The sequence below is a fragment of the Sciurus vulgaris genome (assembly GCF_902686455.1).
Source record: "Sciurus vulgaris genome assembly, chromosome: 2".
In the NCBI taxonomy this organism is placed as follows: Eukaryota; Metazoa; Chordata; class Mammalia; order Rodentia; family Sciuridae; genus Sciurus; species Sciurus vulgaris.
Window position 1 is genome coordinate 179,468,871 of NC_136462.1, and position 52,595 is coordinate 179,521,465.

At 42.0% G+C, this 52,595-nt stretch overlaps 1 protein-coding gene across 2 annotated transcripts; it reads left to right on the forward strand.

Annotated features, from left to right (window-relative positions):
• The first annotated feature begins 4,168 nt into the window (after positions 1 to 4,168).
• On the forward strand, positions 4,169 to 34,805 carry MAPRE1 (microtubule associated protein RP/EB family member 1). Of its 2 annotated transcripts, none has more exons than XM_079128366.1 (7): positions 4,169 to 4,276; positions 9,963 to 10,086; positions 18,888 to 19,033; positions 20,509 to 20,716; positions 23,458 to 23,579; positions 28,999 to 29,151; positions 30,986 to 34,805. In XM_079128366.1, the coding sequence occupies exons 2-7, from the start codon at positions 9,966 to 9,968 to the stop codon at positions 31,040 to 31,042; spliced, it is 807 nt and encodes a 268-aa protein (XP_078984492.1). In that variant the 5' UTR covers positions 4,169 to 4,276; positions 9,963 to 9,965; the 3' UTR covers positions 31,043 to 34,805. The 2 variants fall into 2 exon arrangements, with proteins under 2 accessions (XP_078984492.1, XP_078984493.1); XM_079128367.1 differs by lacking the exon at positions 4,169 to 4,276 and adding an exon at positions 4,505 to 4,649.
• Positions 34,806 to 52,595: the final 17,790 nt, after the last annotated feature.

Consider the following 52,595-nt stretch of genomic DNA (forward strand, 5'->3'; position numbering starts at 1 on the left):
GCAGGAGGATCCCAAGTTCAAGGCCAGGCTGGGCAACTCAGCGAGCCCTTGTCTTAAATGAAAAAGGGTTGGGGATGTAGCTCATCCCATGGATAAGCACCCATGGGTTCAATACCCAGTACTTCAGTGGGGTTGGGGGGATGAGCATTCATTCCTTTATTTATCTAGTGTACAAGCCTTATGAAGTTTTTGCCAATGCTTCCAATTATATCTTCCTTCGTTGTTAAGTTTTTCTAAAATTATCTTTAGAGGAAAAAACCATTCAGGCTTTTCTTTTTCTTTTTTTTTTTTTTTAATAGTGGGTATTGAATTCAGGGATGCCTTTCCACTTTCCACTGAGCTGCCTTCCTGATCCTTTTTACTTTTAATTTGCTGAGGCTGACCTTGAACTCGTGATCCTCCTGCTTTAGCCTCCTAAGTTGCTGGGATTACAGGCATACATCACTGTGACTAGCTGTATATCTATATATCTATATCTATATATATTTTTGTCAGGTCCAGTACCCATTCTAGAATCACATGTTGCATTTAGTTTTTGTTTTTGTTTTTGAGTAGCAGGACAAGATTTTATTATAAAGGGCAAGTAGAACAGATTTGAGAATGGGAGGGAGGGTGATCTCAGAATGGGTCGACTTCTTTTTGATGTTTAAGACTCTTAGTTGTGACTTATACAACAAGTCACAGTGCATTAAGCCTGGTGCTTCAGGTCTTGTGGCATCTATATTCTCTGAGAGTTGGCTTATCCTGAAGTGGCAACGTTGTAGAAAGAAAACAGGTTGGTATTACTGGTGTTGATAACTGTTCAATTTGAGCCTTTGTGCATCCTGCTCTCTGCTTGGAACAACCTTCTCTTCTGAGAAGCCTTCCTTACCCCTATTCTCTGCAGGATTAGGAGCCTTTCCCTAATTGGAGTCCTCTTTCCCTGGGTATGGAAAGAAGAATCTGTGTCAGCCCAAAGCACTCTGCATTATAATTTCCTATTTTCCTAATCATCTCTTCCATGAGCTTGTGAAATCCTCACTACAGGTTTTTTTCTTTTGTTTTCTTTCCTTTTTTTGGTACTGGAAATTGATCCCAGGGACACTTTACCACTGAGCTACATCCTCAGCCCATTTTTAATAATTTTACTTTGAGATGGGTCTTACTAAGGTGCTGAGGGTCATATTAAGTTGCTGAGGCTGCCCTTAAATTTGTGATCCTCTTGCCTCAACCTCCTGAGTCACTGGGATTAGAGGCATGCCCCTGTGCCTAGATCCTCAACCCAGTATTTGAGTTATATAAAGTCAGAGATCCCCTTATACCATGTTTAAGTGCAATCAAGTTGTACATTTCTAAAACTCGGGCCTTGAAGACAAGGTGTTTTGTTTTTGCAAAGGAGACTCACAATTTCTCTTGGTGGTCATGAGGCTATTTCACACTCTAAAGCAGTTGCTTAAAGATATATATTATCTGCTGGGGTTGTGACTCAGTGGTAGAGCACTTGCCTAGCATGTGTGAGGCACTGGGTTCAATTCTCAGCATGGCATAGAAATAATATAAAGGTCCATTGACAACCAAAAAAAATATATATATATATAAAAAGATCTATAGTATCATTTGATGTTGTGATGCATGCCTGTAATCCTAGTGTCTTGGGAAGCTGAGGCAGGAGGATTGCAAGTTTGAGGTCAGCCTGGGCAATTTAGTATGATCTTGCCTCAAAATAAAAATAAAAAGGGTTGGAGATGTAGCTCAGTGGTAGAGTACCGCTGGGTTCAATCCCCAGTACTAGACAAAATAAAAGTATATTAAATGTGCTGGGGGTGTGGCTCTGTGGTAGAGCACTTGCCTAGCATGTGTGGGCCCTGGGTCTGCTTCCTCAGAACAGCAGTGGGGCAGGTGCTTATTAAAATCTCCCAAGTTATTGCTCCTGCAGGACAGAGATTCTCTTTTCTTCTTACCCTGTGGCCTTTTGCTGTCAGGGTTTATTCTGACAGAATAAGCTTACTCTGAGTAGGTCATGTGCCTCTGCCATTTCTTTGGGAACTGTCATGGGAGGACAGGTGAGTTTATTTTAGAGGTTCTTGTTCAGAAGTCTCCTGTGACTCACTGTGTGTTCAGATCCAGGTCTGGCCCTAGAAGTGTACTTTTATTTTGACCTCATCCTCCACACTGAAGTCCTCAACCCCTAAACAAAATGGCCTGTAGATAATGCTGACACTAATTAATGACAACATTTTATTTGTGTGTGTGTGTGTGTGTGTGTATGCAAATGGCGATTGAACCTGGGCCACAGGCATATTAGGTATACATTCTACCACTGAGCTATACCCAAACCCAAGTGATATAATCTGATAATTGACATTAAGTTAAAGGATCAGACATCGATAACATTTTTTATTATTTTTTTGGTGCTGGGGATTGAACCCAGGGATGCTTTACCACTGAGCTACATCCTCAGTCCTTTATTTATTTATTTTTACTCCTCAGTTCTTTGTACTTTTATTTTGATTAAAGGTGTCACTACGTTGCTGAGGATCTGGTTAAGTTGTTGAAGCTGGCTTTGAATTTGCAATCCTCCTGCCTCAGTCTCCCATGTTGCTGAGATTATAGGCGAGTGCCACCATGCCCGGCATCACTGATGTTAGAAGTGGTTCAAGAACTTTATATGCTTTTCTTTTCTTTCTTTCTTTCTTTTCTTTCTCCTTCCTCCCTCCCTTCCTCCCTCCCTCTCTCTCTCTCTCTCTCTCTCTCTCTCTCTCTCTCTCTCTCTCTCTCTCTCTTTCTCTCTCTCTCTCTTTCTTTCTTTCTTTCTTTCTTTCTTTCTGGTGCAGTGCTAGGGATTGAATCCAGGGCTTTGCACATGCTAGACAAGTGCTCTACCGTTGAGCTACCTCCCCAACTCTTCTTTATTTTAAGACAGTGTGTCACTAAATTGCCAAGGCTGACCTTGAATTTGGAATCCTGCCTAAGCCTCCTGAGTAGCTGGGATTACAGATGTGTGCCTCCACGTTCAACCACTGTTGCCTCTTGCTTGCCCTCTTCTTCCCCAATCCTTTTGCCAGGGTAACTCATCTTTCAGGATGAGTGTCACCTCTGGGAAGTCACCCCACACTGTGGGAGTGATGTCAAGTTTTGCGATATGCTCCTGGAGCGGCACATACCGTAGAAACTAGCAGTACGTGCTGCAGGTTGGAATATCAAAATGTTCCCAGAAGGGTTGATAAACAGCTCCTGCCCCAGCTCCCCATTCTCTGAACACTTCCTAGGCTTCAGCAACGAAGTGGGTGAGACTTGGCCTAGAAGGCACCTTGAGGACTCTATTCCACATACCGCAAGTGCCATCACCCCTGCCATATACTCCTCCTGCCTAGCATTGTCTGATCTGTAGTTAGGGATTTCTTCCATTGTGTCCTCTTTGTCTCCTATTCCATACTAGAGACTTTTTAAGAGGTTAGAGACTGTTCTGCGTTTTGCTCACCATCAAATCCCTAGAACCTACTTAGGAATGAATAAATACTTGTTGGATTAAGGAATAAAAGTATATTCAGACAAAGAAACCAGCCCGAAATCTGGATCAAGCTGATTCTGGACAAGTCAGCTGGCCTCTCTGACCCTCAGTTTCCTCTCCGGTAAAGTGGTATGATTCTTTCAGCAAAGTTTTAATGAGAATCCAGGTACAGGCACTGAGAAACGGCCAGAACAGAAATAAGAAGACGTCTGCGTCCGTGGACTTATGGGAAGGTAGATAATAGAGGAAAAGACAAGTAACAAGAATAACTTCCTATTATACAGGCAGCAGATAAACCAGATGATATTTCAGAGACATTACAGATAGGGTGGCCACACAACGTGTTTCTGAGGTGAATTTCAAGTTTTTTTCCCTAAAGCACCTACCAAAGATCTTCGTAAAGATTTTTTGTAAAACTTCATGGTAAAGCCAGTTATCTTTTCGGTAACGGAGAATATGTAACTGGACCCTGCCTTCTAGGCAGTCACACCTTGCCTGAGGCGGGACTTCATTGGCTGCAGCCGACCACGTGCCAGTAGCAGTCGGCGCCCCGCCCCCTGGACCTCAACAACTGTCGATCAAGGGTTGAACTCCGCCCCCGGCGCGCGGCCGACTCCCTCTCTATAAAAGGAGCCGGCTGGCGATGACGAGCCCTTACGTCGGAGCGTCAAGGGGGGGGGTGCGTGTGAGGTCATCGCGCGGGCGGGCGGGGTCGGGCGGTTTGAACGAGACGAAGACGGAACCGGAGCCGGGCGCGGGCAGTGGAAGCGGTTCCGCCGAGAGCCGGTGAGGCGGCTAGCGGGCCTGGGGCGGCGGCCGTGGGGGTGGCCTGGTGAACCACGGCAGGCCAGCGCAGGCAGGCCTTGCGGAGGCCGCTCCACACGGCAGTGCGGTTCAGACCGGGTGGGGGAAGGGCGGGGCCGTGACCCGGAGCGCGCGGCCTGGGCCGGGGGGCGCGCGTTGTGCTCCTCTGGGGGCGGGGCCTCGGGCCGGAAGTGGGGGCTGCTCTGCGGCGGCGTGGGGGCTTCTGGGCCGCCGCCGAGGTGTGGAACTCGCGCTGTGGCGGCCGGAGGTCCTGGGCCCGGGAGGGGGTGTGTGAGGAAGGTGGGCCTGCTGGGAGCTCTGGGACCGCAGAGGGCGAGGCGGTATTGCCTCTTCGGTGAGCTCGAGCTGTGGATTCAGACCTGGGCTCGGCGACCGGGGGCAGGTGGTGTAATGTCTGGGTTTCAGCTTCCTCGTCTGTAGACCGTGCACGATAGTAGTACGTACAGATAGGTGTGTGCGCGGTGCCTGGCAAAAAGTAAGCCAGCTCCTTGGACTCGTTCCTTCAAGGGATATTTATCGAGTGCCTTCCAGGTGCTGGGCATCGTGCTGAGCCCTGGCTACGCAGCCGGAGTAGGCAGGCAAAGACATGCTCTCCAGGAGTCTGCCTTGTGAGGAGAGGGCTAGGAAGAAGAAGAATACGCCGACAAGATAATTTCTGTAATTACGAGGAGGATAATGTAACAGCGTGATATCACAGTGTGTTTCCAGGCCCAGTTTCTTAGCTGCCCTCGGGTGCCACAGGGCAGAAACTGACCGCGGCTCCAATTTGGGGACGAGGGTCCTAAGGCCCATTGAGGGAAGTTATTGCCAGACCTGGCATCCACCTCTTTGGTGGGATTCCTTTGAGTAGTAATAAAGATGGATCCTTATTAATTGGCACTTGCTGTATGCCAGGCATTGTGTTCAGTGTTTGATGTGGCATTATGTCATTTATACTCGCTGTCTTTTAGAGATCATTTATTTATTTGCATGTCGGGTGATTGAACCCAAGGCTTCATGCATACTAGGTGAGAGCTTTACCACTGAGCAATGTCCCCAGCCACTTTCATTTTACAAATGAGTCTGAGACTCATGAGCAGTGAAATGATTTGCCTTATGCTGTTTGGCAAGTGACTAAACCCACATCTGTGGCTCCAGAATCCAGGCTCTTAACCTTTATTTTACTCTTTCTTCCTGAGTTCCTGAACTAGAAAGCATGTTTCATTTATATATGGGCCTTTGGTTGTGGTGTGTCACAGTGTGCATAGCAGTTTCTGACACAAGGGAAACTTAGCACGTGGTGTGCTCTTCAGTTCAGTGTTTTTACCTAGATTCTTATTTAATGAACTGTTTTACCCATTTTACAGATGAGCCAGATGAGCCATTTGTGAAGTGTTGTTTTGGATTTATTTATTTATTTATTTATGGTGCTGGGGATTGAATTCCCGGTTGCTTTACCACCGAGCTGCAACCTCAGTCCTTTTTATTCTTTATTTTAGCCTCACTAAATTGTTGAGGCTGGCCTCTAGCTTATGATCCTTCTGCTTCAGCCTCTGAGTCACCCACTGGTGAGTAAAGTGTTTTGTCCAGGATCACATAGCTCTTTTCTGGCACCTCTCTCTCCCTCTTTGTGTAGGTCTCAGGGTTGTGCCTTGAGAGTAACTGGGTGCTCTTTAGCTAGCATTGAATTAGACAAGTGACAGAACCTGCTAGGAGAGCTGCTGAAGGAAGAGAGAGCTACCTGGCTAGGCAAGGGGGCTTTTTTATGGTGGTCAAAACTTGGATGGAGGAGTTCTGAAAGGGTGAGGTTTGTGTAGTAGTCTTGGGTCTTCCATTGAGGCCAGGCAGTGGAATTCTTGCTGAGGAAGAGCTAGAAGGAGCTGTAAGTCTGAGAACTGGGCTGTTTTGACTGCCTGGAAGACCACTCAATTGCTTGAGTCAGTGAATGTTTATTGCACATTGACATGGTGCCTAATCCTGTGTATTTAGTGACTGAAGAGTTTGTGGAGCACTTGGAACTAGGTATTAATGTGCTGCTAATGAAAGAGTTTAAAATTATATGATGATGACAGGCCATTAACTTTTTCTCAGCTGAGGTGTGGTCAGGAGATACACGTGGCTTTGTCGACAGCTTACATTTGTGGTAGCGTGACACAGTAGCCCGATGTACGCATGATTATCATCAAGATAAATTGCAAGTGCTCAGCCTGGGATCGTGTTTTTTTGTTTGGATCTTTCTCTTTGGTATTTGATAATAGCATTTTGCACATAATATGCATTCCATTTATTTGTTCAGGGATTTTAAACAGGAGATACTTTATCTGATTTGTGATTCAGAAAATTCTTTCTGGCTGCTGTGTAAGAACCGATTGAGACAGACTAATTTGAAGACGACAGTGGATCTTGATGAGAGATGATGGTAGCAGGTATCAGGTACTATTTTCAGTATTGGAGATAGCATGTGTGAAATGGTCCCAGCCCTGGATCTTGTTTGTTGAATACCTTTTTTTTTTTTTTTTTTTTTTTTTGCGGTACTGGGGATCGAACTCAGGGCCTTGTGCTTGCAAGGCAAGCACTCTACCAGCTGAGCTATCTTCCCAGCCCACCTCTTATGTTTAATACAGTGGGGAGTATTTTATATATTTTATCTCATTTAATTTGATCATGCATTCTTGGGAATTATTTTATCGCTGAACCACATTCCTAGACCAAGAAAAAAAAATAAATGAATCTTCTTTTCAGTTAGGTTGTATTAACTTACAAGATAACTGATGTACATTGAGTTTCAGTAACTTGCCCTAGGTCACACAACTAATGAGAAATGGCTTCACATTCATACCTGGGTCTTCCTGGTTTGAAATCCTTGGCTCTGTCTACAGAGTGCATTGCCTTCTGGTCCATGCCTGGCCCAACAATGGTTTAGAAATGAAGAGATACGGCCAATCTAATGTGATGTTTGCAGTCATAAAGGTTTGAATGAAGTGCTCTGAAAACACAGGGATTAATTTCCAGTGGAGTCAGGAACTAAATTGTGTTGCTCTCTTGCATAATATGGTTTTATCAGCTGATTTTGGGAATGCGAGTGTTGATGGTTTGCTTTCTGAAAAAAAGTTTATGTAGGTACCTTTTTCTCTTTTTGTCATTGTCCTGGACATCCTAAAAGCAAGTAGCATTTACTCAGCACTCAGTGTGTGCACGGCATTGTGTCAAGTACAGTGGGGGATGTCTGGGGGCACAGACCTGGTAAGTCATTTAACTCTCTAGACCCTATTCACCCCTCCATAAGGAGATTGGTTGGGCGGATCCCTTTCTGTTTTTCTCTCTGTGAGAATGTGACTTACAAGGCTTGCAGCAGTTTGCTGAAGGAGGTGAATGTGGGATGTCCAACTCGTACTCAAGGTCGAGGGAACGAGGTGCCACAAGAGAGCAAAGGGCTGGATTTCATGGTTGTTCCAAATTGCCGTTAATCCCACCCCTTGCTCCATTGGCAATGTTGATAGTTAATGAAATGAGGGAAATTATTAATGTCAAGGTCACTGTAAAATCTGTTTTATAGGGTATCTGTCCTCTTGGTAGCTTCATGGGGTTTTCATTTAGATCTGACTCACCTGTCTTTACCTCATTCTGCTTGAGTCTTCCCTCCCTGCTTTCTCCTCTAGCAGCAGTTAGGGTGATCTTTTTCAGACTTTAATGAGAGTGAGACTTTGCCCCACTTAAAACTCAACAATGAATTCATGTAACAGAATAAAGTCCGCATTTCTTACTATGGTCTGAAGAGCCCTCCTGACTTCTTTTCCCACTTTTGTTCCTGTTTTCCCTCTTGCTCGTTAGGCTGTAGCATCCTTCTTCCAGATGTGGTTGCTTCCTTCTGATTCTTCATTTTAGCTTTCACTGCAGAGAGGCTTTCCATGACTACGTTCCACACCCCTTTTGACCTAGTGTTTGGTGTAAAATGAGATGTTTGTGTGTTGGGTCAGTGTCAGACTTTGTACTGCTCAAATGTGACCTGCAGACCTGCATGTTGTCTCTGTTGCTTGTCTATTTCCAGGTCCCTAGAAGAGTGTCCCACATGTGGTAGAGCTCAGCAAAATATTTATTTATGGTACTGGGGAGTGAACAGAGGGGTGCTTAATCATTGAACCATAGCCCCAGCCTTTTTTATTTTTTATTTTGAGACAGCATCTTGCTCAGTTGCTTAGGGTCTGTCTGGCTAAGTTGCTGAGGTTGGCCTGGAACTTGAGATCCTCCTGCCTTGGCCTTCCCAGTCACTGGGATTACAGTTGTGCACCACCTTGCCCAGCTTCAAGAAAATAATTTGTCGAATGCATGATGGATGACTCAAATAGTACTCATAGATGATGGCATCCACATTTACTAGTGTTTCATTTGTTTTGTTTTTTGATTTTGCAGTGATGGTGATTGGACCCAGGGCCTCATACGTACTCTGCAAGTGCTCTACCACTGAGTTTGATCCCCAACCATTTGTGTTTTAAATGAGATTTTTTTACCTCAGTGTGGTGGTATGTGCCTGTAAGTCCCAGCTACTTGGGGGGCTGAGGTGGGAGATCACTTGAGCCCAGTAATTTAAGGCCAGCCTGGGCAACATAGCAAGAGTCTGTCTAAATAAAATAATTAAATTCAATGAGATTTGTTGCTTTGTGTTTATTGTTTTGAATTTGAAAACCTGGCAGAAAGGCGAGGGCAGAATGTGGATGATGGGTCTGGGAATGCTTGGCTACCAAACCCCAGGACCTCCCTCCTCCATCTATAAAATAAGGAGAATGAAGTGAACCTTGCAGAGGGTTGTCAGCAGAGTAGTAGTATCAAGGGCTCTTTGCTAGTAAGATTGTCATTTGACATACCTTTATAGTATCTAGGCTATTGAATATTATGAAAGTAGGTATAGTCTATTAAAAAAAAATGGTACGTATTGAAAATGTCAAAGAAAAATTAAGAAAAGCCCACCATCTGAAGAAAATTGTAAGCATTTTGATGTCTTAATAAAAAACTTAGATTGATGAGTGTGTGTGTGTGTGTGTTTGTGGTTCTGGGGGTCAAACCCAGAACCTCATGCATGTTAAGATGCCCTCTGTTGAACTACATTGCTAGCCCTGGGACTGATGTTTTCTAAATGTAGAGTTCTTGTTTGTGCATCAGCCTCCCTCCATAAAGCCCTTATCCCTTTACTTAGTATGTTTTATAGTTAAATTAAGATGGGATTTAAATTTTAGGCCGACTGGTGTTGGGCATTTTATTTCAGGTCACTTTTGTTTGTTTGTTCACTGGGGATTGAACCCAGGGGTGATTCAGAGCCACATCCCCAGCTCTTTTTATTTTTTATTTTAAGATAGTGTCTTGCTTTGTTGCTGAGAGTCTCATTCAACTGCCTTGGCTGGCAGTGAATATGTGGTCCTCCTGCTTCAGCCTCCTGAGTTGTTGAGATTACAGGTTATGTGCCACCTTGCCTGGCTTCTCAGGTCACCTACACACATGGAATCTCAGGCTTATGACTGGAATACTAGTGTCTCTGGTTTGGCACCTTGGGGAAGAATTTGAGGCTTAAAAATTGAGTATTCTCTCAGGTTGGCTCTGGGTAGCTAGGAAAGACTTGCCTTCACTTGCATGCCTGCCATAATATAAGCTCTTCTCTTTTCTATGCGTGTTGTAGAAGATGGCAGTGAACGTGTACTCGACATCAGTCACCAGTGATAACCTAAGTCGACATGACATGCTGGCCTGGATCAATGAGTCTCTCCAGTTGAATCTGACAAAGATCGAACAGTTGTGCTCAGGTAAGGGAAATCCACTATGGTCATTTTTCTAGGAAAGCCCTGTAGGTTCTTTGGGAACACTCAGTCCTGTATCTGCCTGCAGAGCCACACAGATAAGCTGTGGTTCCTTCCTCTCACTCCTACCCTGTTTCTTCTAAAAGGAGGTGTGCTTTAAAAGGCTGTGCTTCTAGCCCCTGTGTCCATCCTCTTCCAGTGTGGAGACTGCATTCTGAGGCCTGGAACTCTGCCTAACTTCTCAGTCTGTACTTTTGAACATCTAGATTTCAGATGTTTTGTTTGAGGACGATAATTGTACTTTTTTTACTTCATTTTTTCTTGGTGGTGTTGGAGATAGAATCCTGGACCTCACACATACTGGACAAGTGCTTTGTTGCTGAGCTACAACCCTAGCCCCTTCAACCAGTTTTAATCGAACTACAATCTGGTAGGGAGGTAATAATTTACAACAAGAACAAAAACATGGTTTGTTTCTGTATATACTGATTGTATAACATTTGGAAAACTAGTAGAAAATAAAAAATACCTATATATCCATTATTCAGGGAAAGCCACTAATTGGATGTTTTTTCCTGTCACCTTTCTGTGTATATATTGTGTGTGTGTGTATTCCAAGTTTTTTTAAATAATAATGTGCATATTCTCTAGTGTCATTCAGTAATTTAGAAATACTTACTTTGAATGGCTGTATACTTTTTTTTGTTAGTACTAGGGATTGAACCCAGAGCCTTGTGCATACAGACAAGCATTCTATCACTGAGCTGCATCCCCAGCCCTTTTTGTTTTGAGACAAGAGCTTGCTAAGTTACCCAGGCTATTCTTGATCCACCTCAGCTACCCAAGCCATTGGGATTATAGACATGTGCCACCATGTCCAGCTCCTTTATGGACTCACGTCTCATTGCTTGAGAGTTCTGCTTACTCTTCCTGAGTTCTGACGTAGTAAAGAACATGTCAGACTTATCAAAATTGGATTTTCCACAGATCGGAGATGATGTCAGAAATATGTCAGAACAAGGATGGGATGTGTGTTCTACTACTACTTAAATCCTTGTCTTGGAGCTGGAATGTACCTCCGTGGTGGAACACTTGCCTAGTATACACAAGGCCCTGGTTCAATCCCTATCACCCTCCCCCCCCCCCAAAAAAAAAAAAAAAAAAATTTGGGATAGAGAATCAGAACTCTCTATCTCTCCTAGTAATAAGAACAGTAATCATTTACTTGAGCACCGGTGTGCCAGGGTCAAGTAAATGCTTTTCAAACCTTTCTATTTATTTCTCACTGTACTTTGTTGAGGTAGGTATGGTTGTTCTGTTTTCAGATGAAAAAGTTGATTTAGAGAAGTAACAAGATCAGCTTTGTACAGCTAAGCTAAGAACTGAATTGAGATCTGAACCTTTGTCTAAATCAGGAACCCATATTCTTCAACCCTGATACCTTAGTTGCTCTTTGAACTTTCTCTTTACTGACTGGTACAATTTGGATTGTTTAAAATTACTGTTTTTGCTTCTGATTCTCCCACCCCTGCCCCAAGTTCAGCTTCTGTATTTTCTTTCCATCCCACCTCCCCAAGGACCTACTCTTGGTCTTAGTTTCATTTGCTAATTTCCCCTCTGAGGTTTAATTTCTGTCTTATGGTCAGCAGGAGGCTACCAATGAAGTTATACAGTAAAACAGTCGTTCACAAATTATGTTTATGAAACCTTAATTATTGTGTTAGTTGTAGACACAATTTTTGCCTTAGGTTTGTGTTGCTTTTCTCCCATTTTCTATTAGGTTCCAGAGTATTCATCTCCATGTCCCCATTTGTTTGAGACTCTTAAAGCACTTGTTTGCCTTGTGATATGTGACTAATGTGGGAATGAGGTCATCCTTGTTTTCATTGGAGCCAATGTGATATCTCCCTAAAATTTACCTCTTTCTATAAATACACTCCAAAGTATTATATCTCACTTAATTAATTGGAAAATGCATTATCTTTTCATGTGTAGATGAATTGTAACCTGCCAGTGTGGCCACAGGTTTATCTCATTCAGGCAGGGAGATGTCAGTTACAGGACTGGGCATGTGAAGAGGCTCCAGTCTGCCCTGAGCCATGTGACTTTGGACAAGTTCTGTTATGTTCTAGTTCCTTATCTGCAAACTTGGACAGTAGTACCTGGCCTGGCCCACCTATTTGGCTTTACTGAGGGTCCCCTGTAATAATAGCTCTTAGGTATTAATCTGTGCCAGACCTTGGAGATCAGTGCAGATCTCTGGAGGGGGCACATCCTCTTTATAGGTGGGAAGATTGCCCATGAGGCATAGCTGCTGCATTACAGATCCTCATTTTGAATCCATATCTTTCTGACTACGCAACCCACATGCTTTCTACTGCATACATATTATGTCTTTTTTTTTTCAGTACCAGGGATTGAACCCATGAGTGCTTAACCACTGAGCAACATTCCCAACCTTTTTGAGACAGGGTCTTAAATTGCTTAGGGCCTTGCTTAGTTGCTGAGGCTGGCTTGAACTTGTGATCATCCTGCCTCAGCCTCTTGAGCTGCTGGGATTACAGGCCCCTGCTCCTGGCTTTGTGTTACGTCTTAAGCATTTGGAAGACAAATAGATATAAATTACATATAATTAATTATAATGACATTGTTTCACTATAGAATGTGCAGTATTTCAGTTTTATGTGATGCCTGCTACTTATCTGAGATAAAGTGCTTTTCCCTGTTAGAAAATGCTAAGTGCAGGACACTTCTGTGTTTTGTAAACAAACTTATTCTTTCATAACTAGTCTTTCTCTTGAAAGCCATGTAGGATCTCCCTTGGAGTATGTTGCATTGTGTTTCATGTTGACGTTTTGAAATCTGGATCTTGCTTCCAGCATGAGACCAACAGGATGAGTAGTAGACACTGACTGTCCTGGCGATGACCTGCTGCCAGAGGACTGGAGTCAGGGAAGGGGAGACTCCTCAACTCTTTGTGCTTTCTGAGACCCCAGGGAAATCCTCAGCTGTTTGTACTGGTGCCTCATCCTTCCTGATCTTATAACTAATGAGCACATGATTAAGCGGACCAGAATGCTCCAAGTACAAACTTTAAAAAGTAGAAAGTTTTCCCTTGAGAGAGCAAAGCTCTGAGATCCTGCTTTGTTAATGTGCTGGCTGCCTGTGAAGTGGCCATTTTGTCAGCTCTATGTGCCCCTGCCTCCCAGCACTGTAGTGAGCTTTGCTTGGCTCTGGTAAGGTATGGTGAGGATAACTTTCAGCGACAGAGTTGGCAGATTGTTTCAAGATTTATTGTTCTTTTATTAAAATATAAATTAAGAAAAAAAAAGATTCACTATTTGATCAGCTCCTTACTTTGGAGAGCAAGTTGTTAAGTATTTTGGAAAGAGAGTAATCAAGGGGAAAAAAAATCTGACCACAGAGGGTGATTTTTTATTTATTTTATTTTATTTTTATTTATTTTTTTGGGTGGTGCTGGGGATTGAACCCAGGGCCTTGTGCATGCGAGTCAAGCACTCTGCCAACTGAGGTATAGCCCCAGCCCATATAGAGAATGATTTTGATAAGGAATTGCTTTTGTCAGAAAGGTAGTGCCATTTGCCTTTTGAGCCATAATTCTGTCTTCCCATTTCCATTCCATGTTCAGGCTCTGCATTTTTCTCAAGGATCCTGCATGGGGCTTTGTACACATTCAGGGACCTCACTGAATGTTCTCCATTCTCTTCTTGTCTTCTCTCCGTCTTCTCCCTTCCTACCTGGCCTTCTTCATAGTTCTTATGCTGCAAAAATAGGAGAAGCATACAAGCTTCCTTTTCTCCCAGTTTATTGTGGGCCCCCGATGGCCCTTGAGTTCATATAAGATACCTGTCAATCTTAATGGGTGCTGCCTATTAATGGCCTCGGCCTCCTACTCTGGCCATGCCCTTAACCAGACCTCCCCTATTTTCATCCGGTCTGGTATTGCTGTATGGTATGTTTTTCCCTGCCTCTCGTTACCTAAATTCTAACTTTGTATTCTCCTCAGACTGGCTTCCTTTTCCAGGTGCTCCATTTAAGGGCATAATTCTGCCTTTCTCCCAGTGTTTAAGTAACATCTTTTGAGGCTAATTTACAGATTGTTTGTCTCCTGAAGGATCTTTTAGATACAGCTCCTTTCCCCTGTGCTCACTGTTACCACAGTGGCCTCCTAAATGGATGTTTAGGTTCCCTCTCACTTTCCTCTCCACCTCCTCCTATTATACTGCATCAGTCTGTAGCCTGCCTTTCTTTTTTTTTTTTTTTGGAGTGGGGGAGTACCAGGGGTTGAACCCAGGGGTGTTTTAACTACTGAGTCACATCCCCAACCCTTTTTATTTTTTGAGACAGGGTCTCACTAAGTTGTTTAGGGCCTTGTTAAGTTGCTGAGGAGGCATTGAACTTGTGGTGCTCCTGCTTCAGCTTCATGAGCTACTGGGATTATAGGTGTGCACCCCCTGGCTCCACTAATCTGTAGCCCTTCTAAGAGACCACTCTTCTGCTCAAGGAAGTGTGTCTTAGAACGTTTTTTAACCTAACTCTTCAAGCACCCAAAAGAGAAGACAAGAACCTTATTTTCTTCTGTTTATAGTTAGGTCTTCATTGTAGAAATATGCTAAGAAGAACACCATAATCTGTTGTAATGTCATAAGTTAGTGATAGACTATTGTTATCCTTTATCTGTATTTTTTCTAAGTATGGCTTTAATTACTGAGTGCTTACTATAGTAGGCCAGACATTTTCTAAAGTGCTGTATATACATAATCTGGAATGTAAGAACTATAATCATTTTATAAAAACTGAGGCATAGAAAGGTTAAACAACCTGCCCAAGGTACTCATTTTTAGCTGTGCTTTCTTTCAGTATTTTCCTATAATTTTACAATTGACGTACTGTGTACAGCTTGTATTTTTGAATAAGTGAAATAATTGAAAGCTTCAGAAATGGTTTAAAGTACAAAAATATAAACGATGAAAACTCTCCCTCTCAACCCTGCCTGTCAGACATCAGCTTTCTCCCTAGAGGTAACCAGTGTTGCTAGTTGGGTTGCTGTCACAGACAGCATGTGTTTGTATAAGCAAAAATGGCCATTTACCTGTATGCGGAATGTGTGGGTTCTCTGCCCTTTTTTACACAAGTGGTAGCATGTTTAATTACACTGTTTTAAGCTGAACTCAGTGGGGCGTATCTGTAATCTCAGTGACTTGAGAGGCTGAGGCAGGAGGATCTTAAGTTCAAAGCCAGCCTCAGCAACATAGCAAGAACCTGTCTCAAAAAAAAAAAAAAGGCTGGGGATGTGGCTCATTGGTTAAATGCCTCTGAGTCCAATGAGTTTGGTTTTGGTTCAAACCAAAAAAAAAAAAAAAAAAAAAAAAGGCAAAAAACACCCCCAAACAGAAGCCACTGTATTTTCTTTTATGACTGTGTGATACTGTGATTTGTGTCAATCCTCTATTAACAGAATTGATATTTAGTTTATTTCCAGACTGTTGCCCTTAGGTAGGGACCTTGCTGTAATTAATATACAAGCACATGTGTGTTGTACAACTTTATTTTCTGTTTTAAAATCCAAATAGTATTTTTCCCATGTTGGAATATCCTGAGTTTGGATTTTAATGTTTGTATGGTTGACTCCTCACAGCCCTCTCTTTCCCGATTTTATTCATCCTTTATGATGACTCATGTTCCACTTACTCCCTGAAACCTCGAACACTTTCAAATTTAATAGTCTTGTGTGTTTCCTGTATGTTAGTATTAAAGCATTGGGAGTTCTTATACTTTGGTGTCTGATAGGTGAGCATCCCTTTTGTGCAGAATATTGGCTGCAGCTTTCATTTAACTCCCTGAGTCCCTGACCTGAAAAGGTTGAGCCAGTGCACTTGAGGTAAGCGAGGTTTGGTACCGATGCACATCTTGCCCTTGTGTTGTGGCACAGGGCTGTTAGAATGGAGCTGTGCTGGTCGATGCCATGGCATCCTGCCCTCGGGGTCCTTAAGTCATAGATTATGTGGGCCTGTACTTCTGCTGCAGATTTTTTTTTTTTCCTTTCTTTTTTTTTTTTTGTCTGCTGCAGATTGATGGGCCAGTGGCACCAAAGTGAACTCCTCTTCTTGTCCTGCTTGTGTTGTCAGCATTTGTCCTTGTCTTGGTCACATTGTCATTAAGTCAGACTGGAAGGAAGACCCCCTTTAAACCTGTTCTCTTCTTAGTTGAGACATTTATAGACCAGGAATTTTCAACTCTTTTCCTGTAAAAAGCATTGATATGAGCTTTTTTCTTTAAGAAATTTAAACTTTTTTTTGTATTCTGATTATAGAAATAATATTCACTGTAGTACATAGTTAAATATTTTAAAAATAGAATGCATCATAACCCACAGTCATTATTGACCATTTTTAATCTACAAAACAAATTCATATGGCTTAATTTAGTACATTGTGTTTTCTTGTAGCTTTTTCTGTGCATATATATTAAGATAGATATTTTTGCACATATAAAAATATAATTGTTTTTTACCTATTGTTTTATTCATTAAATTTTGAGTTTTTTTCCTCCCCAAAGTGAACAAATGTTTGTTTGTATGAAATTCTGTGAGAACTGCATGTGGTGGTGTATTTCTCTAATTCCAGCTACTAGGGATGCTGAGGTAAGAGAATTGCAAGTTCCAGACTGGCCTGGGAAATTCAGTGAGATATTATCTCAAAATAAAAAGGGATGGGGGTGTAACTCAGTGGTAGAACTGGATTCAATCCCCAGTAATGTGGGAAAAATTTTTGGTAGGATTGCATGCTAAAAGTTATGTAGTAGATCTTACTGTGAGAGGTATAGGATGCTTCCATTTTTTAATGTGGTGAATACAGTTATAATCAGTTTCATACATCTTTGTTCTTTATTTATTCATTTATTATTTATTTATTTATTTTGGGGTTGGGGCTTAACCACTGAGCCACATCCCCAACCCTTTTTATTTATTTTTTGCTTGTTTTGGGTACTGGGGATTGAACCTAGAGGTACTTTGCCACAGTCCTTTTTATTTTGAGACAGGGTCTCTTAAGTTATTGAGGCTGGCCTTGAACTTTCAATCCTCCTGCATTAGCCTTCTGAGCTGCTGGGATTACAGGTGTGCGCCACTGTGTCTGACTCCCAGCCCTTTTTATTTTTATTTTGAGACAGGGTCTCACTAAGTTTTTTAAGACCTGACTGGTTATCAAGACTGGCCTTGAACTTTGGATCCTCTTGCCTTAGCTTCCTGACTCGCTGGGATTACAGGCATGCACAACCACACCTGGATGTCCTGTGATTTTAAATTACTTCCCTGGGCTTCAACACCATTATTTATTAACCATGTGCATTTCTTCTGACTTGTCCAATTACTTTGTCTGTTTTTAGTGGTTTTTTTTTTTTTTTTCCTTCAGTGCTGGACACTAAACCTGCAGCATTGCAGGGCAAATGCTCTACCACTGAGCTGTATACTCCAGCTCTTTTAGTGGGACTTAATTTTTTTCGTTATATTAATAGTTTTAGCCAGTGAAAGTGTAGCAGCATAGTCTATCTCCCCCCACTCCCCCACTTAGGAATTGTTTCTTTTTTGGGGGGATGGGTACCGGGGATTGAACCCAGGGTCCCTCAACCATTGAACCTCATCCCGACCATTTTGTTTAAAACATTCTTTTTGTAGATGGACACAGTACCTTTATTTTTATGTGGTGCTGAGGATCGAACTCACTCTACCACTGAACTATGACCCCAGCCCCACCCCAGCCCATTTTTATATTTTAAGACAGAGCCTTGCTTAGGGGCCAGCTAAAGTTGCTGAGTCTGGCTTTGAACTTGAGATCCTCCTGCTTCTGCCTCCAGCGGAGCTGGGATTACACTGTGTGCTACCATGTCCTGCTGGGAATTGTTTTCTTACCCAACTGTATTGTATCCTATAAAGGCCTCTAATGATATGGAAAAGAAGAGTGGATGAGAATTGAGGATACTTGGATGTGATTTGGTTTCTGGCTTCTGTAATGTTGAGTCACAATTTTTGGTTATCAGTTTCAAAATTTTTTTCTCAACCTTTTTTTTATCCCTTTGGTACTGGGGATCGAACCCAGATATGCTTTACCATTGAGCTATACCCAGCCCTTTTTATTTTTAATTGTGAGATAGGGTTTCCATAAGTTGCTGAGGCTGTCCTTGAACTTGGGATCTTTCTGCCTCACCCTCCTTGGTTGCTGAAATTAAGGTGTGTACCACTGTGCCTGGCTGTCATCATGATTTCTAATAAGGAATAGGAGTTTTAAAATTTGATACTCTTTTTCTTCTTGTTAACAGGCTTCCAGATTGCAACTGTGTTGTAGAATTTATCACATAAAGCCAATGTTGTTAATAGATTTTAAAAAATTGACTTTGAATTCAAGAAGTAATGAAGCTTTGGGTTTTTTGGTTTTTTTTTTTTTTTTTTTGGTACCTGGGATTGAACCCAGGAGCACTTAACCACTGAGCCACATCCCTACCCTTTTTGATTTTTTTGAGACAGGGTCTTGCTAAATTGTTTAGTGCCTCATTAAATTGCTGAGGCTGGCCTTGAACCCACAATTCTCCTACTTCAGCCCTTGCCTTAGCCTCCCAAGTTACTGGGATTATAGGTGTGTGCCACTGAGCCTGGCTAAGTTTTGGTTTCTGTAGGTCCCCTTTACAACTTTTTGTTAAGTTGTATTTGGGGAAAAGTTCACCATGTTCATTTAATAGTATCATTTGTGTCTAGCATTTATTGCCTTTTTGTATTGCTGTTGTTCATTCAGGAGCTGCCTATTGTCAGTTTATGGACATGTTGTTCCCCGGCTCTGTTGCCTTGAAGAAAGTGAAGTTCCAAGCTAAACTAGAACATGAATATATCCAGAACTTCAAAATACTACAAGCAGGTTTTAAGAGGATGGGAGTTGACAAAGTAAGTAAATTTTATTCCTTTGCTTAGATTATTTTTCTTAACTAATGATTGTTACTTAAGACAGTATGGTAGCCCATGACTTTTTGTGGGGGGGGGCGGGGTACCGGGGATTGAATTCAGAGGCACTCAACCACTGAGCCCTATTTTGTATTTTATTTAGAGACAGGGTCTCACTGAGTTGCTTAGCTCCTTGCTTTTGCTGAGGCTGGCTTTGAACTTGCTGTCCTCCTGACTCAGCCTCTTGAGCCACTGGGATTACAGGTGTGTGCCACTGTGCCTGGCTAGCCCATGACTTTTTAATATTTCCTTTTTCTTTTCCCAATTTGTATAGCTCTCTTTTCTCTACCTAACATAATTTATGGAGAGTGAAGTACTGTCCTGCCTCTACATGGCTTACTGTCTTGTATCTTCGTCGGCTGTGAATGTAGTAACTATTTGGAAGCATCAAGCTATATGTTTGTTAATAGTTATTTGAAAAAAAAATTTTTTTGTTTACTCTCTAGTAGTCTGAGTTCTAGGTGAATCTTTGGATTTACTTCTGTAAACCATTGTATAGGAATAACTAGTTTCAATAGAGAAAATTCTAGAAATATTTCCTTTTTATGAAGGATCCCTGGGGGTGCTGGGAAGTCCCTGCTGCCCCAAAGGATATTTGATGGTACCAGAAACACAGTCCACTAGATTTTACTAGCCCAAGCATGTAATAGATTGCAAAATTAAGGAATTCGTTTCCCCCCACATTTAGAAGAGTTTATCTTTTTAAGCCACTTCTGGGAGTATAACTTTTGTTTGGTAAAACTCATAATGCCCCCTAATTATCTTGCTGATATGTCTGGTTTTTGTTCTTTTTTTTGTTTTTTGTTTTTGGTGGGGATTGAACTCAGGGCCTTGCGCATGCAAGGCAAGCACTTTACCAGCTGAGCTATATCCTCCGCAGCCCCTGGTTTTTATTCATTTTGAAATCAAGTCTTAGTGATTATTTTATTTTCATTTGTGTATATTGTATAAACTAAGCATTCATAGGAGCATCATTTAGTTCCTAGGTATAATTTAAAAAGGTGTAGCTTATACAATTTTTCTATTTTTTATGGAATTTTATATATATATATATTTATATACATACACATACATATGTATATGTGAGGGTTTTTTTTTTTTTCCCCCCTTGGTACTGGAGATTGAATCTACAGGTGCTTAACCAGTGAATCACAACCCCAGGCTTTTTTTATTTCTTATTTTGTGAGACGGTCTTGCTAAGTTGCTTAGGGCTTCACTAAATACTGAGGCTGGCCTTGAACTTGGAATCCTCCTGCCTCAGCCTCCTGACTTGCTGATATTATAGGCACGTGCCACCAGGCCCAGCTTTTAAAATATTATTTTTCTTCCCTTTGGCAGAGCTTTGAGGCAGGGACAGACAGGTTCAGTGATTGCCAAAGCCTCACTTTGGGCTAAACAATCTTGGTTTTTCTTTGCAGATAATTCCTGTGGATAAATTAGTAAAAGGAAAATTTCAGGATAATTTTGAATTTGTGCAGTGGTTCAAGAAGTTTTTTGATGCAAACTATGATGGAAAAGACTATGACCCTGTAGCTGCCAGACAAGGACAAGAAACTGCAGTTGCTCCCTCCCTTGTTGCTCCAGCTCTGAATAAACCGAAGAAACCTCTCAGCTCGAGCAGTGCAGGTAAATAAACAACTTCCAGACATCATTTCCAAATAATAATAGTATCCAGGTATTCATTTGACATTGAACCGGCTTTTTTTGTTTGTTTTTATTTTTTATTTTTTTGGCAGTACTAATGAGTGAACCCAGGGATGCTGCATCACTGAACTAAATCACCAGCTCTTTTTCTTTTTTATATTGAGACAGTGTCTTTTTAAGTCATCAAGACTGATCTTGAACTTAGTCCTTTTACCTTGGCCTCCCAAGAACATCTGGGGATTACAGGTGTGCACAACTGCACCTGGATCTGAATCAGAATTTTTTAAGTAAATATAGGCTTGGGAATCTTCAGAAGCATAATCCCTGGCATGTGACAAGAGCTTTGATTCTGCCTTGAGGCAAGTTGTGTTTGTTCGCTGCAACCCTTGTGAGCCCCTTCACCTCTGACCCATAGTTACCGTCTCTGTAAAATAGGAAGTTTAGTCCTTGGCCAGAGTCTGTTTTTGAGACCTAAACAAATTACTTTATGCCATTTCATGAAAGCTCTTCAGTTGTGTTGAATAGAAACCCTCAGTTCACATAAGAGAGTTTTACTTATGTGGGGGAAAGCAAAGGCATTTCACAGAGCCCTAGGAAGGGGATTTATAGTCTGAATTCCTGAATTTCTAGCACCAAAAGAGCCTTCTAGGTCTCAGGTTGTTGTGGCTGTTTTCATCATCCTGCTTCTATAGAGGAACTTCTTGTGCTTACTCATGACTTCCCTGCCTCCTGAGGGCTTGAGCTCTGAGCTGCTGTAGCGTGCTCTGATATTAGTCCATAAGACTGGCTGAGCCTGTTCTTACCACTCTGACTTCAAACCTCTATCTTTGCCCATAGTATCTTGAGAGAGACTGAGCCATCTGGTAGAGAGGATAGGTTAAGTACTTCTTTAACTTAAAGCTTTATTTGAGAGATAGTTTACATGCTATAAACTTCACTTGTTTAAAATGTTTTTAATTTTTTTTTTTTCTAATTAAGTACATTTGAAGAGTTGTGACTGGGTGCAGTGACACATGCCAGTAATTCCAGCTACTTGGGAGGCTGAGTCGAGGATTCTAAGTTCCAACATCAGCCTGGGTTATTTAATGAGACCGTGTCTCATAATAAAATAAAAAGGGCTGGGCTTGTAACATAGTGGTAGAGTGCCCCTGGGTTCATTCCCCAGTACTACCAAAAAAAAAAAAGTCATGTAACTATTATTGCAGTCAATTTTGATCATTTTAATATCCAGACAGAAACATTCTGTGTGCTTACTAATAGTCACTTCATTTCCCAGCTCTTTTGCCTTCCCCAAACCCTAGGCAACCACTAGTGATCTACTTTCTGTTTATGGACTTACCTGTCTGGACGTTTTGTGTAAATGAAATTAAAGAATATGTGGTCTTTGTGTCTGACTTTTTTTACTTAGCATGTGTTCAGGGTTCATCCATGCTGTAGCATTTATCAGTACTTCATTCTTTTTTATTGCAGAATAATATTCCATTATATGGCTATACCTCATTTATTTGTCAGCTGATGGTCATTTGAGTTGTTTCTACTTTTTGGCTATTATGAGTAATGCTGCTGTGAAGATTCATGTATAGTTCTTTGTGTGGACATGTTCTCATTTCTCTTGGGTGTATATCCAAGAGTATATGTCTTGGAGCAGAATTCCTGGGCCATACGGTAACTTTATGTTTAACCTTTTGCAGAGCTGCCTGTTTTCTAAAGTAGCTGAACTATTTACAGTACCATCAGCAGCATATGAGGCTTCCAGTTTCCCCAGATACTGCATGCTTTTATTCTTTAGCTGTGTGGAATGGGCACCTGCTTAGGTTACTCTGTATATTTTATATTTCAGGTGTTGCTGACAATTGCAGTAAACATTTAGTCTTTAGGATAAACATATACGAGAGAGAGCCATCAGAGGAAATGCCTGTTACTGTGGGCAAAAGGCCTATGGTTGTCAATTTGGGGTGTCAGGAAGATTAGTCATTTCTAAGCCTGGTATAATGTACAAGTTTTATAGAATAATTGCTAAATGAATAACTAAAATCACAAATGAGACATTTGTCTTGATGTAACCCACTCTTGATAGTTTTAGCTTGTAGGCAGGTTAATGTATTATTACATTGTCTGTTTGACTATAAATACTCAGAGAAGTCTGTAAATTCTCAACAGTGGGATGCATTTCTCTTCTGACCCTTCTAAATGTCCTCTAGAAGGTGGGCAAAGATTGAGGTTTGAAGTCATAGTGGTAAGAACAGGCTCTGCCAGCCTTGTGGACTTCTCTCTCTTAATCCAAGGAGTCTGAGGGCAGGAGGGATCTAGTTTTGCAGATGGGGAGCAGAGGATGTGGAGCTGTAGGTGGGGTGGTGATGTATCATGAAGCTGCCCTGTTTGTGGATTTGGTTGGAGCTGGGGTAAGGTAGATGGTCTGTGTGCACCAGAACTACTGTGCCTCCTTCAGATGACACTCCTGTTCTCCAGCAGAGAAAGACCTCACTGGATTTATTCTCAGCATGAAAGGGTGTGGCTAAAATTGATAGCTATGCTGTCAGGATAAAAACCACTTTAGGCAAATGTGGGGTGTTGTCCTGCATGTGGGACTCCTTAACATTGGTCCCCTTCACTGAATGTCTGGGAAAGCAGTGGGTCACAGCCTTCCTTTGCTGTCCTGAGGGTTTCTGTTTGTTTGTTTGTTTTTACATTTTTCTTCTTAAAAATATCTAATCCTCTCTCAGCTCCACAGAGACCCATCTCAACACAGAGAACTCCTGCAGCTCCTAAGGCTGGACCTGGGGTGGTGCGAAAGAACCCTGGCGTGGGCAACGGGGACGATGAAGCAGCTGAGTTGATGCAGCAGGTAGGTGCTTCCTGTGCCCATGGCACCAGCTACTCAGGCTTCCTTGCTACAGGGAGGTGAGGCTTGTCCTGCTTTCAGAGGAAGACCTGCCGTGCCCACTTACCAGGGTGGTCCTCCTGATGCGAGGAAGCACTTGGCTGCAGTGTGGGGAACTGGGCTGGGTGAAGGCGCAGGAGAAAGGCAGGCATTTTTGTGCTCTCTTGGTGTGACATAAACCTGTGTTTGGAAACCAGCTCTTAAAGCAGAACCCTGTTGGATGTTTCTGGAGTGCTCCCAGGATTCTCTGGGATTCAGAGAGTGAAAGAGTAAGGGAGTTAGTTTCTGGAGATTGGAATCAAGGATAAAATTGGTATGAAAGGGTTGCTGCTCTTCTGGTTCTGTTTGTATCACTACAGTGATTTGAAATGTCTTCAGGCTAAATGCCCGTAAGGTGCTTGTCAGAGGTCTCCGTGGATCAGAACAAATTTTAGGCTTTTGATTGTTTTCTTATGAATCCTTCTAGATGTTTTGTTTTGCTTTTGGATGATTGTTTTGACTTACTCTCTGGGCACTGCAGCTATAAAGTACAGAAGTCCTGAAAAAGGAGACTTCCCTGTAACTGTCTAGCAGCATGAATATACAAAAAGCCATTGGAGAAAAAAAGGTGAGTCGAGAGTGGTCATTGCTGGGGCTGGGTTGCCAGTGAGTTGATCTCGTACTCTCCAGGAGCAGCTGTGATAGGTTCTCTGGGACTTCTGCCCCAGCTCAGCCAGTGTCCTGTGTGATGGTGCCCAGGCTTTGGGTTACATAAATCTGGATAGAAGTGAGTCTGGCTCTGCCTTTACTTCTGCCTGTGACAGGTTAATTAACTTCTCCAAACTTCTGCTTAAGGAAAGGGATTATGCTTACTGTAGTTGAGTAGGTTACGTGAGCTGATGTGTCTAGAATTGTGTTTGGTACCAGTTCCATTGGGATGATGACAGTGAATAAAAGGCATTAGTGAGTATTACGGTTCTTGTCTGAGGTTTTCAGATAGAATGGAGTAAGTTATACAGTGGTTTTTTTTTTTTTTTTTTTTTGTACTGGGGATTCAACCTAGGGATGTTTAACCACCGAGTCATATCCTCAGCTGTCCCCTCCCCTGCTCTTTGAAATTTTGAGGTGGTCTTACTAAATTACTGAGGCTGGCTTTGAACTTGGCAATTCTCCTGCCTCAGCCTCCTGAGTCACTGGGACTACAGGTGTTCACTGCCATACCCAGCTAGCTACAGTGTTCTTTAAAAGTCCATAGGAACCAGAATTTTTTGACTCATTTGTGAAATAATAACATTGAATGTTTATAACAAAAATAACTATAATGTTTTTGGAGTGCTTATGCTGTGTACTGAGTACTTTAATTCCACTTATGCAGGAAACCTGTAGGGTTTTATAGTTGACCATGACTCCAGGAAGTTAAATAACTTGAGTGAGGATTTGAACCCAGGTGTGTCTGTCTCTAGAGCCTAGGTCAGCCAGTCATTGCTAAATGGGAAATGAAGGAGGAGGTTGGTGACTTGGGGTATAAGGTTCTTTTCTTATACCTAACATTGGAAATTGTAACTATTCATGGTAGTCTCTCTGAACAAATTGCTGCTAAGTATTAGAATAGCAAGTCATGGAAGATCTGGCCTGGGCCTAGAAGTGGACTTTTTTTTTTTTTTTTTGACAAGATTTGGGGTTGAACCCAGGGCCTTGTGAGTGCTAGGTAAATGCTCTACCACTGAGCTACATCTCCAACCCTTTTTAAAATTTTTTAACTTGAGACAGAGTCTTGCTAAGTTGCCCAGGTTGGCCTTGAACTTGGATCCTTTTGCCTTAGCCTCCTGAGTAGCTGGGATTATAGTCATGTGCCACTCTTACCTGACTAGAATTTTTTTTTTCCCCCTTGGTACTGGAAATTGAATCCAGGGCCTCTCACATGCTAGGCAAGTACTCTACCACTGAGTTACAGTCCCAGCCTAGAAGTGGTTTTTGATATAGTTGGAGAAGATATGCTTGGTGCCCATCTTGCAGTGAAATCTCAGCTGAAGATTTTGGAAGACAGTAGCCACAGTTTTGCAGGGGAGAATGTAGTTGGAGACTGGGAATGCTTTCTTCCCTGAGAGGACAGTGAGAATTGGTTGGTTTAATGGCCAGTGCAGTTAAAGTTGGGAGGGATTATGGTGTAGTAAGGGAGGGTTTGAAACTGACTGTGCCTCCTTCAGTGCTATAGAAGGTTGGGAGGCTTAGGACATAAGTGGCTGAAAGTTCACTAACCAGCTGCTTCATTGATCCTGGAAGACTGGGACACAAATGCTCACACCCAGCTCGTTGATCCCTTCCACAGGAGTATTTTGTTTGGCCTGCACATCTTTTGGGCTTTTTTTGTTTGTTTGATTGATTTTAATTTATAGGAAGAATTTTAGGCTTTTCCCATTTGCCAAAGTCCTTCCCCAACTCTGTTACTGACTCTTGGCTCATTTACATGATCTGACTGGTCTCCCTGAAAGTATTTGAATTTGTAGACCTTTCTAAGTGTGGGAAATGGAACCAGATGGGCTTGTTTTAGGTTAAGCGAACAGTACTGTGTTCTACACGAATTAACCTTGTAGTATTTATATACTTGGGTGATCTGCAAGGATTCCACATTCTTAAGCTGTCGTGGAGAAGTTTACTTAGAGATCTTTTACATTTTCTTGTCTGTGCTTGGTCTTTTAAATCTGGTGTGTATTTAGTACTTGCAGCCCAACTCATTCCTGCTGGCCAAATGTCAAGTAACCCCATGTGCCTGATGGCTACTATATTGACCATAGTGGGCCCCAAACATTCTCTTTATGCTTCTTAGGTTGTGGCTGTTGATTTACTATAAGGAAAGATTTTAAGAGTGACATTTGAGGGCTGGAGTTGTGGCTCAATGGTAGAGCACTTGCCTAGCACACATGAGGCCCTGGGTTTGATCATCACCACCACTTAAAAATAAAAGAAAAGGTATTGTGTCCACTGACAGCTAAATTAAAAATATATATATATACACACACACGTATATATCTATGTATTTTTTATCTATCTATATGTGTATATATATATAAAACCGTCGAAAGAAAAAGAGTGACATTGATTACTGGATTTTATTTTTGGTGGTGCTGGGGATCAAACTAGGGCCTCATTTGTGCTATGTAACTACTCTACCACTGAGCAACACCCTTAACCTGGCACAGATTTTTAATAACCTCGTAAATAAGCAATAGAGGAGTACCACATGAAAGCCAGTGACTTTGTACATACGTACTCTTTCTTGTTTATACATAGTTATTGAGTGATATTGTGGATAAATACTGCATTGGTCTTACAGGGGGCACCCAGAAGCTGGTTCTGCTTTGGTGGTACTGATGATTTGTAGGACAGAGAAGATTTAAATGAGTTTATGGGGTTAGCACTAGTGAAACATGGGTGTACAGATGGGAATTTGATGCTAGTATTGTATTTTTAGGCTATTTTGACTTTTCTTCTTGGTCACTAAGGCCACCTCCTCTTGCATTGTGGAACTGAAACTTTCAGGCAACTTCCTATTGCTGGGATTGCTCAACTCTTGACCTTCTATATCTTTCTTATGTCCCACTTTGGGGCTGTTAGTTTTAGCAAGCTGCCACAATGGTGGAAGTGGAATAGAGCATGCAGAAGTAGATGGTTTAGCTTTGCTGGCCACCAAGCAATGGTACTGTTTTATTGACATTTTACATTATTTTTATTTTTTTGTGTGTGGTACTGAAGTTTGAACTCAGGAGACCCCTGAGCTACATCCCCAGTCTTTTTTTTTTTTTTTTTTTTTAATTAAAGACAGGGTCTTGCTAAGTTGCCCAGGCTGGCCTCAAACTTGAGAACCTTTTGCCTTAGCTGCCTGAATCACTGGGATTACAGACATATGCTGTTGCTCCTGGCTTAAATTATTTTTGAAAGTGACTTCTGTGATTGATAGAGGAATGGTGCTAGGCTCTTTAGGATCCTGATTTTGGTTTGGTCTGTTAAGGACTTTGATGATGAACTTCAAAGTTAGGGCTTTGTAGTTCCAGTAACCTGCTCCTCATTTCTGAATGCCCACCCCCCTTTTCTTTTTCTTTCTTTGTGGCTCTGGGTGTCAAACACATGGCCTTGCATATGCTATACAAGTGCTGTCCCACTGAGCCACACCCCCAGCTCTCTGAATTCTACTTGACTGCAGGTTATGAAGGGGGAGCTTTCTTCTACCCCAGGATGGGACCTGATCCCCTCAATTGTGTTTATCACGGGGAAGCTAGATCACCTGTGTGCTTCTGCTTTTGTACCTGTGTATTTAGAAGGTTGAACTTAAATCATTTCTGGTGCCTTCTAGTGCTCTCAGAATTTGCTACTGTCCAAATGGTTCCCAGTCCTGCACCTTTAATTTCCTGGTTTGGCTTTCCATGCTGCTTTGTGGTCCTACCCTTTGGAATGAGGGTTTTATGAAGGCTGTATGCTATATGGTATGCCATGTAGTTTGCGTTCAGTGAGAGTTAAATTAATTCACTCATCAGCTGACTGTGGTGGCGCACACCTGTAATCCCAGCTGTTTGAGAGACTGAGGCAAGAGGATTGTGAGTTCGAAGCCAGCCTTAGCAGCACGGCCCTAAACAACTCATTGAGACCCTGTCTCTAAATTAAATATAAAAAAGACCCGGGGAGGGGCTGGGGAGATAGCTCAGTTGGTAGAGTGCTTGCCTTGCAAGCCCAGGTTCGATCCCCAGCACCCCCCCAAAAAAAAAAGACCCGGCATGTGGCTTGATGGTCAAGCACCCCTGGGTTCCAAAAAAAAAAAATAAATTCACTCATCATAGATTTGAATACACTGAAATGAAGATGCGCTGTGCTTAAAGTACACAAAGGACTGTGAGAGTTATTGTAGACACTTACTCAGCTTGGCTAGACAGAGTCCTGACCTAAGTATTGCGATTTATTTCTTAATAGCCTCTGTGAGAATCAGCCCCTCAGTGAGGCTGAAGAGGGTTCAAACATTCCTTTCCATTGACCTCCACATGCAGCCAAAGTTGCACTTGATTGGTCAGTTTTCTTGTAAGGACTCATTTATGATAATTAGCCACCTTGCCAGTCTGGGTTGGGATTCTACTGTATTTGCCTCAGACTTCCTTAGTTTTTTCTTCTTGATCCTTTCTCAGTCCTTGAGAGGTTTCTGCAAGTTCCAGGGCATAGTCTGCCCTGCTATTATAATCAAGGTTTCCTTGAACAAGTACGTAATACTTACCTGGGGCTGAAGAAAATTGATATTAAAATAAACTGGCTTTCTGTCTGACTGATAGAAGACCATAACATCTTCGGGGTTAAAAGTTTGTGTGATATTTTATTGGTGCACTAATGCCAGATTTCTCTCCCTTTTCAATACCTTGTGCAGGTCAACGTGTTGAAACTTACTGTTGAAGACTTGGAGAAGGAGAGAGATTTCTACTTTGGAAAGCTACGGAACATTGAATTGATTTGCCAGGAGAATGAGGGGGAAAACGATCCTGTATTGCAGAGGATTGTAGACATTCTCTATGCCACAGACGTATGTGTCAACACAAAAATTTTCTTTCCATTTTGCCATCTAAGAAGAAATAAATTTAGTTGGTTTCAGCAACCTTTATGCTGATTCTTGTGTTCATAAAAAGACTTCGTCTTTGGTCTGGAGTTGTGAATGGTAGAGTTGCTTGCTTGGCATGTGTGAGGTCCTGGGTTTGATCCTCAGCCCTGCGTATAAATAAATAAATAAAAGATCCGTTGATGACTAAAAAATATCAAAAAAACAAAACAAAACCCTTCATCTTTGATCCCTCAAAGTCAGCCTGAGGACCAGGCACAATGGTGCATGCCTGTAATCTCAGTGGCTTGGGAGGTAAGGCTGGAGGATTGACAGTTGAAAGCCAACCTTAGCAAAAGTGAGGCTAAGCAACTCAGTGAGACCCTGTCTCAAAATAAATACAAAATAGGGCTGCGGATGTGGCTCAGTGGTCGAGTACCCCTGAGTTCAAGCCCTGGTACCCCACAAAAAAAGTCAGCCTGAGTGTACCTCTTTCCAGCTTCAGCCTCTGCCTTGAGTTCAGTGAGCCTCTGAGGAAGAAATAGGATAAGGAGGTGGCTGTTTTACCTGACTCCTGTAGATGGTAGCCCCTGATAAGCCACAAAATATCATCAGCCAGAAGCACCCTTCATCCCCATCTCACCCTCTGCAGGTTGGACCCCTCAGGTGTAGAGGTGCTGCCTTCATTTATTAGGACTCCAGGCATGCTATCCCCAGCTCATTTTTCACTGTTTGCTGCCCCCAACTGTCAAAAGTGTGCCTTTTTTTCCTTTCTTCCAGGAGCTTGCCTGGTATCCATTTCCTAAAAGTACTTTGTGGTCAGATTTTTTTGCATGTTTATAACACAGCCAAACCTGCTGTCATTAGTTATGACATGTTAGCTGATCAGAGAAGTCTGATTTTCTCTAGATTTAGGGTTGATAACTGCTATGTCCACTGTTTAATAGGTGTATTTATATTTCTGCATGTCTAGCAAGGTCTGTAAGATCACACTACTATTTTGTAGTATGTGTACCCCTATACAAATGTAAGGTGATAATAATGCTATTTTTATGACTGTCTTCTAAACTTGTGCATTTTGAGGAATTAAGTCACATGACAAAAAAGTTGATAATTTGTTCAATAAATCTCTAGGGCTTGTTTTGTGCTGGATAATGAACTAAATATTATGAAGATATAGGGTCCTTTGGTCTAGCTTATTATTTTAGTGAAAGCACATCTTAAGTAATTCAGCTCTAGAGATTTAGTTTAAGGAAAAAAAGATGGTTGAAGGTACTGGGAATTGAACTCAGGACCTCCCACAGGCTCAGCTAGCACTCTGAACTGAGCTACTACCTCCCCAGCCCTTTTAAAAATTTTTTTTGAGACGGGATCTTGCTGAGTTGCCCAGGCTGGCCTTGATTTTAAGATCTTCCTGCCTCAGCCTCCCAAGAAGCTAGGATTACAGGTGTACACCACCATGCCCAGCTGAGAAGTTAATTATTATGGTGCAGTAGTGTATCCATTCCCTGTTATAAGTGTATGTGGAATGCTCTGTAGTGAGTATGAAATGGAACCCCCAAGTATGGTCTTTTTGTGCACACTTGGTTTTCCCATGCCACTTATTTAATTGTGCTCAGTGTTGACTTTTTGAAGGATACATTTCTACTGTTCAAGAAATAACATAGAGGTCACCTGGCCTGTGTGAGTAAGTGTCAAACAATGGTAGACATGGGAAGAACAGCTTACTTTGAGAGACTTTAAATATGAAGAACGTGACCCACAGTAGAAACCGATCATTCATTCTTGAGTAATAGCTTTCCCTCTCGTTTTCCCATTTCAGGAAGGCTTTGTGATACCTGATGAAGGGGGCCCACAGGAGGAACAAGAAGAGTATTAACAGCCTGGACCAGCAGAGCAACATCCGAATTCTTCACTCCAAATCATGTGCTTAACTGTAAACTACTCCTTTTTATTATTCTTAGAGGATTCACTGGTTTCTTTTCATAAGCAAAAAGTACCTCTTTTTAAAAAAGTGCACTTTGCAGAAGTTTCACTCCTTTACCAATAAATTTGAGTTAGGAGCTTTTACCTTGTAGCAGAGCAGTATTAACATCTAGTTCGTTCACCTGGGGAACAAAGAGGCTGACCATGGGGCTCCCATGTGGCTGCTGGTCACACTGATTGCTGGAGAAGGTATTTTTATGTAATACACTGAGGTGGCGACTTCAGTAAAGACTGAATTGAGTTTTAAGCTAATGTGAAATCTTGGCAGAGAACTTTTTAATAAATGAATGCCTTAAGAGTATTTAAAATATGCTTCCATATTTCAAAATATAAAATGTAACATGAGAGGAGATTTTATGTGTCTGACATTGTATCTGGGAAGGAAGGACCAGACCTCAGAACCTTTGGAAACTGCTGTCACAGGCCTTGAAAGGTTGCTTAAATCCCCACAGGCCTAGGCTTTGTCCCAAAAGCAAAGTTTAAGAAATTGCTCTGTAAAGCCATTTGGTGTCATTGACCAATTACATCCCCGCTAAAAACAAATAGCTTGGTTGCCTGGATGAATAGAAGGTGTTTCAGCTCCGAGATGTTTGAGGTGAAGAGCATTTCATTGAGTGTTTCTCTAATGATTTTTCCATTTATTCCTGAAATTTCTGTGTGTTGAGTTTTTGAAAAATGAGGTGTGTCCCTTTTTTTAATCTAATAACTACTTTTGGAGAATTGCCCACATCTCTGGGATTTGGGTGGGTTTGTGTCCTGTTTTACTATCTTAAGTTTACATTTAACATGTTTCTCTTCTCTGCTTCCCTTGCCCACTGGGAACTCCTCTTTGGCTCCTTAAGTTTGCTGCTTAGCATTGGAAGTACAGCAGGCAGGTGATCATGCTGCAAGCTCTTGCTGGACCTCTAGTAAAGGGAGTGATCAGTGAAGGCCATCGTTATCTTGGGATCTACAAGGCTGGGGTGTTTTCGGTATCTGCTGTCCACGGCTCTCCACTGTTATCTGAATACTTTGCCAGTGCACTAATCTCTTTGGAGATAAAATTCACTAGTATGTTACTAAATGTTAATTTCTTTTGCAGAAAATACAGTACCATGTCTGAATTAATTATTAATATTTAAAATATTTCATTCCTTAACTCTCCCTCATTTGCTTTGCCCATGGCCTATTCAGTCCCCTTGTTTGGCAGAATTCTGCAAAATGTATGTTACCCACTACTGAGATTGTTCAACCCCCTGATGTGTTTGTATTGATTTGTTTATGGTGGTAGCTTGTCCTAAAATGTGTGTAGAAAACAGGTATTTTATGATAAAATTGCTGTGTAGTGCATGCTCTGTGTGGAATTCAGAGGAAAACCCAGATTCATTGATTAACAATGCCAAAAAATGCAAGTAACTAGCCATTGTTCAAATGACAGTGGTGCTATTTCTCTTTTGTGGCCTTTTAGACTTTTGTTGCCCTAAAATCCATTTTGTCGGGAACCCATTTTCCACCTGGTCTTTCTTGACAGGGTTTTTTTCTACTTTTAAACAGTTTCTAAATAAAATTCTGTATTTCAAGAGTGTCATGTCTTCTGAAATTTGTCTTGCCCTGGGTGTAAGCTTTTAGGTTCTAGCGATAAGGTAAGATACCTGTACTTCTTTCTTAAATTAGGCTTGGTATTTTCAAATTTCCACTTTTTTCCCCCCCCTAAATGTGCTACTAGCTGGCTTCCTTTTTCTTCATTCACAGTGTATCTTTACTGTGAGAGGTTTTTCATCTCAGAAGCCCACGCTTGGCCTAACTGCTTTGAAGCCTTTTTAGTCTATTTCCTCCTGAGAAATTTAGCGAGACAGTGCTTGGTGGATGACCTTGGGGGTGGGATACAGATATGTATATGTATTTTTTTTTCCCTGAAAATATGTTTTAAAGAAAATTTAACACAATCTCAATCTATAAAATGATCAAGTTGTCGTTATTTTTTTCCTCCCTTAAAAAGTTCATATTTTGGTGGCACACACCTGTAATCCCAGTGGCTCTGGAGGTTGAGGCAGGAGGATCATGAGTTCAAAGCCAGCCTCAGCAAAAGTGAGGTGCTAAGCAAGTCAGTGAGCCCCTATCTTTAAATAAAATACAAACTAGGACTGGGGATGTGGCTCAGTGGTTGAGTGCCCCTGAGTTCAATCCCCCCCCCCAAAAAACGTTCTGTACCTTTAGAAGTAAGTTCAAAAGGCAACTTACCTTCATTTTCAGTGCTAAATAAAGTTAAATGGTTGGAAGGTACTTATGTAGTCTTTACCTCCCATAATTCTGGATGCTCTGAAAAACCAGCTTGATGATGATTTTGGTAAGGGTTGCACCACGTTACTTTCTGTAGAAGTTACTGGTATGATACCTTCCTTGAAATGTTTCACATCTTCAGAAGGAATATGAAACCCTGTGTGTTTATAATCTACAAGAAGATACCTCCAGGAATGCATGGAGTTTGTGAAGATACTCTTGGTGCTGTCAGCTGAGAAGTTGCTTGGTAAGGAGTGAAGCCAGTGCTGTTTGTACCTGTGACCTGAGCCCATTGACCTGGCTATTTAGGTTAAGGCAAATGGAGTCTCGATGTGACTAATAACAGGTTAAATCACTGGTGCAGTAAACTCAGTAAGCTGCTTGGTTGCTTGTCAAGTTCCGTGTCTGTTACATGGAGGACAGCAACAGATGGGTTCTCTGCTTAGGTTTGGATTCAGGATACATTCCTCAGGCTGATGATTTCAGTCTGATGGGCTTCAGAGTCTTATGGGGAGTTTGGAGTGGGAAAATTGGAAGTCTGCATTCTACTATGTACCTCAGGTGACCTATGTTTGAGTTAGTACTCAGGCCGTACTTGGGCCTTACCTAAATGTCTGCAACTTCAAGTTTTAATTCTGGCAGAGGAAACATCAGATTTGAGCCTTCTTTTGGAGTTTTGAGCTAATTGACCTCTCTGGTTCTTATCTGCAAAGCAAGGATGATGGTGTTGGCTGAAGTACATTCCTAACTGGGCGCTTGTTGGGATCTGAGCTGATGGACAAGAAAAGCAACAGCAGTGTTGGAAAACTCTTTACAGGCAAGAGGTGTTTATTTATGGCCTGGGTCCTTGAGATTCAGACTGAAATTGTAGAGTAGAAAAAGTTGTTTTTCTATCTCGTGGATTCAGAAGGGGGTTCCTTAAGATAAGCTTTGGGTATTTTGTGAAATAAGTAACAAGTTCTTTTAATGTTTCTCTTTCAGCTTGGTGGTCAATACAAGTCCAGCTCTTTTCTATCTTCAGACTATGATTTTCATCTGTTTTCCCCTAGGTAGTATTGAGGTCTAACCACACATTTCACCATTTTAAATGAAGATTTAGTGATTCAGGTTTATTGATTAAAAAAAAAAAATCACATTTTCTTGAAGGCTTACCTTCTAGGATGTAATATGGTTGTAAAAAGGAAGTTTTCTTTTGCTCTAACCAAGGTGATTTTCTACCGAAGTTTTTATTTTTTATTTTTTTTTTCATATATGGATATAGGGTAATACTCATTTTTAAAAAAAATTTTAATTTTTTTTTTTTTTTTTTTGCAGTGCTGGGGATTGAACCCAGGGCCTTGTGCACTCTACCAACTGAGCTATATCCCCAGCCCCAGATATAGGTTAATAATGTCTGTCTCATTCTGTCCTTGCCATCCCCACCCCTCCCTTCATTCCCCTCTGTATAATCCAAAGTTCTACTGAAGTTTTTCTTTTAAGAATTCTATAAGATGTAGTGTGAGGAGCTCCTTTAGTGATGTTTATACCATAGTTCATAGTTTGCTTAAGCCTCATCAGCCTGGTCAGATTAGCTTGCTGTCATGTGGTCGACCTAAATCTGTCATCAGCAGAGAGTGGAAGTAGTGGTTTGAACCATGGTGAGCCTTAGCCTATGGTCACTGTCCATGAATCAACATTTCTGGCCAGTACTTTTTTAAAATATTTTTTTTAATCGTTGATGGACCTTCATTTTTATATATTTATATGCGGTGCTAAGAATCAAACCCAGTGCCTCACACATGCTAGGCAAGTGCTCTATCACTGAGCCACAACCCCATCCCCTGGCACTCTTGATTTTAGTAATATGTTATACTTTTGAATTCACTCATTCAATCAATAAAATTCTAAAATTGAATGAGTTCATGTTCACTTTCTGTATTTTTATGACATTTGATGCTTTTTACTTAGTGTTCAAAAGTATAGATGTAACTTAAATGTGCGGAGGTCTTCTCTAACAGCCCAAGGGCAAATTCTGTACTTGTACACTGAACTTGACTGTAGTTAGAACCGTCAACACAGATGGCTTCAGTTAAATTGTTATGTAGCTATAACTTATGAAGGTCTATCAGCTTCCTCTTTGGCTTGATCTGAATTGCAAAGTATTTTTACCTTATTCTTTGGAGTTGAGGTTGTGGTCAGGTAGGTTCATGAATTTTCTTATCTAAGTGAGCAGGTCTAGCCTTAGAGTCAAATTTCTAGGTTACTTAATGTAGAACTTTAAATCTTTGTTTTATTTTCATAAAATTTAAATAGGCCTCATGTCTTGCATGAGGCGCCTAGGTTCTGAATATGTTTCTGAGAGTTGGAGGAGGCAATTTTTTGTGCTGTGGTCAGTCAAAAGCAAACTAGGTTATCCACCAAAGCCTAAAATTTTGTAAATGACTTCAAGAGAGAGATTTAGAATTGTAAAATTATATTTATTAGCAGTTTGGAATTCTTTAAGATATCTTGAAATTTTAAAAAATTTCTCCCTAAAGGCTGGGGGGTGTAGCTCACTGTTAGAGAGCTTGCTCAGCATGCCCAATCCTGGGTTTGATTTCCAGCACTGCAAAGGGAAAAAAAGTCCTTCCTTAACTTTTTCTGGCTTAGTTTAAATGTTTTTTTTTTTTTGCAGTTTACAGGAACTGTTAATAAGGTTGGGTGGCTGGGCACAGGTATGAGGCAGAGGAGGAAGAATAATTTATCCCATCTACTGGTATCTTTAATTCAGCTTTCAGTTTTGGTGGAAGAATGAGATGTGGGAAACTTGATAGGTGAGATTCAGTCCTTCAGAGTGACTCTTTTTATGTATATATATATATAATTTTTTTTTAGTTGTAGATGGACACAGTACCTTTATTTTACTTATTTATTTTTATGTGGCGCTGAGGATTGAACCCACTGCCTCAGGTAAAGGGCTAGTGGCTCTACCACTGAGATGCAGCCCCAGCCCACTGAGCTACAATCCCAGCTCCTTCAGGGTAACTCTTAAAAGCTGGCTTTATGACTCTTAACTAGTTTCTGGTAGCTAGAGATGAGATTTTAAAATTTAACCCTAATGGATGATTCACAAATTACAACCTAGAGTATTGAAGTTAAGTTTAAGGTCACACATATAAGTAGTCAGACTATATAAGGAGGTCTATGGCTGGAGCCCCCCTTTGACCTTTACCAAAATAAATGAAGATGACAGTGTTCTGGGAAGGCCATGGATTAGAAACTGAGGCCAGGGTTCTCCTCAGGCCCTGCCTCCTGGATCTGCAGATGATGACTTTTCATTGGCTCACTGAGGTGAACTTTTTTTGATTCAGAAAAAGTTATTTAGATGTGTAAAAGCCAAGTGGATGCTGGAACGAGAGAGTGGGAGAGTGGCAATTCTTAACAGATACTGCCTTTAGAGGCTGATTTTTGTCAGATGAAGGACATCAATACTGGGGATTGAACCCAGGAGTGCTTTATCACTGAGCTGTTCCCCCACCCCTTTTTATTTTTTAAAGCAGGGTCTTTCTTAGTTGCCATGGTTGTCCTTGAACTTGTGATCTTTCTGCTTCAACCTCCCAAGTAGCTAGGATTACAGGTGTGTGCCACCGAACCTAGTGGATATTTTTGATTCAAAGAGAAGCACAACATTTTTTAGCATCTCTTGTGTATGTCATGCATGTGAATTTTGTGGTAAAGTTTTAACAGTGAAATCAAACCGTATAATTTCTGTATTTTAATTAAAGTACTTAGGTTTTAACTCTGTAGGAGGAAGCTTTGACAGGAGAAATAGCATAGAAATAGCATGCGTTTGACTTTTTCCCATAGGTTGCAAGCTTCAGGAAGAGCCCACTAGTAACACAACATCTCCAAGTCATCTAGTGCAAGAATCTAAATGCATTTTACATAACCAGGATCTGTCATGATTTATCCCATCTAAGCTTGAATGGCTTTCAGATTTCTTTCCTTACATGCTTGTTTCTCAATTGTTTTATCATGTTCATGTTTACATTTCTCATGGGGCCCACTTACACATTTTGAAGTAGGTCTGGTGATTTTAAGATCCAACATAACCTCAAGGCCATCTGGCATTCTAAAATTTTCTGACCTGGTAACAGTCTCTCTTTCTGTATTTTGTGTTTTTCTACAAAATAATGTGAGTGAGTTAGACACATATAATTATATATGACTGCTGCTTTTACTTTGAAGTTTTAAAATCTTGCCTAGGAGAATCGAATAAGCTTATGTGGGTGTTTTTTTTTTTTTTTTTTAATTTTGACAAGGGTCTTGCTAAATTGCTCAGGCTTGTGATCCTCCTGCAGAACAGTTGGGACTGTAGGCATGCCCACCATGCCAGGTGGCAAGCCTCACCCAATTTGTCCCTCCCTTTTCATTAATTCTAAAACCTGATTTAAAATTCAATGTAGAATAAAATAAACATCATTTTAACAGATGTCATCCTAAGGATTTTTAGCTGACTTGTTAATATTCCCCAAGCTTTAGGAAGTACTTTTTAAAATTAATTAAAAAAAAAAAAAATTTTTTTTTTTTTTTTTTATTAAAGTAATTGCTGATCCACATCGAGAATACTTTTTTCTCAAATCTTTGGCACACCCAAACCTGGAGTTCTCTTCTTTTTTTAAAATTGAGACAGAGTCTTGGTATGTTGCCCAAGCTGTCTTCGAACTCCCTGGCTGTAGCAGTCCTCCCATCTCAGGCTCCAGAGTAGCTGGGACTACAGGCAAGCCATTGCCACCAGCTCAGAGTTCTCTTTTGTGGCGTGGTAGGAAGAGAATTGTTTTATTTTAATTTTTTTGGTACTTGGGATTGAACCCAGTGGCACTTTACCATTAAGCTACACCCCCAGCCCTTTTTATTTTTAATTTTGAGTTAGAGTCTAAGTAAGTTGTTTAGAGCATTGCTTAGTTGCAGTGGCTGGCTTTGAACTTGAGATTCTCCTGCCTCAGCCTCCGGAGTCGCTGGGTTTATGGGTGTGCACCACCATGCCCAACTAGGAGCATTGTTTTAAAGGTCACATAAGCAGAGTTGACCCTCATTCTTACTGCCAGCTTGATCTTGACAGTAATCTTCAGGGTCCCAGTAGTTCTAGCAGTCAGTGACTACCTTTTTTGTTTTTTTCTGAAAAAGGAAAAGCCTCTCTGGCTATCAGACTGCATTTTAAAATTCTTGACAGATTACATAGAACTGAAGGACACAAGTATGATATCTTAGAATGCGCAGTGGTGTTGCCAAGTGGGCGTCCAGGTGGTGCCTGCTGTAGGGATGGTAGTTGTGACTGTTAATCGTGGCTCCCTTCCGTTAACATCCCTCTTATGAGAGATCAGTATTTCCTTAGGACTAGCAAGTGATGCCTGAATTAATCTCAAGTAGAACTTTTCTACAGTCATTTTTGTGCAGAAATTTATCTAAGAGCTTCTTAAATGCCCTCCCTTCCACTTATTTTTTTTCTTGAGTTACTGAGGATTATATTTTTGCTCTTTAGGTGGGAGTTTTCTTTTTTTCACGTTTCTTCCCAGGGAGGGGAAAATAACATTTATTGTGACAGAACCCAGCATATTTTAGCCATTAAAAATATTGGCAAAGATAGATGATAGTGAAAAAAAATAGATACCATTTGATTGGTAATTGTGTCCTTTGGAATAATGTAGAAACTGTCACAGACTTGATAACAGTGAGCCAACGTGTAAGAAACGAATCCACTGAGCCAAAAACCAATGGAAAAAAGTTAAACTAAGGACTATCAGCCACTTTTTTTTTTTTAATTCTTAAATTTATTAAATAAAACCCTAATTTAAAGGATCTCTGCGCCTTTTTTGACATTTCATTTGACCACTTTACCTTTAATGTTTTACAATATGACAAAATCCTTTTGTTTCTTTTCTCCCCTCTCTTTTTCTGATACTGGTACTGGGGATTTAATCCAGGGTGCTTAACCCCTCAGCTATACCGCCAACCCTTTTTTATTTTGAGTCGGGGCCTTGCTAAGTTGCCAAGGCTGGCCTTGAGTTTGCAACCCTCCTGTCTCAGCCTCCCAAATCCCTGGGGTTACAGGCTTATGCCGCCACCTGTCTTTGTCTCCATTATTGATGAAATGGAAGCAGAAATTATTTTGATATATGTTGGTGTTCTCTGTTTAGGTCCAGGAAGAATGTTTTGTTTGGTTGTTGCTTGGCATTTTGGTAACGTTCAGTTTCTCATGAACTGTGATTTACCTGGTTTAAATGTGTGATCTTTTAAGATCTGGGATATCCAGCTGGGCAGGTGGCGCAGGGCTGTAATCCCAGTGACTAAGGAGGCTGAGGCAGGAGGATCTCGAGTTCAAAGCCAGCCTCAGCAAAAGTGAGACCCTAAGCAACTCAATGAGACCCTATCTCTAAATAAAATACAAACTAGGACTGGGGATGTGGTTGAGTGCTCCTGAGTTCAATCCGTGGTACCAAAAAAAAAAAAAAAAAAAAAAGATGTCCATGTTTGAAATCTCTATCAAGAGATTTGACTTTCACCAACATGCCCTGTGTTTGTGCCATGGACCAAGATTGTGCAATGGCTACATCAAGTTCAGGCCTGCTCAGTAGTCTGGATTTGTAAGTCTCCCTTCCCAAACATGTTCTTGTTGCCTTCCTCTTTTCATATGCTTGGAGCTCATGCCGAGGGATGTTAGAGAGCCATTGTGCCTTTTGTTGTCCCACTTGTGGGAGCCAGTTGGCCTTTTGGTTTGGGTGAATCCTGCTTTATATCATAGGGCTCCCTGGCATTTTCTGTGGTTCTTGTTGGGAGGTGCCTGTACTTGTCCTATGGATTGTTTTGTATTTTGTCCTGGCTATTTGTACTGTCTCCTGTCACTGTTTGCTGTAAGTTCAACTTCATTAATAAAAAGAATATCTCCTGTTGGATGAAAAATGGCTGTGTGGTTGTGTTTTGTGGGTTGGATTCTGATACTCTGTTTATGTTCTTCATATGGAATTCTCTTATTTCCCTTGTTCTAAATGTGACCAACTCTACAGTCAGGTGGAAGCCCTCAGAGTTCCACAGCAGCTTCAGAGAGGAGCTATCTTGGACTCGGGGACAGCTGCCAAGATGTCTCACTTTAAATGGGAGTTGAAAACTGATAGCTCCCTGTCCGCCAACAAGTTTAGCTGGAGAGATCAAATTGGGTCAGGGTGAGTGAGCGTTTGGGTTAATGTTGCCCTCCCGAAGTCAGACATCTTGGCCTTAAGATTCACTTGCTTGACATGAAAGGCTGGATGGGAGCCGGGAGTGCATCTCTCTCTCTCTCTTTTTTTCTGGTGGTTCTGGAATTAAACCCAGGGGAACGCTTCCATTGAGCTATATCCCCAACCCTTTTTAGTTTTGAGGCAGGGTTTTGCTGAGTTGCCCAGGCTGGCCTAACACTTGTGATCTTCCTGCCTCAGTCTCCTGAGTTGCTGGGATTGCCGGTGTGCATCGCTGTGCCCAGAAGGAGAGCATCTCTGGGCCAGCTGCACATGCTCCTGCCTTCAGGCATCTGCCCCTGTGCGTTCTGACTGATTATTCTCCGCCCATTCCTAGCATGCTCCCCTAGTGGCTGTTCCAGACTCTCACCTCTTTCCAGATTTGCACTCTGCCCCTCCCTTCTTAAATCTGCTCTGAATAGGGCAACTCTTTTTTTTTTTTTTTTTTTAAACATTTAATCCTTTCAAGGGGTGAATGGAATAGCTCTTAAGAGTAGATTGATGCCACTCAGTGTGACTTCTGATCTTATCTGTTCTCTAATCATGTTTTATCTTTCGGCACTGGGAATTGAACTCGGGGGTACTTTACCAATGAGATGCATCCCTATCCCTTTTTATTTTAAATTTTTAAAATAATCCTTTTTTAAAAATACCTTTATTTATTTATTTATTTGTTCGTTATTTTATTTATTTATTTTTTGCGGTGCTGGGGATTGAACCCAGGGCCTTGTTCTTGCGAGGCAGGCACTGTATCAACTGAGCTATATCCCCAGCCCTATTTTATTTATTTTTATATGGTGCTGAGGATTGAACCCAGTGCCTCACGTATGCGAGACAAGTGTTCCACCACTGTCTCCTTTTCATTTTGAGAAAGAGTCTTGGTAAGTTGCTGAGGCTGGTCTTGAACTTTCAATCCAGTCCCAGCCTCCCAAGTAGTTGGGATCACAGGCCTGTGCCACTGTGTTGGCTCTAATTCTAGATGTAAATTGAACTCTTCATTTCTGTTTTCTCCTTTTCTCTAGGAGTGGAAATAGTACTTGTTTCCCCTTTTGTCCTTTTTTTAAAAAAATATTTTTTTAAATTGTCAATGGGCCTTTATTTTATTTAAGTATCATGCCCAGTGCCTCATACATGGCAGGCAAGCACTCCACCACTGAGCCACAAACTCAGCCCCTGTCTCTCTCTCTCTCTCTCTTTTTTTTCTCTTTTGTGATGCTAGGGATTGAACTCAGGGCTCATGCATGCTAGGCAAGCTCTACTGAACTATACACCCCTGGGCCCTTGTCCTTTTCTCTTGGATGGTTTCTGTTGCCAGTGACTTAGTACTTTTTTTATTTGGTGCTTTGCCTCAGTCCATGAACATATACAAAACTACTCTCTCCTGGTTGAAGATGTTTCTCTTACAAATCCTGTAGTTTTGAAATAATTAAAATATATAAAAGAGTTGTAAGACTTATACAAAGAACTTCCCTTCACCCAGATTGTCTAATTGTAAACATTTTCCCAGATTGCTTTGTATTTGTTGAATCATTTGAGAATATATGACACACATTGTGTCCCTTTACCCTTAAACATTGTTTATATTTCCTGTTCTGCTTTTTTCCCCCCTAGGTATTTAACCCAGGGGTGCTTTACCACTGAGTCACATCTCCATCCCTTTAGTTTTTTAGTTGCAGATTTACACAATACCTTTATTTTAATTATTTATTTTTATGTGGTGCTGAGGATTGAACCCAGTGCCTCACACATGCTAGGCAAGTGCTCTGCCACTGAGCTACAACCCCAGCCTCTCCATCCCTTTTAATTTTTTTAAATTTTGAGACAGGATCTCACCAATTGGCTGAGGCTGGCCTCAAACTTGTGATCCTTCTGCCTCAGCCTCCTATCTGGGGTATAGGCCCCTGCCACTGTGCCCAGATAATATGTGACTATTTCCTAAGAGAAAGAACATTCTTTTTTATAATCATAGTATAGTTGTTGAAAGCAGAAAACATTAATGCAATCTGTATTAATTTTTTTTCTTTTTTCTTTTTTTCTGGTGGTACTGGGGATTGCACCCAGGGAAATCTGTTTTAATGTGGAGTCCATACTCGGGTTTCACCTCATTTCACCAAATAATGGTCCTTGTAACATTTTTAACTTTTTGGTACTGGGGATTTGGTACTCTACCACTGAGCTATATTCTCAGTGCTTTTTAGGTCTTATTTTGAGAGAGGGTTTTGCTAAGTTGCTTAGGGTCTACTAAGCTATCCAGGCTGGCCTTGAACTTGGGATCCTCTTTCCTTAGTCTTCTGAGTCACTGGTGTTATTATAGGTATGCACCACTGTGCCTTGCTTCCTTATGGCGTTTTTATTTTCCCACTTGGGGATACAATCCCAAATCACCCACTGCCACCAGTTTTGGGGTGTCTTTAGTCACCTTTAACCTGCAACTGTTCCTTAGCCTTTTCTTGTTTTCTAGGACATTGACGTTTTATTTATTTTTTAAATTTATTTTTATTGTAAACAAATGGGGACATTGACATTTTAAATGAGTAAAATCTGGTTATGTTGTGGAATGTCTGCAATTTGGCTTGTCAGTTTTTTTATGATTAGATTCAGGTTATGCATGAGTGTGTCACATTAGGAGATGCACAATGTGGTTTATCACCATCATTGGTGATAACTTTTATCACTTATTAGTCAAGACTTTTAAGTAAAACAAAATTACTTTATACTTTTCCACGTGTACCTGCTTTATATAAATATGATGACACACATGCCTTTTGTTAGCACAGACTTTTTTTTTTTTTTTTTTTTTTCAGTGCTGGGGTTTGAACCCAGGGCCTTGTGCTTTTGAGGCGAGCACTCTACCAACTGAGCTATATCCCCAGCTCTTGTGCAATGCAGACTTTATGTATTCCTTTTTTTTTTCTTGGCCTGGCTTCCCACTCCCCTGCATGTGAACCCTCAATTTCCCAGAACCCACATCAGCGTCTTAGTATGTAGCCTTCCATATTTTTCTCTGTATTATGATTTGTGCACACATACAGTGTAGTATTCCCTTAGGCCCAGGTAAGATGGGCCCCTGCCTGCCGTGGGTCCTGAGCTTTAGGGTGGTCCTACTTCGTCCCTCCTCAATACATTCTCCTGCACCAGGTGAGGACTACAGAGGATAAAGGGACACCCAGAACTAAGTCCCCTACTCTATACTCTGAATATTGAAATCCACTACCAACTCCACTGAAATAAATCTTTTAATAGTACTAGGGATTGAACCCAGGGACTTGCAAATGCTAGGCAATACTCCATTGCCAACCTACATCTTCAGACCTTTTATAATTTTCATTTTGAGACGGTCTTGCTCAGTTGCTGAGGCTGACCTTGAACTTTCAGTCCTCCTGCCTGAGCCTCCAAAATCACTAGGATTACAGGCATATGCCACTGCATTCAGCTGGAATAAATTTTAAGGATGCTGTGAAGTTATTTTGAATTTAAAATGAGAGAAATGCATGATTTAAGACCATAAAAAACCTTCATAATCTCACCAGCCAGTTAGCTGCCACTAAATGAACTTATGTTTTTCCAGGCACTTTTGGTTTTGGTGGAGGTGGAGGCTACCAGGAATTGAACCCTGGGGCGTTTTGCCACTGAGCCACATCCCCAGCCCTTTCTATTTTTTATTTTGAGACAGGGTCTCAGTTGCTTACAACCTTGCTAAGTTGCTGAGGCTGGCTTTGAACTTGCAGTCCTCCTGACTCAGCCTCCTGAGCTGCTGGAATTACAGGTGTGCACCATTGTACTCAGCCCAGGTACTTTTTAAAAAATGCATGTGCCAACATATAGATACATACATTCTTAACAGAAATGCACTATTTTATATGTATACGTATCAGTTTTTGTTGTTTTTTGCTAGTAGCTTCTAAATCACCATTTACAGTGATCCCCCGCCTTTTTTTTTTTAATCTGCACTTCATCTTGGCTCAGTGAAGCTTCCCATCCTCCTTTTCTGTGTGTTTTTCTTTCTCTCCCCTCAAAGGTAGCTCCCCGTACTTGCCACTCCCCAGATTTCCAGGTATTTGTGTTTTATTTCTAACTGGACAGTCTCTTACCATGTGCATGACTCCACTTTCCCTCTCTGCTCCTTTTTCTGGAAATGATTCTGTCATTTCCCTCAGTTACTTTGATCCCTCTTTCCCCACCGCTCCTTTCTCTCCTTTGATCTTTACATCTGAGCTGTCTCCAAGACACCATGAAGAAAGGATGCTCATGGCAAATTCTCTGTCTTCCTCCTCCTCCTCTTGCTGTCTGTTTTGTGCTGAGAATTTTCATAATCTCCCTTCATCTTGTTCAGTCTCCCTGGCCAGATAGTTAAGATTTTGCATTCTGCTTCCAATTTTGTTTTTTCCCTCCTCTCTCTCTCCACTGTTCCTCCCTCCTTTGTACCTCCTCCTGGTCCTTGTTCAAGCCAGGTTCTCATTTGTCTAATCCCCTGTGCATGCCAGGCTTATCTTTTTCCTGGCTATTCTCCAACCTCTTAGGGTGGTCCTTCCACTCTTGCTTGGGGGGACTTGCTGATGAGCTGGATTGGTGCCCTAAGGATCCTAACAAAGATTCCTATTGGTTCCAATAGGAATCTGCCCCTTATATTCTGAGAGCAGAGCTCCAGGGAATGGGCCTCTCCCACATGCTCTTGCCTGATCCTCATGCTGCTAAAAAGAGAGCTGAGCCCTGTGCTGCAGTGTACACCTGTAACTCCAGCAGCTGGGGAGGCTGAGGCAGGGTTGTCCCCAGTTCAAAGCCAGCTTCAGCAACTTAGTGAGTCCCTAAGTAACTCAGTGAAACCCTGCCTCTAAAAAAATACAAAAAGGCCTGGAGATGTGGCTAAGCATTTGAGTGCTCCTGGGTTCAATCCCTGGTACCAAAAACAAAACAAAACAAAAGGAGAGAGAGTTCCTTTAGCCTGCCCCACCTGGTCCCAAGAAATCCTGCCTGCTAGAACCTTGGAGGTAGGCTGGGAGGGTGTATGCAGTGGAAGTTAAGGACTGCTCCTGTCCCAACTCTGGTGCATGTCTTTGACCTTAGGATGTGTACCTGCCTCTGGACCTCGTTTTCCTGTGAATTATTTTTGGACTACCACATGGTTCCCTAAATCTGTTGGAAGATTGACCCTCCACCCCACTACCTTTAGGAAGCCCCTGACTTTAAATCAGGGGTAAAGTAACTTAAAAAGCCCCATGCATTCAGAAGAAGGACCGCTCCTTTCCATTAGGGAAAGAAAGCTTAATTGTCAACTTGGGGGCAGAACCCTGCTGGAGAAGTCTCTGGAAAAAAGGATGTTCATCAAATGCTTGCTGGGAGCATCCAAGGGCAAGGGGCAGCCACCTGCACCCTTGATCCTGTCTTTTCTGCTTTTCTGTGGTCTGGCTTGGTCAGCTTCCCACATGGTCCTTACAAAAGGAGTTAAATTGACTGATTCCCTGTCTTAGGTCATCATTACAGTCTTCTGAGGATTTTGAAGAGAGCCCTCAACCTGAAAAGGTAAGCAAACCACCAGAGTGATTGTACAGTGAGGGACATTCTGGAGCCACCCTGAACATCACCATCAGCACGGAAATCCATTGTCTGCACTAGGGGTTGCAAACTCAAATGTTGACAGGGCCAGGTAGGTAGTGCACTGTAAACAGGCTGGATTTTCCTTTTAAAGTACTGCCTGGGTCAAATACAGCACACCCAAAGATATGAACATATAGTTCGTACGTGGCCCATACTTGGTCCAGCAAAGTTGCAATAGTGTCAGCTGAGACACACTGATTATTCCCAAGGCAGCTATGTATTGAGTAGTAAGTGCTTGGGGCTGTGTAATAAATAATCAGTATAAGTTTAGATTAAGAAAAAGTAATATGCCCTTACTTTCAATATCTGTGGCTCATGGAAGGGGCGTGGTAAGCCCAAGATAACTTGTAAACAGGGGAACCAGGCAGAATTCTAAGCCACAGCTCTGAGCCTCTGCAGCTGTGGTGTCTTCCTCACATCTCGCTGTCCACTTGTGTTGATAAATACCTGCCACGAGTGGCAGATGTAGGCAGAGAACCTGGAAACGTGGAGGTGGCAGTGACACTTGCACTTGAAAGTTAAGGAAAAGCTTAAAGGAAATGCCATTTGGGCCAACCTCTAAAGAATGGGTAGAAGTTCACCCAGGGAAAGGCGGAGTGAACTGTGCATGGGGGACAGTGTGAGAAACACTTTGTAGTAGTTAGTGTTCCTGGAACATGGTTTGTTTTCTGAAACTAGAAAGGTAGGTAAGAAGCTGCGTGTGGTACCATATGTCTGTAATCCCAGCCACCTGGGAGGCTGAGGCAGGAGGATTGCAAGTTTGAGGCCAACCTCAGCAATTTAGCAAGACTCTGTCTTTATAAAAAAAAAAAAAAAGCACTGGGGGTGTAGCTCAGTAGTAGGATGTCTCTGGGTTCAATCTCCAGCAACACACAAACACATACAAAATCTCTCCCCCCCACACACACAAAAGCAAGAAAATAAGGGAGAAGAGGGAAGAGCAGAAGATGGTGCTGGTGCTAAATTTCTGATCAGGGGCCTGCATAGGTGGTGCGAGGACTGACTCCGTCCCTTGGCCTGCATGAAGGCAGGGCCTCCTCATTTGTCCACCATCGTGCCCAGTGCCTGGCTCTCAGGGAATGTGTGGATCCTGGGTAAATGAGTGAGCGTTCACCTGCTTTGTCATTGGCGTTGAGCCCCTGTGTCCTCTACCCTTGCTGAACCCCAGTCGTGGCACCTGTAGAAGGGGAACAGGGATTCATTCCTCAAAGAGCCACAGTCCAGATTTTTTCTTTGTCTTTAATTTTTTCTTTCTTCCTTATTCCCTCCCTCCCTCCCTTCCTCCCTCCCTTCCTCCCTCCCTTCCTTCCTTCCTTCCTTCCTAGGATCAAACACGGCCTCACACATGCTAGACACTTCTACTGAGCTATATCCCTGAACTTGCAGTCTAGGCTAGAATTTTTCTTGATCTTCTCTTAGCCTAAAAGTGGTAATGACTTGTATGTTTCCATTAGTTAGTAGTAGTCATAACACTACTTAGCTTGTTCTTCCCCCAAAGATTCTCTCTTTTTTTTTTAAATATTTTTTTAGTTATCAATGGACCTTTATTTTACTTATTTATACGTGGCACTGAGAATCAAACCCAGTGCCTCACATGTGCTAGGCAAGCGCTCTACCACTGAGCACAACCCCAGCCCCAAGATTCTCTCTAAGTAACAGAAATGTACTGAAAAATGTTTGGCTCAAGTAATTAACCCTCTCAGTCCCTCATTCTGGTAGTCATATTTGTTCCAGCCACCTGGCCCAGGTGAGTCCCAGGTCAAGGAGGCTCCCACTGCCAAGGTACCATCCGTCACATTTGGCCAGATGCCTGACATACAGCCCAGGACTCCGCTGTTTTCTGAGCTACGCCTGACCAAGTTAGAGAAAGCGTTTGAGGAGAACATGGATTCAAATGGAGGTAACACACACTGCGGTTTCAGTCTTTTTGACTTTTGAATAGGACCCGGTGTCTAGGATGTGTCGAGGGCTCAGACCTGACCAACGTTTTTGTGTACGGCGTCTCATTTAAAACTTATTGTCAGCCAGGCATAGTGGCACATGTCTGTAATCCCAGCAGCTCAGGAGGCTGAGGCAGGAGGATTGCAAGTTCAAAGCCAGCCTCAGCCACTTAGCAAGGCCCTGAGCAACTTAGTGAAGGTTTGTCTCAAAAAATGGAAGTGCTGAGGATGTGGCTCAGTGGTAAGCACCCCTGGGTTCCATCTCCAGTACCAAAAACAAAAACAGACAAAACAAAACCCTTTTAATATTTGTGTAAGTAGTGAAAGCACATTGAAGGCTAGTTGGGATCTAGAAAAAGTCTTAAAACACCTCTAGTCCAAACACCCAGATGCAAACCACTGTTAGCACATTTTGTATTTTCTTCCGGTTCCCTGGACGTTGTACTACTATTGCTGGATAACAGTAGTCCCACAGTTTTAGTTGCCTAGCATACATTTATTACCTCACCTGAACTCCTGCTCCCGTCAGTCAGTAGCATGGACGTAGTTTAGCTGGCTCCTCTGCTCAGGTTCTCACAAATCTGGGGCTGTGGGGGCATCTGGGGCTTGACTGGGAAAGGACCCATTTCCAAGCTCACTCTTGTTGTCACCAGAATTTATTTCCTTCCTTCCTTCCTTCCTTCCTTCCTTCCTTCCTTCCCCAGCAATAGTGCTGGGGGTGTCCATTTCTCCCTGACTGTTGATGGGAGGCTGCCCACAGTTCCTGGCCACGTGAGAGTCACCAACATGACTTCTCGTGTTCTGTTCAAGTCAACAGAACAGGGAGAGCAGCTCTGGCAGAACTGTGTTGCAGTCTCCTATGACATTTATGTAGCCATGTGCACGTGGTCTTGTATATTCTGTCACCTGTGCCACGTTCTCTTGACTAGAAGCAGGTAACAGGTTCTCCCACACTTAGCAGGAGGGGACCAGAGGAGGCCATGAACACCAGGAAGCAGACATACTGGGGTCTTCCTCACTACCACAGATGGCATGTGCGGTTTTTAGTTATTTATTTATTTTTAGTTATAGGTGGACACAATACCTTCATTCTAGTATCCATTTTTATGTGGTGCTGAGGATCAAACCCAGTGCCTCCCATGTGCCAGCCTGTGCTGTACCACTGAGCCCCAGCCCCGGCATGTGTGTTTCTACAGATCTGTAATCCTTCCATACAGACACTCCTCGACTTGAAATGGGGTATGTCCTGGCGAACCCATGGTAAACTGACAATATCCATAAGCTGAAATGCATTTAATACACCTGACCTACTAGACATCACAGCTTAATCCAACCTAACTTAAATGTGCTCAGAACACTCACATTAGCCCTCCAACTGGGCAAAATCATCTAACACAAAGCCTGTTTTATAATGACTGAAACACAGTCATTACTGGGCGTGGTGGTGCACTCCTGTAATCCCAGTGACTCAGGAGGTTGAGGTAGGAGGATCTCAAGTTCAGGGCCAGCCTGGACAATTTAGTGAGACCCTACAACATCAGCCATGGCTCCGTTCTCCCCACTGGGAGAACTCTGTATTATTATCTTTAAATAAAACCTGCTTAATATGCTTGCCTCGGCATGCTTCTCTGATGTTATACTTCAACACCCGAGGAAGCAGGACTTGTCACCTGTAAACAGTGGTATCAGATTTGGAGGCCCCACCGGGATCTACACCAAGGGCATGTGGGGGCACCTCTGCCCTGCAACCATATCAAGCTAGTTGGGGTGGAGGAGCTGAACTCTTGGACCTGCAGAGGTGAGGGAGAAGTCTGTGTGAGAGGACCAAACATGTTCACAGGCTACTTAAAGATCAGGAGAGGACAAAGGAGGCTCTGGACAGTGATAGCTGGCTTCACACTGGGGACATTGGGAAATGGCTGCCAGAGGGAACTCTCAAAATTATTGATCAGAAAAAGCACATATTTAAACTTGCTCAGGGAGAGTATGTTGCACCTGAGACAATCGAGAACATCTATATCCGGAGTGAGTCTGTCGCGTAAATCTATGTCCATGGGGACGGCTTAAAGGTCTTTTTGGTGGACATTGTAGTGCCTGACCCTGAAGTCATGCCCTGCTGGGCCCAGAAGAGAGGAATTGAAGGACAATATACAGATCTCTGCAAAATTAAGGAGCTGAAAAAAAACATTTTGGAAGATATGGTAAAGGTAGGAAAAGGAAGTGGACTCCATTCTTTGGAGCAGGTTAAAGCCATTTACATCCATTCTGACATGTTCTCAGTTAAACATGATTTGCTGACACCAACATTAAAGGCCTGAACTGAGAGAGTACTTCAAAAAACAAACAGAAGAGCTTTACTCAACCTCCATGTGAAGTTCAAGGAAAGTTCTTCTCAGTATAATGGACTGTGCAGCAATAGTGTAGTAATTCTTGAAAGTTAACTAACTAGTAAAAATGACACAACTGGGAAAGAACAAGCACCTGATTTTATGACTGAGCCTTTTCCTGTCCCAAGAGCTCTTTAACAATATCTTCTCTATCATCACCGAGTACACTTTACTTTTATTAAAATTATATTGTAGCAAGCTGCTAAAAATATCATGAATGCAATGTAAAAATTAAGACATTTTCTCAAGAACTGTGTACCATAAAGAAAAAAAAGAATATATACAAAAGTACTGGGGATATAACTCAGTGGAAGAGCACCCCTGGATTCAATCCCCAGGACCAAAAAAATAAAAATTAAAAAAAGGCAACACATCGAAAACAACAATGATTTTATAGGTGTTTATTTGTGCTATTATAAAGTCAAAAAATTCTAAGTCAGATACTGCGTATATGTCACTGCAGACCCTTTTTCACTTCATGTCTTAAGGACTTTTCCACATTCTTGTGTAGTCTTCCAAGCTATCATTACTAATAAGATCCAAGTGTGGCCTGATTGACTAAGCCATTCCCCTATTTTTGCATATTCAGATTTTGTCAAGTATAAATAATGTTTTGAGGATACCCTTTGCACATCAGACTTTTTTTTTCTTTAGAACTTGAATTCTCCCCCTTGGGACAATACTCCTAAAAGTCTACTAATGGAAATCCTTAAAGGAATCTTTAAAACCACTAGAGACAGGGCCCCATCTACTTGCCCAGTTCATTTATTTATTTATTTTTTTGTTGCCAGGGAAGGCACTTAGTGGTTAAAGGGCCCTTACCCACTAAGCCCCAGCCCCAGCCCTTTTTTACCTTTTATTTTGAGACAGGGTCTCCCTACATTGCTTAGGGCCTTGCTGAGTTCACTAAGTTGCTGAGGCTGGCCCGGGCAGCTGTGATCACCTGGCCAGTTCATTACTTTTGAGCTTTTCAACCATGCTGTGACATGGGCAGGAAGTATGACAAAGTGATGCCTAAGAGCGGTGCTTCCTGTCTGACCTGAAGATGAGATGGCTCCTGACGGGTTTTCCCGTGTTGGTGTTTGCAGCAGGAGGTGCCAGTGTCACCCAGCCAGGCCCATTTTGCCTGTCCCATAGTGTGTTAATCACTGAAACAACAAGTTTTACGAAAGAGAAAGGATTTCAGATGCAGCCGAGCGTGGTGATGGGAGACCCAAGTCTCAAATCTGCCTCCCCCAGGACAGGGTTTGGGGACCTTGATGGGATAAAGAAACAGGGTGATTTAAGACATGGAGAAAGGTGACTGGAGGGGAAGCAGTGCCTGTGCATGCGCAGTCAAATTACTGGCTCTTTGTGGGACGCATGCTCAGAAAATGGCTGTGTCAGTACAACTGAGGGTGGAGTTTCTGGCCTTCTGATGTCAAAAGGTCACCCACCAGACATCTGCCGAGGCCCAGGCGAGGAGTCAGTGGTTTCAACAAAAGTGGCCTTCAAGTTCCTGAAAAACAACCTAGGCTACTGTTATTACCATAACTCACCATAACCCACACGTCAGAGGTGCTACCTAAGCAGAGCTGATGACAGTAATAACACCACCTAGCAGCACGATGTCCAGAACAGTGATTATTTTAAGCTGACTAAAAGCAAGAAACTGAAATCAAGTGAAGTTAGAGGGACTATTCAGATTTTCCCCTGGTCTTACCACCACTGGGTCATGGAGGACCTGACACTGACTATGGTCCTGGTTCTTATCGTGCTTGTGTGACTTTTGAACACACAGTATATTCACACAGTTCAAACGCAGCAAGTGCTTCTTCCGGGATGCCTTTTAGGAGGTGGAGAAAGTCTCTGCGATCCCAGCTGCCCGGGCACGTCGCCCCAGCACTTACAGCTCTCGGTCTTCTCTGACCGTAGAAGCACCAAGTGCCTTTAGTCACGTTTCCTCCTCTTTCTATGCAGTGGCAGCTTGTGACCCATCCTGTTCTACTTGCTTCCCCCTTTGATTCTGGGATTGAACCTGGGGTGCTGTACCACTG

Excerpts from the sequence above, each read along its gene's own strand:
- MAPRE1 (XM_079128366.1), top strand. The coding sequence starts at position 9,966 with ATGGCAGTGAACGTGTACTCGACATCAGTCACCAGTGATAACCTAAGT. Across the intron at positions 10,087-18,887 it reads GATCGAACAGTTGTGCTCAG|GAGCTGCCTATTGTCAGTTT; the intron begins GTAAGGGAAATC and ends TTGTTCATTCAG. Across the intron at positions 20,717-23,457 it reads TCTCAGCTCGAGCAGTGCAG|CTCCACAGAGACCCATCTCA; the intron begins GTAAATAAACAA and ends ATCCTCTCTCAG.